Below are 72,089 nucleotides of genomic sequence, written 5' to 3' on the forward strand. Positions count from 1 at the left end.
ATCATTGCGGATAAAAGAAGACTTCCTCATATCAAGTGCACAGCCTAAATATTCTGCGCTTCCGATCACAAGACAGAACGTGAAGCAGAGAGAACAACATCGACGAAAAAAACCCACCGTAATTTGTTTTGTGCTAAAATAAGTAGAATATACGTTTATAGAAACATCTCCAGTCAAAGCAAAGAAGCGAGCTCCGAAGCCTATTTCTGATCCTGAACACAGCTGGTTTCACAGTAGAAGAGAAAGAAGAGCCAAGCAAAGATGTACGAGGTCGAAGATGCCCAAATCAGCCAAGAAGGAGGCCTTGATGCGCCCTGGTCTCAAGGAAGTCTGGGGCTAGTGCAGCGTTACCTGGCGTCGGATCATGAATTACAGACGTCTAGGAACCCGTGGTCCGAAACTGCCTATTTCAGGTGAATACTCATTAACGCAGGGTTGGTATTGTAAGCACTGTCCGTCTTTAAAAAAGAAAGAGCTGTATATGGTTAACTGCACTCAAATTGTTCGTCTGCCTCCACACACGCGATTATGTTTTTGATCATGTATAAATCAATGCTACACTTCATCGCATTGCGCTCTATATCCCAATTGAGTACTGCACATTTGTTGCCGCTGCTCGTGATTATACATTGTTGGTCTTAAAGACACCGAATAATATGTAGAGACATTTTCTAGATGTATTGCCATTGGCGCATTCTTTATAATGCATGAAGACAGCAGTCGCCAAGCGTCGATAAAGGCAGACGGCCTGCCGTCCTAACGATCACTCCGCGTCACAGGACCTTCTCATGCTTAGCCAAACCCCCTTACTAGAGTATATTTTTGCACTGTATAATTTATCAGCCTAGTTTAAATAAGTCCAGTTACATTGCACTGTTTTCAACGATCTCGTATGAACACCAGAGGCACATGTCAAGGATATATTCAGAACTAATTTAGTCAATTTCTCCCGACCACGTCAAGCACACTTTCGGCAATTCTGGTGCTTGTTTACATGACTATATGCGGCTCATGTATCTATAACAGAGAGGGGTCATCTCCCGGAAACGCCGCTTGGTGTTTTTTTTTTTTGCACATAGGAGTGGACGTGTTTCATGACTCCAATGGCTGCACTCTAGTGAGCGAAATATTTTGGCTAGTGGCCTTGTCAGTGATTTTTGTATTCGATGTACTGCTTTACGTTAGGCCGTGCATGACGACGTTGTATTCTCACGTGTATGTGTGGCAGGTAGCCTGTGGTTTCAGTGCCATTACATTGGTGATAGGTGGCATCTGCTTATCAGAAGTTGAGCCAAGGAGATATTTTTTGTTGCATTCGTTGTCTTATTTCTTGTGTGTGAAGACTGGCTCTAGTGAAACTAGCGTGCTTTTATTCTCTTGGAGCTAATGATTAGTACAGCGGGAAACACCGTGCATCTTCATCGGTGCGCGGTGTTTCGATCGGTGCAGCTTTGGATCATCTGAAGATGCCAGGAACGACAGTGAGCTCAAGGATCGGCGCACGAACCTCTTGTGGTTGACGATTCTCGCCGTGCTGGCCATCGCTCTGGCGTCGGCCGTCGGCTCGCTCCTGGTCAATGCCAGCTGGTGGTTGCACGGCGATTCCTTCTGGGCGACCCAGCCCTTGCTGGCCGATGAGCGGGAGAAAGAGAACAGCCAAGCCATGGTGGCCGCCCGCGAAGTGCTGCGAGGTACAGCAAGGCCGATGATGGTCAATGTGCATTCGACCAGCACATCGCGGGGGCATCGGACGTCCTTAAAGACCATCCGTGAGACTGAAAAAGAGAGTGGAGCCACCATACAAGCAGTGTATCGCGAGCCTCTCAGCACCATAGGTGTAAGTTTTGCTCAGTGTTACTCTAATATGCGCATAGTGACGGAAAGTTTCGTTTGGAACATGCACACGCACTCCAAATTGCGCGACCAGTGCTATAGTAGGTACAGGTGCGCAGCGCTTTATATTATCAATATGGAAACGGCATGCTCGCATTGATAATTTGGCACGAGCCACGATAAGAAAGCCGCCACAGTAGCACAACACATCGAAGTAGTGACAGCTGCTAATATATCGCGATGAGCTTATTTACTTTCCGTAGTGCTGTTACTCCCAGGACCATGAGATTAAAGCGACGCAATGCACCGTCTTGTCTGCACTGTGTTGTCTAGGTGTTGTCTTGTGTCCCGGTCTCTTATCACTGCTTTCACACACGGGAAAGCTATTTTCCCACCTATTTATTGACTTCAAACTCCCAATACACTACACAAGTTAACCATTAGAGCTATTGCGTTGTCGTCAGCGCTTTTAGGGTTACCATTATAATCTATGTTAGTATAACATGCTCAATAAAAAAAGATTACTACGAGTTGCTTAAGGCGATTGTGCACTATAGCTATGTCTAAGCCTCGCCACTATTATAGCGGAAACAGACAGTGCGTGAACTCGGCAGGCTTATATGACCTTGTAAAATTGCAGCACTTATTCCAGCAAAAAAAGTCAGACCAATAAAGTTACGGTGCCCAACATACTCATCGCTGCAGTATCACGGCAATTTCCAGTCAGAGCCACGTTCGCAGAACCCCAAAAACTGTTTTCGCAGCACTCATGCACTCCTAACTACACCCTCTCTCGGGTCTGCAGTTGCAGCGTGGGCGCTGAACACACGGTTGTTTACAGTTATCCGTCTCTAATTATATATAACGATGATCGCAGATGATTTGCTGGGCAGGATAAAAACTCAGACTATCTTCCAATTGAAACTGGTCGCTATCATGTAGACATTTGGCCTGGAGGAACAAGTCCCACGCTTATTTCTGTGGAGGGATAGGCGCAACGGTCTTCCGACTGAAGTATACTTGCGAAATGTTATTTCAGGTAACCTGGCAGTTAACCCAAGTCGAACATTTTATCTCACTTAGAACATATAGAGAGTGTCAATTACAGCAAAAATCGGCAAAACGGCAGTAATCAGCGATGATGTAAACCAATGATATCTGCTCATAACAACTCGTCTTCGAAACCAGTGTCGCAGTAGTCATGCACAATGAATTTCGCAAGCAAGTTCTCTTCTCCAGAGTACAAATTAAGAACCCAGCGATGATGAACGACATTGTAAAAAAAAAGATTCTGGTGATATGTATACCAAAACTACCATCTGACTATGAGACACACTATATTAGACGACTCCGGGATTATGATGAGCGAATAGGGTAATTTACGATGTCCGAAAAACTAGGTACACGAGCGTTTTTGCATTCCGTCAACATCTTAATAAGGCCACCTTGGCCATTATAGAACCCATGACCTCGTGCCCGGCAGCACAACATCATAGCTGCTTGATACACCGGCGCGTCACAAATACTTTTGGGCCAGGAGATTCATCTTTGGAATAAGTACACTTCGCCTTATTGCTTTTTCTCATAAAAGTACAGCGCTGAACAGTTAATGCATATCTTCCACAGCTTGAATGCGCTAAGCTCTCAAGCGAGAGAATAAAGTTACAAAAAATCTCATTCATTTTGCTAGTTACCATCGGAAGACATTAAATTACCACCCGATGCAGTTTTATTTTATTGTTTCTAAGCGTGAATACGAAATACGCTCTTGACCTAATCAAGAGCAGCTTGTGTGAATTACGCAAATAATAGACCATATGCCACAGATACCTTGACAAAATACCACCGCATTGAACGAGACGCCTTCTATCGCGATGGTTTCTTAAGTTGTCGGTTCGCATTTCAAATTGCAGAAAGAGCTTCCAGCAGTTAAGTTCGTTCTATAACTCATCTTCACCGGCTCTCACCCCTGAAACGTTAGGAATTTGTGCTCCCCAGTTCCCATTTGAAGGAGTATTTGACGAAGTGAACGTTTGCAGGTTAGAGCAAGCTGTCTCGTTTCGAGATGCAACAGAAGTATGAATCATATTTGTTTGTTGAGGGTGCGCCACCCAGTAGCAAATTAGAATAGTTCTCCTTTTCTATTTTTTCTTACCTATCCGCACCATTTCGATGGTCTCTACTAAAACAATTCTTTAACATTTTGCTGGTGAATTTGTTCATGTTTCTTCAAATGTACATTAGGACGCTTCTATTTCCACCCTGGAAGGAAACGAGACTGTCGTCGTCGTCCAGTACAAACGAAAACAGACCACATCACTAGAAAAAAACGCATAATAAAGACGAAGTAAAGACATTCCACATTGTCACTTTATCTAGAGGAAAGGCCAGCTCTGGGGCAAGCTTCGTAACTACAAAGGTAACGGGCTAAAACAGAAAGAATTTGCGGATGCCAGCTCTGTGCAGTGAACATACGCTCAGCTGACGTGAGCGAATAATGACGCCCACCCACCGCGATTTAACGGGGGCTATGACGTGGCACAGTTGAGCTGGAGATTCCGGGCTGGAGTTGAACCAGAGCAGCCGCATTTCACTAAAGGCAACATGCAAAAGAACGGTCGTGTACTAAAAAATTAGATGCAAGTCAAGGAGCCCACTGTCCTCAAAGTTATTTCGAAGCCTCACACTGCGTCAAGCCTCATAATACGATATTGGGCTTGGCACGTAAAATAGCCGTCTTTTTTTTAATAATGGCGGATGCTGACACGATTGCACTCTCCAGGATTAGTATTCGTCACTGCTGCAGAATCGGCTGGATGGATGGGACGTAGAATCAAGGATGGCCACTCTATTGGTTGGAAGTTAGAATCGTCCTGGCCCAAAAAATGTTTCTTTGATGTTGTAATTTCTTCGCCACACATTGTGCGACTCGTGCGTTGTGCCAGTGCACAATAAAACGACCCGGGGTGTAAGTCCATAACAGCAATCGCTGTAACAAAGAAAAAAAATGAAAAGACGACGTAGTAACAAAAAATTTCTGAAAATATCCGCGTTGTCCGCGTACACATACCTGGTTCGTGTTCAACGAAGTACTTTTCCGCAATATAGAACATCGTGAATTTTTCTCCGGTCATTACACTGTTACTGTGCAAAAGAACAAGCAGTAAGATGAAGCGGACGACAGCGATGACGCTATTTACTGCCCCACTTTTATTGAATTGTATTCCGTCCTTTGACAACATGAGCAGCATGAAACAACAAGAAACAAGTTGTGATACGGGACATTTATTGCCACGGTTCAAGTTCAAGTTTATTGTTGTTATGACATGTACAAAAAACGGGCTTACATATTATATACAGCATCAGGAGGTCCCAGAGTGAGAAACTGCCAGGGGGACCTCCTATCATTAGTGGGTGCATAAGAGTGTTAGAGCAGCAAGTAGAGGGCGAACAAACAAACAAAACAAAAAAAAAACGCGTTAAAAATACAGTTCGTAGGGAACAAGTGCAAATAAATAGAAGACAATTAGATATATAGTAAAAACAGCATTATACAGTAATATCACAATAAATAATCATAAGCAGGAATATATAGTAATATAACAAAATTCGGCTCTTCTGCATATTACCAACAGAGAAAAATACAAAATATTTTACAGAAATATGAAGCCCAACGATACAATAACAGAAGTAATGTAAAGAAAATGTAATAAATATGGAAATGTTTTTATGACAAATGAAAAGATGCTTCTGCTAACAGTATTCTTTTCATATTGTGTTTAAAAAACTGCAATGAAAGAGATGATTTAATATTAGCAGGGATGCGATTCCAAAGTGAAATGCCATGGAAACGAAGTGTAAATTTACCATAGTTAGATCTGATTTTAGGTAATAGAAGGTTATTGCGTTCTGCAAACCTAGTATTATTTTTGTGCATGAGGTTATCAAAAGGAAGACTGTCTAAGGTTATTTCACGATGAAAGAGACGAAATGTAATGAGTAACAACTTGTGATAGAACAGCTGTTGAATGGGTAAAACGTTAAGATGTTGATAGATAGGTAAAGAATGGCACCGGAATGAGCTAAAGGTCATTAATTTTATTGCCTGATTTTGAAGACGTTGAAGTGGTTTTAGATGAATGGCATATGTATTACCCCATGAGGATAAACAGTATGATAAATGACTGTTAATATAAGCATGATACAACGATCTAATAATATGAGGGTTGATGAATGCGCGTGTTTTAATGATAATGCGGATGCCGAATGAAACCTTTTTTATTAGCGAGTTGACATGACTATTGAATTTAAGGTGTTTGTCGAGAGTAATACCCAGAAATTTAACAGTATCAGATGTCGGTATAACATAAGTATTTAACGAGACAGTTATTAGAGAAGAAATCGGTGTTTGTGGATTATGAAATAGTACAAAGGTTGTTTTTAAAGGATTGATTTGAAGTTTATTATCAGTGCCCCAGGAATAGACATTGTTAAGATCAGTGTTAAGTGTGTCTTGAAGTGCGGTAAGCGATTTCTGTGACGAGTAGATGGTAGTGTCATCAGCATATAACAAACAGTTACAATTGGTAAGTACATTTGGTAGATCATTTATAAATAATAAGAACAACAATGGGCCTAGTATAGAGCCTTGGGGAACGCCACAGTTAATTACTTTAGTAGAAGAGAATTGGCCATTAAGATACACTACTTGAGGCCTGTTAGACAAGTAGCTACGAATAAGAGTTAGGGATGGGCCAGTAATACCAAAAGATTCGAGCTTATACAGAAGAATAGAATGATCTAGAGTGTCAAAGGCTTTTGTTAGATCGATGAATATGGCTCCTGCAACAAACCCTTCGTCAATAAAGCGTTTAATGTTATCCGTGAAGTTAATTAATGCCAATTCCGTCGAATAATTCTGCCTAAAACCGAATTGGAATGGAGAAAGAAGATTAAATTTATTGAGATAGTGCATTAGACGAGTGTAAATAAGTTTTTCAATGGCCTTACTAAAAAACGGCAAAATGCAAATTGGGCGGTAGTTATTAATGTTTTCACGAGAACCCTTTTTGAACACAGGGATTACTTTACCCTGTTTCATCAAATCAGGAAATATGCCTGTGCTAAAAATTTTGTTAACGATATCTGCAAAAACAAATGATATGTCTGCCGCAACCAGTTTTATTCTAGAAGGCTGAATAGAATCTAGGCCAGGTCCAGTAACATTAAGAGAAGAAATTACCTTTAAAACTTCTTCGGAAGAAACCGGTCGAAGAAAAAATGACTGAGGGCAACGTGGGAGATGGCGTAAAACACTAGGCGATAGCATGTTCTGACAAGTGGCAAAATGATCACTAAAAGCATTTAATATGTCAGGCTCGGTTGTGCATTCCTCGTTGTCGTAAATTATCTTTTTAATGCCCGTGTTAGTCTCTGTAATATTAAGAAATTCTTTAATAAGCTCCCAATTACGCCTGGTATTCATACCGTTCTGAATTATCCGTCTTTCGTATTCTTACGTATGCAGCCCAATCACGTGTGCGGGCGCTCCTTCTACACGTACTGCCCCGTGGTGCGTCAGGAGGCGTACTACAGCGCCCGCGAGCGCCGCTGCGTGCTCACCACGGCAGACTCTGTGCGCGTCTGCAACCGGTCGCCCAATCGGTTTGCCAGCTTCGACGCGTGCTACAACGCGTGCGGTCGCCTGCACGGATCCATGGCTGACCGGTGCTTTGAGAAGACATTGTTCACAGACTGCGAAAGGTTGGTGGGTGCAGGCAGCCGCATTACGCCATTGAAACCCGCAGCTGTTATTCATTCGTTCGGTTTTCGTTCATCAATGAATACGAGGTGTTTAAAACGGAAAATATCGTGATTTTATTTTTATTTCAAGAATAAGAAAATACTACTTCCGAGTACCAAAATAGTCAGCAGCCAGTTTTATATTTCTTTTTTCTTTGTGAACCTTTTTTTCTTTGGGAAGCTAGCATAGCTTTTATTGGTATTGACAAACTAGCTTGAATCGCCTACGCCCTTCGAGAAGAGCCCGACCGCTGCATGATAATATCCTGTACAAAGTGATAGTTTGTAAGCGTAAAAGCAACAGTACGCTATTCCTGAGGCTTTGTATTCTGTAATGGTTCAAACAGAGCAATAGGCGGGAAAAGAATTTAAGCTCACGGCCTTCGGTATTTCAGGCGCATGAAAAATGCTCCACGAAAATGCCGCCTCATTTGATCGAAAAGAAATACCATACCATTTGATCCTTTACAGATTCTTCAGACCTTCTGAATATTATTCTGTGATGCATAACTCCAGTGCTATAATATATCAAACCACCATCTTTTTAACTGGAATAACATTCTTGGCATTGTCTATCCTGTTTTCCTTCCAGCTATCTAGCTATCCCACCATAAAGGTGGGCTCATACCGTGGATGGTGTGGTCTGAATATATTGACCGACCCTAAATGTTGTGCAGCTTAAATTTTGGGCCATTCCCGTGGGAATGTGCCAATGGTTAGTGACTACTGGGTCCGTGCCACTCTTCAATGATGTCAACTACTTGCCACGCTTTCGCGTCAACCTGTGTGTGTGCATTGGGTGTGAGCCTCTGGCGCCACTTGGTATAAGCCAGTGGGTATGTGGCTTATACCGAGCTGGATCTTCAATGATCCCATTAAATACCAAACTTGGCCACTGTCTATGTGCCACGTGGTGTGCACGAACGTCACAGTGGCACCGCCAAAAGACGTAGCGTACCTAAGGGGAAGCGCGAAAGGGGCGCGGCTGTCAAGAGTACACGCCTGATACATGACACATTCCGGCTGTTCAAATACTTTGATGATCACCGTAGATAAGTTCTGCGCATTTTTTTCTTCCGGTTAGTAAGGTATGCACATAGAGGTGCAGGCTGTTTGTTTATTATTTGAAACAGCGACTTGCAAGTTATATTTTGGCTCAAGAGTTTATTTTAATACGTCAGCAAGTATAAAGATACCGTTAACATGTGAAATTGAGCCTCGAAGTTGGACACCGATCTTGTCTAAGCGTTGGAACCAGGCTATCAAGACAGGCTGAAAATGGACTTGTTTTTTCAGTGCCGTCGAGCTTCTTGAGAACAATTTACTAGTAAAAAGGCAGAGCTTGGCATCACTTTTAATTTAATATTTGGGGTTTTACGTACCAAAACCACTTTCTGATTATGAGGCACGCCATAGTGGAGGACTCCGGAAATTTTGACGACCTGGGGTTCTTTAACGTGCACCTAAATCTAAGCACACGGGTATTTTCGCATTTCGCCCCCATCGAAATGCGGCCGCCGTGGTCGGGATTCGATCCCGCGACCTCGCGCTCAGCAGCCCAACACCATAGCCACTGAGCAACCACGGCGGGTGGCATTACTTTTCACCAGGTACCGTATGTTTTACAATTTCTCTTACCTGTTCCCACGTGCGTTCGCAGGCAGGACGTGTTGTACTCATGGTGGGTGTTCTCGGGCAAGAACTGCGTCCGGTGGAATTTTCCACGTGGTCTTTGCCCGGACGACAAGGAGTTCGGCACGGCTGTGTTCGCTAACCAGTCTGCATGCGTTGTGCGCTGCCTCTCATCTCCGAAAGCTGACAAAATTAGCGCATTCAACGACAGCGAGAGGCGCGGAACGTGCCGGCAACCAAAGGCGAAGCTTTGCACGCCGGAACAGCTGCGCTTTCCATACTTCGCCGATATTTTGGGAAGCGGCCGTGGACACTGTATCAGAGCGACCTCGGAAACCCTGCTTATGCACCGATGCCTGGTAGGGGCCAACCGCTTCGGCACAGTTGCGGCTTGCCGTAAGGCTTGTGAGCGCCGGAAGACCTAACAGTATTGCGACACAAGTGCTCCATTAGTTTGTCGGCACCACAGTGTGCCATAAGTGCGGAAATAAATCGTAGTATTCATATGGAAGGGTAGTCTAAGCAAATTACTGCCTCATTAGCAAACCTCACCTCCTATTGCTGTGTGTGCCAGAAGTTCCCCAATCTGAAAGGAATTCAAGTACCTCTTTCTTATGTGACTGCGATGGGAGAAATTGTGCGCGCAATTTATTGTAATTGATATACGTTGCAAATGATCAAGTAGCAACAAATTTTGAATGTATAGCGGAAATTCTGTCGCATACCACATCGAGCACCTTATCATGACTTCAGTAGTTCTGCAAAAAGAACCCAGTCACGCCACGCAGAGAACGAAGAAAACACTGAAATACCAATTGAAGGCTGGAGTACTCGAAGACAGAGCAAGAAACGCCAAGATGAACTGTATGGAGAAAAGTGTGGAGTTCGCCTATTCGAGTAGCAGTTTGTGAGTGAGTAAAATCTCGCTCGCTGTGTAATGGCGATCACTTTCCACTTTTATTACAGCATACAATGTGATTAACACTAAATTCGGAACATGGTTCTCTGTAATGTTAATGCAGTTTCAGCCATGATCACGCAAACACCTGAAGTGAGTAGGATGAGAAGATCAGGAGGTGAGGAGATAGAAACGGAAGATGAGCCGCAAGGATGGAGGTTGCGGAAAATTACAAAAGTAATACTACCTCCATCGGGCTTTGCACTTAATGACTGGAGCACACAGATGATTAAAATTATAATGGAACAAACTGCAGCCAGGCAAGCGCAACCTATGTGACCGTATTTTGTTTATGGTTTCATAGCTATAATGTTACATATTTTAGCCGCGAAAGAGAAAGAGGAGCAGAAAACACGCGATGTCTATTGAAAGTAGCGCCTTTTTAATCTCTAAAGCCGCTTTAGGTCCCCCGGTAATTTGTCTGGTCACTTTGACTTATGTGTTGCGCTTAGTCTAACTGACGTGCCGATATACTGATAGTGGTTTGGTAGAATGTCACTATACGTAATTTCTAAGGCCTATTACTAATTCAATCATGATTGCCTTTGAAATCTAGCGACTGCTTTCTTTTTTCACGCTCTGATCATAAATATGCCACACTTAAGCCCATTATGCAAGTTAAACTACCGCATCAAAAGTTAGAGCGCAGTCGCCCTCTTTGCACAGGTGTGAGAGCAATGGGAATACAAATCGCACCAACACGTCAGTGATACGTGACTTCCAACCATGTAACGGGCCTGATTTACAGCTGTGCTCTGGCTCGGCGGCAAAAGCGTAGAAGTTGCATTGATCACAGTTGCTTGGATGCTCTCTGTCTGTTTTCACCGCTGTGATACATATCCCAGAGTCAGCTCATTTCTACGAATGAAGTTTATTCCTCCCCCTTTTGGTGTGAGTAGAAAGATCCGTGAACTCCCTGCGGGCGACTCAAAGCAAACTGTTATTATCAATCGCCAAGCCATTCCGTTCCTATGCAATGCGAATGCTATGAGAGTCCAATAATTGCAGAATGATGCACAACATCATGGGAACATGACACACCACTTATACAAAACCATGAAAAAAACTAACTTTGTTTAGGGAGCATTAGTAAAGGAGCAAGCAAAAAATTTGACCGTCCTTTTCCTCGACTACCTCAAAAATAGTTGAATCCGACAGACCAGCAATTAAGTTATCAGTTAATGAAATATGCATAGTCATATTACATAAAAATGGATCTTGTCATCTTTTCAGCCATTCTGCAGGGGATGTAGAAGAGTTTTCATGCTGTGAATACTTAAGCTTGTTCTATTACTCGTCAATGCAAAAAAAAACTAAAATGAAACTTTTCAGGTGCTTATCAAACGTAATAGGTGTAGAATGCTAACAAACAGAAGCTTCCAGCATTCTATGGCAGCAACAAACTACGCAGAAGATAATTTTTCGTCACTAATCTCCCGTAGCATTTCAGCATTCGTTAAATTTCGTTGTATTTTAATGTTACTGTTATTGCATTTAAATGCTGGATGGCTAGGAATTGACGGGTACCTCAAAAAAACGACAGTTGTTCTCGTTCCGCCGAAAATGTGCAGCATTTATAGCGATAGAATACCCTTAGACAATTACGTGAAGAAAGGTATGCAGTTTTATGAGTAGGATAAATTGATGTAAACATTCACTTAGTAATAAAAAGTGAACAGTGACTTTACCATACGCTAAAAAGGATGAAGGCGAGAGCCGGCGCCCTCAGGGCACATTAATTAAATTACTAGAAATTCTCTTTCGAGTGAATTGTTACTACCTATTACTATTATTAATAACTATTCAATTACATTCGCTTTAATTAAGGCCAGTGATCGTGGGTTCGACTTCCATCAATGCCCGTTGGTCCGACCGTGAATAGTGACAGCATCAGTTTTGGTATCCTTGAATTTTATTCCCACCTAATGTCGAGTGTTCAACTCCCACCAAAGGTCATGCGTTCGTGCACCTGAATAACTATGCCTTAATTAATACCAAATGTTCATTAACTTAATTAGTCTGAATTAAGATCGGCTTTAATAACGACAAAGGTCATGTGTTTAACTCCCACGAAAGGTCATGGAATCGAGTGTATGTATTAACTGTATCTTAATTATCTGCGCCTTATATAACTTCGCCTTAATTTACACCAAAGTTCGTGGCTTCCACTGTCAATGGTGGCACCATCAATCTTGGTGCCATGGAATTTCGGTCCCACGAGAGGTTGAGTGTTCGTCTCTCTCCGAATGTTTTGCGTTCGACTCCCATCGAAATTGGTGGGCTCGAGTCCCCCCAATGATCGCTGGTGGTACCGTCAATTTTCGTGCCCATAACGCCGGATGGTAAATTTTCCATGACGCTGGACAACTCATTCTCAGACCCCTGAGCCACTTAGAGCTTTCCACTAAACAAAGAAGCATGGTGCCACCTTGTCAAAGACCACTTCATCACTGGGTGAATTCACGGTCACAACGTCGGCTTGTTGAAGAGTGCTGTCCGCTACGAGCGAACGCCGCTTGCTGTAGCTGAATTCACCACCTCTCCGAAACTTGTTATGTTACACAGCCATCATGACTCGCCTTTATTGCTGCACCCTATTGCAACCGTATTGCCCCTCAAACGACCCGACGGAAGTCTGAATACCGTCCCCAGACAGCCAAACTTCAATAATCACACTAAAACAAATGTGGCTCGGCACACGGAGTCTGTAGGAGAAATAGCCGAAAGAAGGAAACAACGCGCTCGGGTGGGTGTCGGATTTCTGCGAGTATGGGGACGCACTTGTAGGAGAAACGTGTTCAGCTTCGGATCGGGCGGGCGCTAAGTCGGCGCAGGAACTAAGATGGCCTGCAAATTTGTGCGAGGCCAGGCGCCGTCATCCCCAACTGCGCCGGTGTTTGCAGCCCCTACCGACGATAATTAGGAGCAACCAATCTGCTGCGTACGCCAGAGCCACAATGCTAAACTCCACTGATGAAATCACATCGCCGCATTGCGTCGGGTGCTGGATGAGTAACCTCTGAGCCTTCGGCCAAAACCTCATTGTTTCTTGGGGGACTACGTCCGGTTACGTCCCATAGATGCTTCATACTTCTGTGAACTGTTCGTTTTTTATTCGTATTATTTCTTGTCAGTACCGTTGTTGTTGATTACCAGTATAGGTTTTCAAAGTGCATTTGCATGTGGTCCCGCGTTTCCATTTTCCTCGCGCAGCACACCTAAGGACATGGCACTAAGGTTCCTTGCAACGTCTCAAAAATGCGCTTGAGAATTTTTCAGGGTCAGTTCGCATAGGTAGGTCGCAAAGGTGAAGTCCGAAATTCAGTTACAAACCAATGGCTTTATATATTCCATATGAGTGATTTCACTAAACATTGCTTCCTGATCACCAACTTCCAGAAGACTATAGAGCAAGAACTGCGAGTTAATGTATTCTCCTACATATACCTTCGTCTCCATTCTTTCGACTACGGTTTCCCTAACCTTCGACATTGTAATAGAAGATCTACAGATCGCAGATAGAGCCAGCATTTCAATGAAGACGCTGGCTGTCAATGTCCGTGGCTGACAGGCTAGCTACTAAAAGAACTACCACTGCGCTATTGTTACGAAGTTAGAACGCCAGTTCTGCGTTCGCAACAGCTAAAAATGCCATCGCTGACTCTTTGATATCCCATCATTCCGCGTTCCAGGCTTTCCTACGTCTCAACACCGACGTTTCGATGCTTACTCTGCAGGGAGTGAACCATCAAGAAGGGGCACGTTCGCAGCCTCTTGCCTTCTGCTCCAAAAATTTACGCCAGCTCACGCAAGGTATACCATGAATCGAGGAAAACTGCTCGCAGTGTACATATCTTTCACACACTACCATTACCTCACTCTCTTGAACTAGACGAATTTCTCGTGTCAAGGATCCACAAGCCTTTATCTGATGTCTTCAGACGAAAAATTGAGCCTTGTACTGCGATTAAGCCTCGGCGTCTGTGTTTCGTGCTGGAGTTCACTGTGAAGCTCTAGCACGTTCCTGTTAAAAACACTGCAGGAACTGACACGTTCTCCCACGTCATGTCTTTATCTTCAGTGCGAAACACTGTAAGATGAGAGGCCGAGACCACGGCCGCTGGATAAAAGAAAGAAGTCCAGACTGTAACGAAACGCAAGAACCCGGAACGGGTGCATTTTAGCGACTGGGCCAGGTCACTCACCTACTCCGATTTTCCGCATCTTTTCTCCACGGCATAATTTGCCTGCGAGGCATCCACAGAAGAGCTGCGACCGTGCGCACCACGACATTTTTGCGTGGCCTTTTTCAACGCCCTCTACCAGAAGAGCCACTCAGCCACCCGCGCGAACCAGAAGTTTTTTACCATCCATTGTCTCTGGCCCAGCATGAACGATGATGCGCGTTTATGGGCCTGTTTCTACAGTTCGTGCGTGCGAAGGTAACGCGGCAGTATTCATTTATTTATTTATTTATTACACCCTCAGGGTCCAATGGAAAAACAGCGGAGACTGGTTACAGCCATTACCAAAAACAGCATCCGAATATAAAAGAGAAACAAAAATAGTGTGCAGTAATGCCGATCTGTTATACAATGTGAACTAAGTAATTCTTGCAGTTTCTCTTCTCAGCTGTGGTAGCAATGTTCGTAGGAAGGTGACTTTCATCTTCGCATGTGCGTGGTAGGAATAACAGAGTGAAAGCATAAGTTTCGCATGATAGAGTTCCGAGTTTGTCACGATGGTCTAGCAGAGATCGTACGTAATGGGGATGGAAATTCAGTTCATCGCGCAGAGAATCATGAAGTAGGGAGTTTTTAGAGAACTTCCCCGTAATGTGCTTTGTGTCCACGTAAAAGATGCCTCCAGGATATGTAAAAACTTACTCGCGATGTAATCGGTGTAATCAGGGTCTTAGTATACATCAATCTTAGTAAAAAAATAGGAAATTCTTAGACTTACGGTGCAAGAAGTACGCACTGATTATGGGATACATGGTAGTGGGGGATTCCGTATAATTGTTACTACCTGCGGTTCTTTAACGCGCACCTGAATATAAGTACACAGGCGCTTTTGTACTTTGTATCCTTATAAATACGCGTGCTGCAAACGAGAAGTTAACCCACTACTTCGTCCTTAGCAGCGCAGCCCTAAAGCAACTAACCGTGAGCGGCTGGTTCTTAGTTTTCTTTTTGCAATCCTTAGAGTATTCTAGCACGCTAATCAAAGTCAGTAGAAGCGTAAAGAAGGAGATTAAGTAGTATAACAGCTAGAAGTGGTGTTCAGCAGCATGAGAGTGAGTCTGATTTAGGTTGGCACTACACTACGCTTAACGCAAAGTGATAAGCAAAACAAAAATCGAAGAAAGGTGAATAGCTTGGAAACAATACTTCGTAAATTAATAATGGACAGGAAATGAGAAATCGCGCAATTTTCGCGCGGAACTACTTTATTTTTCGCTATAAGTATTAAGATCACATCAATCGTCAATTCTCAGACAGCACAGTCATGAAAAAATCCGAAGAGCAAGTCACGCGCTGGCGCAAAGCACTTGACGCATACAATGACGTATGCACTAGGCACACTTCCTTTCATACACATGATTTGACGTCGACGGACTAGGCACAATTTTAGTCAGCCACAACACGGGAGCCGCCGTGGTGCCGGGGAAGTGTGGTCATCTTGCACCCCGGTGGCGTGGGTTCGGTTCTCACCTAGAATGAAAAGTAAGAAACTTTCTTTTGAATTCCATTATTTCACTTTGATTCCAAATATGACGTCAATCTGAGGATTCTTGACGTGTTTTTACTTGGTGCGTCGTCGGCCGTTTTTCGTACCATCTTTCGCTCATGCTACCGACGAAAACGCCGGATTTTCTCGTGATGGGGCATATAATGATCTCGCTATAAGAAAATATTGCACGTGTGAAGTACAAGTTACTGTGCTGGTCATGAGAGACGCGTTTTGAGAACAAAAAGAGAGATGCTGTTTATTTCCTTTGTCAAGCGAACCCTTCGAAAATAGCCGCAGCGGTTATTATACTGTGAGAAAGAAATGAGAATGTTTTGAGAAAATATTCTTTCAGTGGAGTAGGGTATCCATCGCGTTGTCTGGTTAGGCAACTTTGGCCGTGCTGTTGTATAATGACGGACACTTTTTCTTGTACACATTTCTGCTTTTTTGGCTGCTGTATTGAGAAGGCGTTTGTTTTGTTTTACGAAACTCATTTTGACACTCTTTGCTGGGTCCTTCATTTATCTTGGAGTTTTTTAGAAGAAGGTCGAAGGTGGGAAATGCTGTAATTAAATAAATAATTGTTTCAATAAGTAGTTGAGACTTCGAAAAAACATGAATAAGAGTTGGCACAACAACAGGCAATAAGGAATTTAATAACCACTTGAAAAAGTGAATGCAACAAAAGTAATGCTAAGCGTTGCTGAGAATAATTCCGTGTATTATTGTTATTTTTTCTTATTGTTTTACGAGCGCTCATGTACTAGTTGTATTGTTCACTGGTATAACAAGTGCAACAAACGAGTACAACAACCTTAGCAGGATCCAAGCTAAGAATTTGGCAATGCTGCACTAACCACGTCCCTTCAGAAATCGCACAACGAAAACAGTTATATGCGCATTGTTTCTTCTGATCGCAAAGAGCTCATGTGCCACGCTATAAGCGAATGCTAATTTGATGATCCAACATAAAGTGGAATTCATGGTAATGGGCAGCATTTAGTAGCTTGCTGCTTATCAGCATCGCCCGCTGTTCTGAGGAGCACGATGATGGAAAAAAGGTGACGATTACCATCTAGGATGGCGACAGCAAATACATAATAATTGCATTATGGTACTTCCACGAAGAAGCGTTACAGCCTGTTTCGTCGTAGCGTGAACAGATCCCGAAAATAGTTCAATGTCAAACAGCCTCTCAAAGTGCTAGCTGCAAGGCGTCAAGAATAGAGCCAGCTGACACGCTCTCTCTTTTATAAACAACTTCAACATAGCACGCGAGAAACATCGCTAAACTTTACAAATATTCGTCCATTGTATTCCTTCAATGCGGACAAGCGCACGTGCTCAACAGCATGATGGCAAGGGACATAACTAACTGGGCAATGGAAGAGAGAATCTTATCCACATGCCCTACAGCGTCCAGAGAAGAACGCCGCATTCGTGAAAAAGCCGGTTGGCTGGGCACTCCGTCGGCACCTTGTTTAGAAAACAGTTTCGTCCTTTTTCTATTATTGTTGGAGGCGCTCACGCAGAATTTTAACATGATGTAGTCGAACAGCTTTATAGCGATGTGTATGGGGCCTCCGAAAGCCCTCACTTTACAGGCCACTTCGTTATAGAGGTCATGCAAGGCACAGCGCACAATAGAACTGGGCCTGAATTATTCCTTCGTTATGCAGGTTATTACTTTGTAGACGTTTCTGTTAGGGACGCTCACCTGTATTATTTATCTGGGCGCCTTAGGAGAATTTCCATCGTAAACCTCAGTTTCAGCGCCGGCGTCACCGTGAAGCAGAATACTTGCTTGATGCGCAATAACAGTCTGGAGGTCACAGAATAACGCACGTGGAAAGCGGGTGCGATTGGCGGTGGGGATAGGAAGTGTAAGCCGGCGGCATCGTGCTCACGCGCGCGCTAGGTAGAGGGGGTTGAGCCTACGCTTCCTCCACTAGCCAGTGAATTTTTCTGCAATCACTTCCTGTTTGCCTCTGCGTGTGTGATTTCATGATTGCAAATTGATCAGTTAGCGAATATTTAGGCTCATTTATACGGCCAGAAAAACTATGAACCTCACTTCGCGTGGCTATATAATGCATTCATATCGCTATCAAGGCTCAGCGTTTAGCGAGAAGTGGCGACTTTTTGAAGAAAACGTGCTTCAAATCTCTCTGCATAGGTCGCTTGGTACAATTGCAGGGTATGAAAACGTGTTATTTGTTATCGCTTATATCGCTGTGGCCGTACTGCCGACACCATTACTTTGGTATCACTATGTATAGAAAAGCAGGCATCACTTGATTATGCATTAAATTATTGATTGTGCATCAAATAAATTATGGGGTTTTACGCGCCGAAACCACTTGCTTATTATGAGGCACGCCGTAGTGGAGGACTCCGGAAATTTCGACCACCTGGTGTTCTTTAACGTGCACCTAAATCTATGTACACGGGTGTTTTTGCATTTCGCCCCCATCGAAATGCGGCCGCCATGGCCGGGATTCGATTCCGCGACCTCGTGCTCAGCATCCCAACGCCATAGCCACTGAGGAACCACGGCTGGTTGGACAGATAGCACCGTTGAGGCGCTTCGGCTCTTGCAACCGAAGCTATATTTAACTTCTGGCTGGGCGTTGAGACCGGCATACCTCGACACTACGGTGGCCAATCCCAGCGAGAGTTATCGGTTTTGAGAGCGTTTACTAGGCCTAGTTGGTATAATCTATCAAACTCATACCTATGCTTATCAGTAGTTACAAGGCTTTGAAGAGAAGTGTGCTTTGCTGGGCAAGTTGGTCTTTCATTCTTCAGGTGAGCAGCGCAAAAACAAAGACTTCTTACAAATGTAAGGAAGGTGAAGACAGCGCTGACTACTGACTGAAGTGTATTGAAATCTAACAATTGTTTATATTCTGAACTAACCTTTAAGGCAGAGACTCGGGCTAGTTGGAATTTAAACAAATGCAACTTGCAGCACGTCAAAAAAATGAAAAGATGTTACGACACAAAAGGACCGGAGCAGATGAGCGCAGGCCTTCAACCTTTTCTATCGTCCCTTTTTCTCCGCGGCTCTTCTCACTTTTCGTTGGCGCTGCAGCATGCCTTTGCATTAGCAAACAGTGGCAGGACAAACGTTTTTAAGTCAAAGTTAAGAGGCAACAAAGCATTGTTTACTGAATGGTCTCGTAGGCCTGCAACGTGACCGATGGATATAAATAAACCTCAGGTAATAGTCAGCGTTGTGCTCATGTTCCTTGCCATTCAATGAAGATTTATTTTTTGCTCTGCTCACCTCAAGAATGCCCGCAAGTGTGTAAGATATTGCAGCAATTTCAAGCTTGCTCAATTGCGTGGGCTTTGCGCTTGACCCACAAAATGAAGAAATTGCGTCATGGCAATCGGCCACCAAGACAGAAAGCCGGATGCAATTTCGTGCCCGCCACTTTTGATTCCACCAGTCCGCATGCCAATGGAGAGTGAGGTCGATTCCAAAATTAGACCGTATCACCCTAACTAGCTGCATAGTAAAGGCAGCATGTTATATTTCTCATGCAGAATTACATGTCATCGTTTTACTTTGGTATGGTTGTGCAGAGGAAAGAAGTAATTCCTTGATCTTGTATGTGTCGCGCGCGCAGATGGCATGGCTGTCGCACCACTCATGGCCCAATCGGAGCTAGATCACAAATACATTTGCCCATCCAAGGAAGGAGTGTGGCGTTTTAAAGAGCTCACTATTCCATAATAGGTATACCGTATAGAATTGAAAGTGATGCTCATGAGAAGATATGACGTGTACAAGAAGGAGATTCAATGCAGGAATTTCGTGCTCGCGTACGGTTGGTGGGATGAGGGGTGTGAATAAAGTGAAATGGCAATGGGCGTTCAAAAGACTATTGCGCTAGGCGAACGGTTTAGCTTAACGCAGCACCAAAATTCAGAGCTGTTCAACTCACAGCACCCGAATTCAAAATATAACACTATTTGTTCGCTGCTATAGGTCATGAATGTAGAACGAAATTTACAAAAGCTCCAAAGGTACTCAAATAGACCTCTGGTGCACTAATATAATAAACAAAGAATATGCTTGTGGTGCAACGCACACGTTCAAGTGCAACATGACACAGTTCAGAACGTTCAAATATACTTGATGAACATACTTACACGGACCATAATATCTTTCAACTTTAACCACAGCACAAGTGTTGTCATCTGAGGCATACAATATCTCTTTGCGAACGTAGTCCGTGTAATCTGTAAGGGCAAGTGACAAATTATCAGTCATTAGATTTAGCGTTTAGTCAATCATTAGCGTCCAAACTGTTCGCTGCAGGTTATATTGCGTGACTACTCGGTTGGATGGATGAGATTTCCACCCATGAATAAAATAGTTTTGGCTAGTAATAGCAGCATACCTTACATTCTGAATTAGGCTTTTCCAGCAAAGCAACCGTTTACGAACTGCGCTAGCGTCCTAAGCAGTAGTAGGTGCTGAATTACAGATATCTTTGTTCTATATAGCACATGGTCCAAGCATACGGCATCAGCGGTTATATATTTATAAACGTTGTGCGGTGTTAGCCGAAATTTTTTTTTGGTTGTATTCGTTCAGTTTTCTACGACGCACTCACACGTATTACAGAAATTTTGCACTCAAAAATGGCCATCGCGCTCTTTTTATGCGAACCCTCTCATATATTGTGGCTGTATACAGCCCAAAAAGGCAATGCCGAAGCACACAGCTTATATATGTATCGTGCTGCCTCCCCAACCGCAGTGATCGCTGTGTTGAGCAGCGCCATGGGCCTCATGCAGCAAGGCTAGTGTAGATATATGGTAATTTCAAGCATACTAGACTTGAAATGCGTGAGAACGATGCCAGTGTATCACAAATATTTGATAGCGCCTGCCGCTCACATATTTCGTAGTTGCCTTAGGTTGGCCGTGCACGAGCGTGCGCTCTCATGTTTTGTTGTACTCCCTACGCCAATCGATCAGGCAGTGAGCTGATTTACCATTTAATGCTGGTAATACAGAGACGCTGGTTTTCTTTGTTGAATTAAAATCGATATAAGCAAAATAGTAAACAACACATACACGCACCGCGACTGATAATGCGCGTACACCGCGGCTGATTGTGCGCGTCACATTCTTGCGCCCCCAAGGCATATTTGTGCCTGCAGTAGTTACCGATGCACCGAAAGGCTTCCCTGACGACCTTATAGGAAACGACATGGCGTAAATTTCACGAAGTAAGACATAAAACATCTCGAAATCTTTCCGCAGCCCGCGACAGCAATACTTTCAAGCAGCGCCGCGCCGGATCGCCCAAGCCAGAGAGGAGGAAATGCTCTCCGCGCGCCCTATCCTTCTCGCCCGATGAAACGGTCTATAGCCATTAAAAAACATGACGGGTCACTGACCCACGTACCTATCTTATAGATTCAGACTATAGATAAAAACAAACATATTGTGTTTTGTTTTATATTCAAATTTGACAATTTCGGCACCAGTGCAATTTCATTATTAGATACATAATTTCGCTTCATGTATTTACATACAAGTTCAAGCGCACTGAGAAACCGATGCAGACGCTCAACTATGTCTTTTCTGTAGGCACGCCACGGCTAAGCATGGCACACGAGTTTTTCTAAAAGTGAGGCGCAAGCGCATAAAAGAAGGACGTGCCCTTTCAGTAGGTTAAGGTCACCTACCTCACATGAAAGCGAGCAAGAAGCAAGGCGTGTAATACCATGCATCATTGCAAAGCGTGACATAAATACTGCTATAAACGAATAGCATTTCTTTACAACATAATTACGAAAAGTCATAGAGTTTGGGTAGGTGAGTTATACGGAGTTTGTTCTTGCATTTCCCTGTCTCGTATCACGAAAATTGCAGCATATTCGGGGCAACAAGACACTCCCCACCTTCCATGACATGCACTTAAGGAGTGTGTTATCAACAGGGTAAAATTGAAGTCAGCAATATAGCATCCAGAGAACAGTAAGTTGTCGACGTGAGTTATATTTATGTAATGAAGAGCGTTGGCAAGCATTACGTGACCTACGTATTGTGATCTATGGACGCATTATTTGACCGACTTCATCGGTAAAGCTTTGTAATCTGAAATCACTTGCTCTTGCCAAGTTTGCTATTGCAAATAAAACAGCACAGACCACTTGACGCCATAGTGTTTCTCTTGAAGAAATGTAAGACAACGAGCTTCAACTTACTTTCAGTAATCCACATTCCGTTAAGTGGAGGCGGCGTGTTCCAGACGTTAAAAACTTTGCCTGTGGACTTGTACGTATAGCTGCCACGAACAAATAAAATGAGTTATTATTTGTCATTTTGATATGTCAAAATGTCTCTGGGGATTTGTAGCCTTACTTTTTCTTGTGCTGATAATAGTGAGTTAAAATTGTAACTGTCTTGTCGGTTAGGTTCGTTTTTACGTCCTTTTTGCAAATAAAACTGTCCATCCAAGTTGAACGGTAGGTCCATATATCTTCTGAGGAGTTAAAAAACTGCAATGAAAATTTCTCATGTGAAATTTAGTTTCTTATTTTCTTAGATGCAGGGGTTAACACAGATAATCAATTTTCAGACTTGTTGGCTGTCGTTATAAAACAATTATTAAGATAAAATTAGAAGGCATAAGGAAAAGCCTAATATATTGGCGTAATAACGGCTACTGTGAAACATAACTATTAGCAGTTGCACCGACAAAGGGTCACTTCGGTGCATATGTTAAAACGCCTGATTGCGGCACAAAAGCAACGTGCAGTCCTACAGCAGTTAGCTTTATTCTCCATGAGTTCGCATTATTTAATGCGCTCTCATGTACAAAAGTTTCCGCAGATCTCAGCTTACCGTAAATTACAACTAATAACAAAATAAACGTTGAAGGCAGAAGCAGATATAAGTTTTAGCACGTGTACGTGAATTGCTATCCTGTCGTCTGCCCATTTCGTGGTGGAAATAAAGAAATCACTGACTCGTGTTGCAATTCTCCAACATAGGTCGACTGTTATTAGCCTTGAGCCTGCACTTTCGCTCTTTAGCGGAGAAATCTTTCGCAGTGTCCTCAAGCGAAATTTTCCCTGTATTTATCCGACAGAAAAACAATCAGACAAAATATGCACAGATACTCACCACTTCGTTTGGCTTTCAACTACAATGTGAAAGAAATAACATCGTAGAAATTGAGTATGCATGACGCAAACCGGATGATATTGTCCACCGAAAGATTGCGAACGCATTTGATGCGCTGCACCGTCCCTGTCAACTCAATGGGCCAGCACAGATTCTTTCACGCCCAGAAGAAAAGATAACATCAGTAGACATTCTCAAAGTGGAAAAATCCGAATGGATGTGTGCTTCAGCAGAAATTAGTCATCGCCAACCACCACGTTACACAGGAACTTGAGAATAGTTCCAAATACGGGCACTCCCACATCACGTTGACTACCTTTTGAATGGCTGAATAGCACAATTTGGCGTCCCAGAAGTAACAATAACGGACCAACACAGATGCTTCGGGAACAAGAAGACGGCTTTCATTCACTGACGTCCTATCACCGACCATGTGAGCATGACCTCGATGACCTCGTGTAAAGCGCGCTCGCGGCATATATGCAAGTACTGGGGAACTGCTCAGCGAAATTCAAAAGTGTAACGACATACTTGTTGACGCAGCCTTCGCTATCAGTATCACGAAGTCTGAGCGAACCTGTTACGCACCATTCTGACTAACGAATGGCTTCCAGCGAAATGTGCCGGGTGAAGTAATGATCAGCCCGATGCGCAAGCTGGGACATCTTAAAGTAACTTCTCAAGCTCTTCGGAGACCACTTCGCGCACATGGTCGCAGCAAGAAAGGGGCCTTACGACACCTGCTTAGAGTGCCACAGGGCGCTACCTCTGATACATACACGACGTCTTGGCTCTTTGCCCCATAGTTCACAAGATGTCTGAAATCGACAAAGTTACTCACATATTAAAGGGTATCGCAGACGACGCCTTGAACTTGCTTGTTTTCGGCAACATTACAGGTATTTACGCAATTATCAATGAATGTCGGCGCCCCGAACAAGCCAAGAGCCTTCGTATCTTGCCCCACATCATGCACCTGTCGAATACCGCTGCCACGTCAAATTGGGAGGACTATCCCCATCAGCCAATCCCATGTGAAATTGTAACTCGCCGCGTTCGCCGAAAGCTCGAGGCCGCTAATTCGCCATTCTACTCCCCGAACTTCACCGATGCATCACCAGCCACGAATGGTGTGAAACAGGTCGTTGTCCGACCAGAATTTGAAAACGTGGGTCTGAACTTCGTGTACTCGTTGAACCACGAAGGGACCATGGAGGGATTCTCATGCGGCTCTCCTCGACCACGACATTCCTTTCCCGCCACATACCGCAACCCGTCTGAATGATGCTCCTCTGACGACAAGTGCATCTGTTTTCAATGCAGTCGCATTAGCCACACTGCTCGTCATTGCCGCAACCAACGGCCAGCTCCGTCTCCAAGACACAACAGTGCTTTCTTTCCAAAACTATGCACCTACTGCTCCTTATGCTACTTTGCACCATCATGTTGCCGCTACCCGCCGTGATTGCTTAGTGGCTATGCTATGGTGTTGGCACGAGGTCGCGGGATCGAATCCCGGCTACGGCGGCCGCATTTTGATGGGGGCGAAATACGAAAACACCCGTGTAGTTAGATATAGGTGCATGTCAAAAAACCCCAGGTGGTCCAAATTTCCGCAGTCTCCCACTGCAGCGTGCCTTATAATCAGATCGCAGTTTTGGCGCGTAATATCCCATAATTAAATTTTGTACTGCCACTGACGCCCCAATCCGAATTTTGCTATGGTCGATCGCCGTCACCCCGAAGTCGTCAGTCGCTTTCGTCCCAGCACCGTCGCTACTCGTAACCGTCGATTCTTCCCCACATCCGGCCAAGAAACTAGGAATTGCAGCTTCTGGAGCTGAAGATGTGATATCGACCTTGGCCTCAAATGCACTGCTCACTGTGACCACGAAGCAGAACCGCCCTGTAGTTGGCGTTGAAGGCAGTGCTGTCAATACGCTAATCAACACAGGCACCCACCTCTCAATTATGAGCGATGCTTTCCGAAGACGAATTAAAAAGCTCCTTGCTCCTGAAAGCACACGCGTCGGCCACGTTGGGGATGGTGGTACTGTTCCATTCGTCGGTATGCGTACAGCCCACGAAAAAATCGCCATGCGCCACAGGGCTGTCCTTTTACCGTGATTTACCACACGTCTTCATACCTTGCCTCGATTTTCTCTCAAGGTTTTCAGCTTTCATTGTCTGGCTCACCAACACCCTCCGCCTCGAGCTGCCAATACTTTCGAATACTCGCGATATGAACCTCAGCCACTTAGGTCCCACCAGCTTCGTTCGACTGCCACCCCAATCGTCATATATCGAAGTGCCTTCCCAATCGTCGCAAATGAAGAGCATTTCTTATCACTCCGCTGCACGACATTTCACTGCAGTATAATATCCCCATACCTCACACAGTACTGACTATAGCGGCTAACCGGACTCGTATTCGTGTCGTCAGCTTTGTACAACTAAGCAAATTGTGGCACAAGAAATTTGCCTCGCTCAACTTGATCCTTTAGATGACCATCACAAGGCGGCTTGCTCGCCCGACGCTTCGTCTGAGCCTCTCAGATTGGCAAATTATGCTTCTTGTGCTGATCCCAACTTCCATAAAATTATCGCGACTGACCTCTTATTTGCGCAAGCAGAAGACCTCAAGCGTGTTCTGTCTTCGTAGAGGGATGCTCTTGAGTTTGAAAATCGCCCCTTAGGCCAGACGCTTGCTGAAAGCATCACATCAATAGTGGCAATGTCGCTCCTATACACCGTAGACCATATCGTGTATGTCTATCGGAATGCTGAGGCTAAGTTGTTCAATAAAAACATCATTGAGCTTTCTTTGAGTCCATGAGCCTCACTGGTAGTAATCGTTAAGGAGGATGGTACATGGCGCTTCTTTGCGGATTACCGGCATTTGAAAAGTTACTAAGAAAGGCGCGTACCCGCTGCCACGAATCGGTGGCCTTGGCTGCCACTGCGGTACCAGCTATTTCTCTATTAACCTTCGATCTGGATATTACTAGATCGCCGTTGACGATGCAGAAAGAGAAAAAAACGCATTTACGGCACTCGATGGTTATTTCCAGTTCAAGGTTATGCCCTTGGGAATATGTAACGCGCCGGCGATTTTTGAGCATACGATTCACTACTTGCTTCAGGGCTTCAAATGCTCCACCTGTCTGTGCTACGTTCACGACGTTATTGTCTTTTCCCCCAACATTTTACACTCACGTGGAATGCCTCTCTACTGTACTGGACATTTTTCGTTGGAGGCCAGGCTACAATTCAACCCATCAAAATGTCGTTTCTACCCCGCCAAATTACGTTTTTAGGCCAGCTTCTCGAGGCTTCTGTAATACAACCAGAAGCAGACAAAATTTGTGCTCTCAGATACTTTCCGGCTGCGAAGTCAGCTGCAGACCTTCGCAGTTTTGTTGGGTTGTGTTATTACTACTGCCGCTTTCTACAAAAATTTTGACGTTATTGCTTGATCTCTCACAAAGTACTTGAAGAAAGGCGTACCTCCTCATGAAACTTTCACAATCTGCCACATTGCTGAGCACGGGGCGCGGGATCGAATCCCTGTTACGGCGGCCGCATTTCGATGGGGGCGAAATGCGAACACACCCGTGTGCTTAGATTTAGGTAGCAAGTTAAAGAACCCCAGGTGGTCGAAATTTCCGAAGTCCTCCACTACGGCGTGCCTTATAATCATAAAGTGGTTTTGGCACGTAAAACCCCATAATTATTTTTAATCTGCCACATTCTCTCGTCGCATCACGCCTTTGACCTCACTACCGATCCCCGCCGACCTCGACCCTAATGTCCCAACAGAATTGTGTAAGGATGCCACTGGTCATGGTGTCGGCTATATCCTAACTCAGTGCCTGTGTGGCCAAGACCGCGTTATCGCTTATGCCAGGTGCCTCTTTTCACCACCAGAGTGCAACTACTCAATTACGCATTGACGATGCCTTGATGTTGTCTGGCTGGTTGCTAAGCTCCGTACTAACATTTATAGCCGTCCCTTTTTTGTAGTAACTGACCATCATGCTCTCTGCTGGGCTTCCTCCCTAAGGGATGCCACTGACCGGCTTGGTCGTTGGGCCTTGGAGCTCCAAGAGTTTTAATACTTCGTTATTTACAAGTTATAGTGCCTGCACCAACACGGATGCCTTGTCGCGTTACCCCGTCGACAGCTCGCACGTACCTGATATCGAGAATGCCGCTTGTGTTTTCTCTGTGTGACAGTTCCTCCGTATCCCCGTCAAGCAATGCCATGATCCCTCACACAACGTTCCCACCAATCTTTTTGAATCCGCGCCAGACAGCGCTTTCTAAGGACTCTTTATTTCTCCGGATTGGTTCGTTGTACCGTGGTAATGTTTCTCCCGAAAGTCCTGATATCCTATCTGTCATCCCACAGCACCTCCGTGTGACCATCCTTAAGGAACTTCATGATACGGCCACTGATGGAGATCTCGGGGTGTATCGAGCCTACGAGAAAGTACGCCGACGCTTCTTCTTGCCTCCTGGTCTTGCACATTCTGTGCGACGCTACCTCGCAGCTTGTCCGCAATGTATATGGCACAAGCAGCCATCCCTACATCCCACTTGGCACCTGCAACCACTTAAAATCCCGGTGGGGCGTGGGTTGCTGTCTCTGTTTAGTGCGCGACTAGATACGCCAATATGCGCGCTCTCTTAACCAGCCGCGCTTTGGATATGGCGAATTTTCTGCTACACAACGACAATTTGACGTATGGGGCTCCATGCCAAATTCTCACAGACCGACGTCGTAATTTCTTGCCCAAGGTCACGGATGACATCATGCGCGTCTGCTCTAAAGAATGGGGTTTTACGTGCCAAAACCGCGATCTGATTATGAAGCGCTCCGTAAGGGGGAAGGCTCCGGAAATTTCGACCACCTGGGGTTCTCTAACGCGAAGCCTCAATCTAAGCACACAGGTGTTTTTGAATTTCGCCTCTATCGAAATGTGGCCAGTGTGGCTTAGATTCGACCCCGCGACCACGTGCTTAGCAGCTCAACAGCATAGCCACTATGCGACAACAGCGGTTGCCCGCATCTGCTCTATCCAGCATCAGTTTACTGCCAGTGGTGAGAGGTTTATCACACAGGTGAGAAAAAAAGATTTCGTTTCACCTGAGAGTAAGGTGGTCGGTCAATAGCCGAAGAAATATTCACTGTTCATTGTGTTAGAACTAGCTGATATTATTTGTAATGGTTGATAGGCATAGTATATACAGAAATTTGCTAAACAACTGCGCAAGCGTATGGGGAAGAAAGCAAAGGAACTTTACCGCAAGGAAGTCGTACTTGTGGTTTACGTTCGCCTGAGATAGAACTGTGGTCCAATTAGTTATATGGAATAAAACTAATAGAAACATGGAACTCCTGAAGTGTAGCCGCATAGCTCCCATCGCTGTCTCCAGAATCGTCTGCGCAGTTTAAAGATATGACACTGATATATAAAGAATATAAAGTGTGCCTTGACTTCCTGATGAGATAGCTTTCATGAAAAACAAATTGCCGAGAAGGGCAAGCGTAAATGCAACAAACAATATTTATGATGTGCCATTTTACATCAGTGACGTGCTCATTGATGCGTGCTTTCACCGTTTAAGTTTGAGTGGTTATAAGGACGCACGGCAACCTTTCGGCAATGTGTCGCACAAATTTTTGACGGGATGACAAATCGAGGCTTTAAAGTCTGCTGTAGAGAGCCTCACTTTTTATTGACGAAAGCATTTATAAGGCTACATCTTTCGTAGAGTCCAGAACCCAGCGCCTTTTCTTTATTGAAAGCAGATGTTTACGTGGCCTTTTTGAGACACCGACATTGATTAGTTTAAAGTTCCTACAGAGGACATGTAGGTCCAATACGAAATGTCTAGCGGCGTGTGCTAAAGCAGAAGGAATAAACAGCTATATTGTTTGCGAACTTCAAGCGCTTCGAGTGCATCAATAATAATAATAATAATAATAATAATAATAATAATAATAATAATAATAATAATAATAAATGCATCGATTCACGTCACAGTTACACATATCTAGCGCACATAAGCAACACTGATAGTGCACGAGGCTTGGCCGTCGGCAGGTTGTACTAATACGTGTACATAAGGGATTATTAAAACACCTAGAACAAAAAAACACTCGAACAAATAGAAAGGCTGGGTACTGTGATATTGAAAGAGCATGCACATATTTTGCATATCAAATACATATAAAAGGACACTGACAGCAAAGATATTGTTGCGGGAAGAAAGCAGGCCCACGAGTGTAAAATAACTTATATTTACAAATGATGGATATGGCGTTCAGGCAACCGCCAGACTTCGTCTTTCTCTAGTCCAATTCAACGTCTTCCTTCACTTCACCGTAACATCACCCTCCCGGTGGGGGAGCTCCGTCCCGGTGCAAGTTAAACAGCCTCACTTATTGGGGGGACATAGGGCTTGAGCCTGGTGACGTGAACAACATCACTGGTTAAGTTGGGAGGCACGGAAGGCTGACCGAGTGGGGCGATCTCGTAGGTCACGTCGGACAGTTGGCGTAAGATCTGGTACGGACCAGAAAAACGGGACAGTAATTTTTCCGACAAGCCGACACGACGTGAAGGCGTCCAGAGAAGGACAAGGGAACCAGGTGAAAAATGGTGGTCTCGGTGCCGAAGGTCGTAGCGTCGCTTTTGAGAAGCTTGCGAGACTGTGAGGCGATGACGGGCGACATCTCGGGCCTGGGCGGCTAAGTCAATAGCATCGCGAGCGTAAGCAGTGCTGGGTGACTGTACTGCGGAAGGTAGCAACGTGTCAAAAGGCAAGGTGGGGTCGCGGCCGTACAAAAGGAAAAATGGTGAAAATCCGGCAGTGTCGTGACGGGACGAGTTGTATGCGAAAGTGACGTATGGTAAAGCGACGTCCCAGTCGCGGTGATCGTTGGAAACGTACATGGCGAGCATTTCAGTGAGTGTGCGGTTGAGTCGCTCGGTGAGGCCGTTCGTTTGAGGGTGGTACGCGGTAGCAATCCGATGTTCTGTAGAACAGGAGCGGAGCAGATCATCAACGACCTTCGATAGAAAGTAGCGGCCGCGATCCGTCAGCAACTGGCGAGGGGCGCCGTGGTGCAGGATGACGTCTTTTAGTAAGAAGTCAGCGACATCTGTAGCGCAGCTGGTTGGCAGGGCTCGTGCGATGGCATATCTAGTGGCATAATCGGTTGCTACAGCAATCCATTTGTTTCCTTTGATGGAAAGTGGAAACGGACCAAGGAGGTCGAGGCCCACACGGAAGAAGGGCTCTGTAGGTATATCAATGGGTTGAAGCAAACCAGCGGGAGGCATAGCAGGCGTCTTCCGGCGCTGACACAGGTCGCAAGAAGCGACATAACGGCGCACAGAGCGATAAATGCCAGGCCAGAAGAAGCGGCGCCGCAGGTGGTCGTAAGTACGAGTGACGCCCAGATGTCCAGCAGTAGGAGCGTCATGAAGTTGCTGGAGCACGGTGAGTCGAAGGTGCTTGGGGACGACTAGGAGGAGCTCCGGGCCGTCAGGACGAACGCTACGACGGTATAAAGTTCCATCGCGCAAGGTGAACATCCGAAGGGACGGGTCATTGGGCGAGGAGCTTAGGCGGTCCATAAGTGTTCGAAGAACAGGATCCTTGCGCTGCTCGTCGCCAATGTGGAGGAAGCGGGAGAGGGACAGAATACTGATGTCCGAGTCTGCATCGGTATCGTCCGGTTGATCCACGGGATTGCGGGACAGGCAGTCAGCGTCTTTATGCAGGCGTCCTGACTTATATATAATAGAAAATGTATATTCTTGTAGGCGCAATGCCCAACGTGCAAGTCGTCCAGTTGGGTCCTTCAAAGAGGAGAGCCAGCAGAGGGCGTGATGGTCGGTGACAACGCAGAAGCTCCGACCGAAAAGGTACGGGCGAAATTTCGCGACCGCCCATACGAGCGCGAGACATTCTCTCTCAGTAATGGAGTAATTTCGCTCGGGCGTGGAAAGGCGGCGGCTAGCGTAAGCGATGACACGGTCTTGGCCCTGTTGACGCTGAGCGAGGACAGCGCCGATGCCATGACCACTCGCGTCAGTTCGTACTTCAGTGGGCGCAGAAGGGTCAAAGTGGGAGAGAATCGGGGAAGTGGTAAGCCGCTCAATCAGGGTAGAGAAGGCTTTCTCCTGTAGCGGTCCCCAAGAGAAAGAGGCGTCTTTCTTAAGAAGGTCAGTGAGAGGGTGAGCGATGTCCGCAAAATTTTGCACAAATCGCCGAAAATAAGAGCATAAGCCCAGAAAACTACGGACATCGTTCGTTGAACAAGGTACAGGAAAATTTCGCACGGCGTGAACTTTCTGTGGATCAGGTTGGATTCCGGCGGCGTTGACGAGATGACCAAGCATGTTAATTTCACGGCGACCGAAATGGCACTTGGAGGAGTTTAGCTGAAGGCCAGCCCTGCGAAACACGGAGAGTATGGTTGTGAGGCGCCGCAGGTGGCTCTCAAAGTTCGGCGAAAACACAATCACATCGTCGAGGTAACACAGGCATGTAGACCACTTCAAGCCGCGCAAGAGAGAGTCCATCATGCGCTCGAATGTAGCTGGCGCATTGCATAATCCAAAGGGCATGACTTTAAATTGGTACAGACCGTCCGGTGTGACAAAGGCGGTTTTCTCGCGGTCCATCTCATCGACGCTAATCTGCCAATAGCCGGAGCGGAGGTCAATTGATGAAAAGTATTGGGATCCGTGAAGGCAGTCAAGAGCGTCATCAATGCGAGGCAAGGGATAAACATCCTTCTTTGTTATCCGGTTGAGGTGACGGTAGTCAACGCAGAAGCGCCACGAGTTATCTTTTTTCTTTACTAAGACAACCGGTGATGCCCACGGGCTACTGGAGGGTTCAATGATGTCCTTGTCCATCATCCTGTCTACTTCTTTCTGTATGATGGCCCTTTCTGTTGCCGAGACACGATATGGCCGCCTATGAATGGGGCTGGCGTCACCGGTGTTGATGCGATGCGTGACAACAGATGTCTGGCCAAGTGGACGGTCGTCCAAATCAAAGATGTCCCGATAAGATGACAGGAGATGACGAAGAGCTGTGGTTTGCTCGGAAGGAAGGTCGGGGGCGATCATCTTAGAAACATCGTCCGCAGGCGTCGAGTACGAAGGAGTGGATGACAAAGGTCCGTTCGTACTGAGGAAGGATTCAGAGGTCAAAAAAGAAATCTGAAATTCTTCCAAAGGAGTGATATGCGCTATGGCGATACCGTGTGGCAAAACATGTGACGAGAACCCAAAATTGAGGATGGGCACGCGAGCGCAGTTTTCGCGGATCCGAATTAAGGTGCTCGGTAGGGCAATATTACGCGACAAAACCACATCAGTAAGCGGCGACAGGACGTACTCGCCATCAGGTACGGGAGGACAGGGCGTCAGCAGGACATTTGTAGCAGCCTGTGGAGACAGCCTTGCAAATTCAGCAGCACATAAGCGGTGTGGAGCACAAGTTGTTGCGTCGGCAGGAAGCGGCAGGTCCAACTGTACAACACCTGCGGAGCAGTCAATTTGGGCAGAGTGTTTCGAAAGGAAGTCGAGGCCGAGAATTAGGTCGTGTGGGCAGTGTTCAAGGACGATAAATAGAACAACGGTATAATGGCCCCCAATGGTCACACGTGCTGTGCACATTCCAAGGACAGGTGACGTACTCCCATCGGCGACTCGCACGGTGCACGGTACGGCGGGGGTCAGAACCTTTTTGAGCCGGCGGCGGAGAGCAGCGCTCATAACTGAAAGCTGCGCTCCTGTATCAACGAGAGATCTAACAGGAACGCCATCGACTTCAATGTCCAGCAGGTTTCCACATGTAGGCAGGGTCAATAGAGGATTTGTGGGCCGGGTCGGAGTTGCAGCTTCACCTCCGGGAGCTGCACCGCCTAGTTTCCCGAAGCGAAGCGACCGGTTGCAGAAGGGGACGAAGAGCGGTGAACGAGAGGCGAACGGGACCTACGACCTTGCGGAGACGGGGATCGGCTGGATCTTGGTGGAGCACTGTCGGCGTTGATGTTCCTAGTCGGCGTATAGGGCGAGAAAGTGCGATTGTCGGGTACTTGGCTGTAGTGACTCGGAGACGACCACCGAGGAGGCGACGACCAGTGGTTGCGGCAATGACGGGCGATGTGTCCAATACCGGAACAATTAAAACAGATGGGTTTATCATCCGCTGTGCGCCATTCAGCTGGGTTGCGACGGAGTGGTGGAAAGCTTTGCGTCCGGGAGCGAGCGGTCGGAGATATTTGGTAGGTGTTGGTATGGCGGACTGAGCAGAGAGATGGAATGCCCAAACTTGCTATTTCCTCTCGAACGACCGCTTGTATAAGGGAGATAGCGGGTACGCTTTCCCGACAGTCTGAACGAACGGGAGCCGGGGCCATGACCTCAAGCTCACGGCGAACGATGCGCGTTATTTCTTCCGGTCCTGCGGGCTGAACGAACCGCGGCGGGTCTTCGCAAGAAGATGTCGCGGCGGTATTGGGCAACCGGTCGAAAGTTTGAGTGACGCGGCGGCCCTTCGCTTGTTCGAAGCGCCGGCACTCCTTAATAATTGCATCCACAGTGGCACAATCCTTACACATCAAGAGATTGAAGGCATCGTCTGCAATACCTTTCAATATATGGCCAATCTTGTCTGCCTCGGTCATGTTGTCATCAGCCTTGCGACAGAGGGCCAGCACATCCTGTATGTACACGACATAGGATTCTGTGGACGTCTGAGCGCGGCACGCAAGTTCTTTTTTAGCTGCCAGTTGGCGACCGACAGGTCTGCCGAACAGGTCTCGCATTTTTTTCTTTGCAAACATCCCAGCTCGTTAGGTCAGCTTCATGTGTGTCATACCATTGCTTCGCAGTTCCTTTCAGATAAAATATTACGTTTGCAAGCATCATTGTAGGATCCCACCTGTTGTTGTCGCACACTCGCTCGTACATCGTAAGCCAGTCCTCGACGTCGACGTTGTCCGTGCCACAAAATGTTCCCGGGTCCCGTGGGTGAGTGAGGATGACCGTGGGCACGGGCTGCCGAGGCGTTGTCGCTTGTGTCGGTTGATTTGCCATTGTGGCAGCAGGTAGATGACGTCCGCTGCGAAGTTCCGTGGTGGTACCCCGCACCTCCACCAAAATGTTGCGGGAAGAAAGCAGGCCCACGAGTGTAAAATAACTTATATTTACAAATGATGGATATGGCGTTCAGGCAACCGCCAGACTTCGTCTTTCTCTAGTCCAATTCAACGTCTTCCTTCACTTCACCGTAACAATATCTTGGCAATCAGGTTCGTACAAAAAATTTACGATAAGCAAAAGAATTCCAAATAGGTACACACCACATAGCCGTCATCTGAATGTGCTCAGTCATTGTATACATACATACAAAACCCTCAAAGGAACGTCTTCCAAATATAGACATTGCATATCAGCCATGAGCATCAGCATTATTTTAATTCTTCAAATAGCCCTATGATGTTATTATCATAAATGATATTCAAATCAGCCGGCACGTAGAAGGCTCGAGTTTTCTTGCCATCGTTTGTTAACGCACAAGCACAACACATTTTTCATCTGACGTAAACAGCAAGATTTCAAGCAAATTTTTTTTGTAATTATTAGAAAAACAATTCTTCCACATGACGCGACACAGAACTTGTTGCTCGATAAACAACATGTCCGACTGGCATATGCTCAACAAGACATCTTGCCCATGACGGAGGGTGCGATAAAGGAGGGCATGGGATATTGTTTTTAGGATGCGCGTAATTATCTTAAGTCTAATAGAAAAAGCCAAGCCGCAAATTGTTACTCTGTACCTTACGATCGATCCACCAAGTTTAAACCTTTTTTTACGAACACTTGTATTGCACATGGTCGTCGAAGTGTAAACTCTGGTATTTTGTGTTTGTTACTAGAGTTACCGGAGGACATCAACATGCATCGCCGTCACTGGCGGGGAGGTAAACAGGCGAAATATCCCCAACTCCTTTACACGGGCTGTGAAAACATATACTGTCCTGCATTTACTACTGAAGATATTGTTCTCAATGAGTCAATCAGTTTCGAAAAGTCACACTGTAGTACGCGAGCAGCTTCGTGTAAGAATTTGGTCGATATAAGCAAGGCCGCATGATCCACGCCTAAATTATTTTTAAAACTTTTGATGGTAATCAAGCAAGATCCTTCGTGTAAATACTTAAATTTTTGAAATCCATAAATAATAAATTTTTGAAATCCAGATCTCATATTGATAAATCCATGTTTTCATGTATCTGGCTTTGATTGTGTAAATTAACATGAAAAGAAGTATTTATTTGACCACACTTAAATTTGAAGCTGTATCTGTCACACTAATTTTATCAAAAGCTGGAGCTTTTGTCACTCGCACGAGTAGCCCCTTACAAAAATGACTCTAGACTCTCTATAGAAAGTCTACAGACTTCTTATAGACAAATTCGCCTTTCTTTAGATTTGGACTTGTGTTGATACAAAGTCCATAGACTGTCTATAGACTAAAATCAATGAAGTTTCTATTTCTTTTTGTCTATTCGCAGTCTATAGACGGTCTATAGAAAAAGGTTGATAAGGTGTTCGTTTCTTTTTTGTCTCTTCCCCTCTATAGACTACCTATAGACGAAAGTCGATGTCTCTATTTTTGTGTATTATTTGTCTACAGACTTTCTATAGCCGAAAGTCGATTAAGTCACTATTTATTTTTGTCTATTATTTGTCTATAGACTTTTTATAGACGAAAGTCAATAAAGTTCTGTTTCTTTTTGTCTATTCGCAGTCTACAGATGGTCTATAGAAAAAACTCGATAAGGTGTATATTTCTTCTTGACTATTCCCACACTACTGTCGCAACGGCGCCCGCCGCTATCAGTACGTGATCGACGAGACAGGAGACGACTGTAGTCCAACCCGTCAACAAGCGGAAGAAGCCCCGCCTTTATTTCCACAGCTGTTTAAGTAAATCCAGCGTGACATCAGCGACACGTGGTTCCATATATGCGTCAGGCACAATGACTCGGCGCGTCCTTCGGGAGTGTGCTTTCAGCCGGAGAGAAACATTCCAGCACATCTCCTTTTGCAATATGAAAGAGTGGTTTTCGCGCATGGCATTAGCCCACCCGCCCATGAAAAAGCAAGAACCCTCAGTGGTAATCCATCACGAACAAAACCTTATTCATCAATCCCGTATGGAACTAGTCGCTTAACCTCTCTGCCAGACTTGGTCGCGGTCACTGAAGCAGAAGGCACTAAAGTTGAAGTCAGCCCCTGATGCTAAAGGTAACGAGGCTGTTAAGGTAGTGGGCGACTCCCTGTTCGTAGATACCAATTCGGATGAATCCCTTTCATTTGGAAACTCATAGCTCCCTTCTGCCTTCCTCTGTTCTGGCAAGTGGTTGAGCATTCGTCGGTTACGCCGCAGCGTAGTCCTTTCCTGGGTGCGTAATATGTAGGACCATGGTGTAGCGGCTGTGGCTAGCACCGTTGCTCTGGTCGTCGTGTCCGTTACCCAAACGGAATCACCAGCATTTAGTTTATTCAATTCCCAGGTTCTGTGGCGCCTGTTGTAGTACCGCGCTTGTAGCTTCCTGTTAGCACTGTCTTTGCCCGCAAGATTAAGCAGCGGTGGCTGCACTGGTCCACGCAGCTGCGGCGCCATTGGAACCCTTATACTAAATGCCGGCCCATAAGGATTTCAGCCGGATTAGGGTCAAGAATGCCCGGGGTTTCCCTGTAGGCAAGCAGAGCCAGGTACGGGTCCTTAGATTTAAGAATCAGGCGCTTAATTGCTTGCACCATACGTTCAATTTCCCCATTAGCCTGAGGGTACCTATAGGGCTACACTCTGAACACAGCAACCTTTGCAAACGTGCACATTTTCACATTTTCGTGCACTTTTAACATGTAACCTTTACATTTGTAACCTTTGCAAAGGTTACAAATGAAAAGGTTATTTTTTGGTTATATAGGGTACATGCTCTTTTTGGAATGTAACATTTATGAAGGAATAAAACCTTCAGACAAATATAGGTTACTTGCTAGAGCACCTGTAACCTTTAGACGGCGCAGTGCTTCTCGTAATATCCCTTATTAAAAATGTCCTTGGTGTTCAGTCAGGGTCACGAAATACAGAACTCCCGTGGACTGCGATTTGACGAGCACAGATAATACCCGTCGAAAAGGGAGGTCTACAGAAAAGGCAGACAAAGATATTAAGAAATGCTCACCACCTATAATATCACTGATGACAGACATAAATACATAATGTACCTTAAACACAATACCAATGCATACCTCCCACAACGACGCTGACTATTACACAATGTAGCCTTACTTCCTAAGTTTAGGCAATAATAAAGAAAACCTAGGTTATACAGGTGATGCATATATGGTCAAGGCATTATATTTGTAAAGTAGTTTTCTTGGATAGTGAACAGGTACTAGAGTAGATATCTATCACAATGAGTGCTGCATATAATGCACTATAAGCCTGAGCTCATATTATATAACTGTTTGCAGCACGAAAAGAGGAACCAGGATGAAGGCGCCGTGTAATAAAGCGAAGTTCTCACATGAAATCGCAATTTCCAAAACGTCCACAGCAAATTGCTCCCCTCACAATATAAATAAAAGTGGACACTGCTATCATGATGCAAAAATATGCACACAATAAAAAGCCATGCTTTAAGATGAGGTATTAAGTCAGATTCACTTCTTTATGAATGCCGCAGTAAACATACAACTGGTATAAAAAGAGGCAATGTAATATTGTGACTATACAGACCATCTGATTTCTGAAAAGACATTAAAGCAGCCACATGTTGAAAGGTCAGAAATGGTGCTATAAGGTCAGAAAACACAAAGAGCATCAATGCTTGTAGCCAAATACAAAATAAATGGAAGAGGGCCTGGTTTTCAACAACAATGCTAACATGTACGTATGTCAGGTGCATGCGCCTGCAGTTTTTAGAGTATCAGTTTAGGAAATGCTGCATGAATCGCCAGCAGTATGCCAACATATCCTTGCACCTGAAATATCATAGTAAAATTTAACATCTCGTATCACCTCGAGCAAACATGAGATCAACTTGTAACTCAAATAGCATGTTAAGTTTGACAACAGTCAATGCAACAAATGAAACAAATACACTGAAGTTATGAAAAAGAATGAAACCATCCGCTGAGAACATACTTCAGCCTCTTGGGACGTACCCTGTCTTAGCAGATTCGTTTCTTGAACTTAACACAAATTCTTCTTTTTCAAGAGTATGAGAAGATTCTTGCGGCGGTTCGTGAGCAGTCCACGAGGCACTTTTGAGTCCGGCAGGTTAATTTTTTGCAGCAGCACAAGCGTGGGTGAGAATGCAGGTGGGTACTCAAGGTATTTGATGTAGTAGATAAGCAGGCAGAACATGAGGGCCCGCTCTACGTTTCCACTTGTGATTCATATAATTTCATCAGCACTTCCAGCATAAACACAAGTGTGTGAAAAGGAGACATACACATGAAGTGCCATGATTTGCAGCTCATTACGCAGAGCAGTCTGTGGAATGTCACATTAGAGACATGGGCAAACATACATCAAAATACCATGGCCAAAATGCTCACCAGTGTGAAATAAAGTCATAGAAAATGCTACTGTGCTTTCAGAACATTCATATATTAACTGAAAATGAATTTTATATAGTGACAAAGCACGTGTTGCCACAGCAACTGCAAGACACATGCAAAATTGTCCCGCAAACCTCGTTAATGAGTGCAGGCTTGAAATGGCCTTGTAGATGCTAGCCAATGTCGATGAATGTGCACTCACGTTGCTCTTTGCATGAGAACGCTTCTGCTACTGCTTGTGGTTTTTCCTCCAGGTCACCAGTCGTGCATTGAAATTTGAGTTGGACTTCGATGCAGACCTGGAAAAAAGGAGGTATGATGAAGCGAAAGTTGTCAATAATATTAAATGCAAAATCAAACTTTTGATACCCCTCGTGTCATCAGGGTTAAAAGCAATAGAAATTTTCATTTCAACCACTTCACTAACAGTTGACATGATGGCAAGTATTCTTTCCGCAGTTGATAATATTATAAATCAGTGACCTTCCATTCCCTACAGTAGAGAATTAGACAAAGCTGTGTTTCTCTGCTCTTTTAACACTAAGACATAGACATGCACTGACAATGTTTACAAGAAATGCTGAGGAAAATATTCACTTCTTACGCACCGAGCATTCTTGAATAGCACATGGTGACCTATGCGTACGAATGTCCTACACATCGTTACAGCAAAGGAAACACTCTAGAAACAAACATTCTGTGTCTATGGTGCGTTTACGTTCAGAAATCACTAAAAAACCTGCACTACTGAACATGTAAAGTGATCGGCGAGTAAGGCGCAGAGCTTTAAGAAAAAAAAAAACTTTTAGAGAGGTGCATTTGTGTTCAGACCACTAACCTTTCGGGCAACCTGGCTGTGGGCCCTGCTGGGGTACTTCGACCATTCCAGTATTAGTATGCTCTGTATGACCAAGGGAGAATACAGTCTAAAAAACGGGGTAATTTTACAACAAAGCGCGATATTAAGCCATGCTATCCAGAGTCGCTGCCGCGGTGGAAGGAAGTGAGCTGCTACGACGGCACGGCTACGCTGCGGGGAGAGCGCCGCACTTAAAGGGACACTGAGGAAAATACAAAACATTTTTGTCGTTACCAAAATCTCATATTGAGCCTTTCATAGCTTTTTTTTTTGCATGTCCGAAGCCGAAATACGCACTTATTCCTGAGAGATATTGATGTTTTCCCAGCCGCTCTGATTCAACGCCGGACTCGCTGGTGATGTCAACTGGAAGTGTGACGTACACCATGACGGAAACGCGTTAATTCACACTAACCGCCCGCGCCTTGCACAGCCGTCGTATAACTTCCGTTTTCCACCGTGGTCATACCATTCATGCGGCACTGGCGCCTCAGTCGAGCAGTCCTGCTTTTGTTTTGCATAAAGAATGGAGTGTGCCTACACCGATTCGGTATACAGCCACACGAACACGAGCCCGGAGTGTGGCGCTGAAAGCTTGCGGAACAGAAGTCAGTACAGAAGGTGGGAAAATACGTGCATAGTTCTATAAAACAGGTCGACTAATACAAATACAGTAGCCGTACATTGAAAACGTGCGCGTTCGTGAATATACAAAAGCATAGACATCACCAGCAGCGCACACGCATGCAATCAGGCAATACCGGCACGTTAGGGTCAGTGGTTTCACAAAAGTGCAAGTTGTTCTTTTTTTCACAGAAGTTTAAAATTAGCAGGTGTGCTGAACCCACTAATATTTCGAGCTGCCAAGCTGAGAACTCTGAAGGCGGAACCGCATGGAGCGATTTCAGGCGCGATTGATGCGCGGATGGTGGGACGCGCGCGTCATTTTGACGCGTGCGCAGCATGATCCGTCACGAAATCACGCCGCCGCGTCCTGCTGCTCGGAGTAGTAAAAAACGCGCTGCGCGGCGCGTCCGCCAATCAGAGTTCAGGTAAGTCACGTGGCACTTGGTCACGTGGCATTTTGGTTCCTTTTTTGCCACCAGATGGCCCTGCTCTCTGCGCATCTCGACGGAACCTCCTTGGCGCAACTTTTTTCTCGGCAGAACTGGCGCGCGCGTCAAGGAAAACGTGTGCTACCGTGATTTCGTTCGCGCACCGTGTTCACCTAAAATGAACAAAGCAACATTCAACGAGGCCCTAATAACAAAAGTGGAGAAGCGCAGCGTCTCATCGCTAATACTGGCAAGACAATTTGCTAGTAATATTACCAGTGCATGGTGCTCGCTCTCTTCTCAACCAGGCAGGCCGCACCCACATGTACCTCCTGACCCGCATTTTTTATTACTTCAGTATCAGCATCCCCCTTAATAGTAGCAATCTCCTCTTCTGCTCGGTAGTAAGCGGCCGACACTCTATTTTCTATGCGAAGTTGTAAACAAGCAGTGGCCGCTCAGCATGCGGAAGGTACATAGTCGCAGCTTCGTACACAATATTGCTGCTTGAAATCAAGCGTGATAAATACACTTCGGAAAAAAAATGTCGCTGTCTAATTACACTAAGTTTACCTTTATTGTTGCATTCTGCAAGTTTAAGGGTATATTATATATGCGGTAACAGAAAGCATTCATGTCGTTGGGAGTTATGTTGACTCGCAACCCGCAAAACGCGACGCAAAAGCGCCGCTCCCTTTTTTCGTGCGGGCGCTCGCGCGTCGGCGGCAACGCGGGCGTTCCCCGCGCTTCACGTTTTTCGCTCGCGCAAAACGCGCCATGCGTTTCCAGCTTTATACAGAAGCCTCAGTCGAGCACGTTTGCTTATGAGCTGCATCAAGCATGGATGATGGTTCTGCAGTGTCTCACATATTTTGAATCGTACCCGGCGCACAAACCAATTCCGAAGCAGCGAAATTACGCGCAGAGTTCTAGAAATCAGGTTTAAACACTAGTAAAGCAGTCTTACGGTGGAAACGTGCGCATTTATCACTGCCAAAAATCCCATGCACCACCACCGCGTGCGCACACAGGAAATGTATAAATAACTGCAGATTACCACCATATTGTTCAGAGAACGCACGCGACGACACTAGGCACCTGAGGCAGTACTTGGTTAAAAGAAGTATATCACATAAGCAGATATATCGACCGAATGTGTCACGAGCTTGGTCAGTCATGCACTCGTAAAAGCTGAGTAAACCTCAACTATCTTCGAAATTGTTGTGTTCATATACGTGGATGTGGCCAAGTACTGCACCAGAGTGGCCATTCCTGTTCTAGTGAGGGAGTGCGTTACCGGTTTTGGTCACCGGGATTAGGCCACACTCCAGGCCTGTTTATACAATTTTATCAACACGCGGATTTTTTGTAAAATCCGGTGGAAAATTGCGCAGCACCGCGATTCGAACCACGGACCTCTTACGCGAGGCGGGTGTTCTACCTCTACGCCACCGCTGCATCCTATTCTGCATAGGTGCCAGAGATTCTGCATCCTGCTAAGAATCTCTGGCTCCGGACAGGCCGCCATTAGAATATGAACCTGGCAACGTTTAACGCTAGAACGTTATCTAGTGAAGAGAGTCTAGCAGTGCTATTAGAGGAAGTAGAGGGCAGTAAATGGGATATAATAGGGCTCAGTGAAGTTAGGAGGCCAAACGAAGCATATACAGTGCTAAAAAGCGGGCACGTCCTGGGCTACCGGGGCCTAGAGGAGAGACGAGAACTAGGAGTCGGATTCCTGATTAATAAGAATATAGCTGGTAACATACAGGAATTCTGTAACATTAACGAGAGGGTGGCAGGTCTTGTTGTGAAACTCAATAAGAGGTACAAAATGAAGGTTGTACAGGTCTACGCCCCTACCTCCAGTCATGGATGTAGTCAAGCTTCTATGAAGACGTGGAATCGGCGATGGGTAAAGTCAAAACAATATACACTATACTCATGGGCGACTTCAATGCCAAGGTAGGCAAGAAGCAGGCTGGAGACAAGGCAGTGGGGGAATATGGCATAGGCACTAGGAATAGCAGGGGAGAGTTCATAGTAGAGTTTGCGGAACAGAATAATATGCGGATAATGAATACCTTCTTCCGCAAGTGGGATAGCCGAAAGTTGACGTGGAGGAGCCCGAACGGCGAGACTAGAAATGAAATAGACTTCATACTCTGCGCTCTCATACAAGATGTGGAGGTGCTCAGCAAGGTGCGCTGCAGTGACCATAGGATGGTAAGAATTCGAATTAACCTACCCTGATGAGGGAACGGAAGAAACTGGTACATAAGAAGCCGATCAATGACTTAGCGGCAAGAGAGAAAATAGAGGAATTTCAGAACAAGCTACAGAACAGGTATTCGGCTTTAACTCAGCAAGAGGACCTTAGAGTTGAAGCAATGAACGACACTCTTGTGCGCATCATTAAGGAGTGTGCAATAGAAGTCGGTGGTAACTCCATTAGACAGGATACCAGTAAGCTATCGCAGGAGACGAAGGATCTGATCAAGAAACGCCAATGTATGAAAGCCTCTAACCCTACAGCTAGAATATGACTGGCAGAACTTTCGAAGTTAATCAAGAAGCGTAAGAATGCTGGCATAAGGATGTATAATACAGATATACGTTGGTTGCAGCGGTGGCGTAGAGGTAGAACACCCGCCTCGCGTGCAAGAGGTCCGTGGTTCGAATCCCGGTGCCGGCAATTTTCCACCGGAAAAAAAAATTTAAAAAAAATCCGCGTGTTGATAAAATTGCACAAACATGCCTGGAGTGTGTCCTGATCCCGGTGACCAGAATCGGTAACGCACTCCCTCACCAGAGCAGGATTGGCCACCCTGGTGCAGCACGTGGCCACAACCTCCTATATGAACACAACAATCAAACCCCGGCCCTCAGTCCCCAGCAGCTGCGAAGCAACTGACCACGGTGGCGGTCAGACCTGCAACGCAGCAGAGGGTGCTAAGAATCACGGGCTCCGGACAGGCCGCCAATGGAATATGAACCTGCCAACGTTTAACGCTAGAACGTTATCTAGTGAGGCGAGTCTAGCAGTGCTATTGGAGGAATTAGAGGGCACTAAATGGGATATAATAGGGTTCAGTGAAGTTGGGAGGCCAAAAGAAGCATATACAGTGCTAAAAAGCGGGCACGTCCTGTGCCACAGGGGCTTGGCGGAGAGAATAGAACTAGGAGTCGGATTCCTGATTAATAAGAATATAGCTGGTAACATACAGGAATTCTATAGCATTAACGAGAGGGTGGCAAGTCTTGTTGTGAAACATAATAAGAGGTACAAAATGATGATTGTACAAGTCTACGCCCCTACATCCAGTCATGATGACCAGGAAGTCGAAAGCTTCTATGAAGACGTGGAATCGGCGATGGGTAAAGTCAAAACAATATACACTATACTCATGGGCGACTTCAATGCCAAGGTAGGCAAGAAGCAGGCTGGAGACAAGGCAGTGGGGGAATATGGCATAGGCACTAGGAATAGCAGGGGAGAGTTATTAGTAGAGTTTGCGGAACATAATAATATGAGGATAATGAATACCTTCTTCCGCAAGCGGGATAGCCGAAAGTGGACGTGGAGGAGCCCGAACGGCGAGACTAGAAATTAAATAGACCTCATACTAAGGAGACGCCAAGGACTTGAAAAATTATAGACCGATCAGCTTACTGTCCGTTGCCTGCAAACTATTTACTAAGGTAATTGCAAATAGAATCAGGAACACCTTAGACTTCTGTCAAGCAAAGGACCAGGCAGGATTCCGTAAAGGCTACTCAACAATAGATCATATTCACACTATAAATCAGGTAATAGAGAAATGTGCGGAATATAACCAACCCTTCTATATAGCTTTCATTGATTACGAGAAAGCGTTTGATTCTGTCGAAACCTCAGCAGTCATGGAAGCATTATGGAATCAGGGTGTAGACGAGCCGTATGTAAAAATACTGAAAGATATCTATAGCGGCTCCACAGCTACCGTAGTCCTCCATAAAGCAAGCAACAAAATTCCGATAAAGAAAGGCGTCAGGCAGGGAGATACGATCTCTCCAATGCTATTCACAGCATGTTTACAGGAGGTATTCAGAGACCTTGATTGGGAAGAATTGGGGATAAAAGTTAATGGAGAGTACCTTAAGAACTTGCGATTCGCTGATGATATTGCCTTGCTTAGTAACTCAGGGGACCAATTGCAATGCATGCTCACTGACCTGGAGAGGCAAAGCAGAAGAGTGGGTTTAAAAATTAATCTGCTGAAAACTAAAGTAATGTTTAACAGTCTCGGAAGAGAACAGCAATTTACAATAGGCAGTGAGGCACTGGAAGTCGTGAGGGAATACACCTACTTGGGGTAGGTAGTGACGGCGGATCCGGATCATCAGACGGAAATAATTAGGAGAATAAGAATGGGCTGGGGTGCGTTTGGCAGGTATTCTCAGATCATGAACGGCAGGTTGACATTATCCCTCAAGAGAAAAGTATATAATAGCTGTGTCTTACCAGTACTCACCTACGGGGCAGAAGCCTGGAGGCTTACGAAAAGAGTTCTACTCAAATTGAGGATGACGCAACGAGCTATGGAAAGAAGAATGATAGGTGTAACGTTAAGGGATAAGGAAAGAGCAGATTGGGTCAGGGAACAAACGCGAGGTAATGACATCTTAGTTGAAATCAAGAAAAATAAATGGGCATGGGCAGGACATGTAATGAGGAGGGAAGATAACCGATGGTCATTAAGGGTTACGGACTGGATCGCAAGGGAAGGGAGGCGTAGCAGGGGGCGGCAGAAAGTTAGGTGGGCGGATGAGATTAAGAAGTTTGCAGGAACGGCGTGTCCACAATTTGTACATGACCGGGGTTGTTGGAAAAATATGGGAGAGGCCTTTGCCCTGCAGTGGGCGTAACCGGGCTGATGATGATGAATACAGATAGAATTGAACACGCTCTAAGGAATGGAGGACGCCTAAAAGCAGTGAAGCAAAAGCTAGGAATAGGCAAGAATCAGGTGTACAGGTTAAGAGACAAAGCCGACGATATCATTACTAATATGGATGAGATAGTTCAAGTGGCTGACGAGTTCTATAGAGATTTATACAGTACCAGTGGCACCCACGACGATAATGGAAGAGAGAATGGTCTAGAGGAATTCGAAATCCCACAGGTAACGCCGGAAGAAGTAAAGAATACCTTGGAAGCTATGCAAAGGGGGAAGGCAGCTGGGGAGGATCAGGTAACAGTAGATTTGTTGAAGGATGGTGGTCAGATTGTTCTAGAGAAACTGGCCACCCTGTATACGCAATGCCTCATGACTTCGAGCGTAGCGGAATCTGGGAAGAACGCTAACATAATCCTAATCCATAAGAAAGGGGACGCCAAAGACTTGAAAAATTATAGACCGGCCAGCTTACTCTCCGTTGCCTACAAAGTATTTGTTAAGGTAATTGTAGGTAGAATCAGGAACACCTTAGACTTCCGTCAACCAAAGGACCAGGCAGGATTCCGTAAAGGCTACTCAAGAATAGACCATTATCACACTATCAATCAGGTGATAGAAAAATGTGCGGAATATAACCAACCTTTATATATATATATATATATATATATATATATATATATATATATATATATATATATATATATATATATATATATCTTTTATTGATTACGAGAAATCGTTTGATTCAGTCGAAACCTCAGCAGTCATGGAGGCATTGCGGAATCAGGGTGTACACGAGCCATATGTCAAAATACTGAAAGATATCTATAGCGGCTCCACAGCCAACGTAGTCCTTCATAAAGAAAGCAACGAAATTCCAATAAAGAAAGGCGTCAGGCAGGGAGATACGATCTGTCCAATGCTATTCACAGCGTGTTTACAGGATGTATTCAGAGACCTAGATTGGGAACAATTGGGGATAAGAGTTAATGGAGAATACCTTAGTAACTTGCGATTCGCTAATGATATTGCCTTGCTTAGTAACTGAGGGGACCAACTGCAATGTATGCTCACCGACCTGGAGAGGCAAAGCCGCAGGATAGGTCTAAAACTTAATCTGAAGAAAACTAAAGTAATGTTTAACAGTCTCGGAAGAGAACAGCAATTTACAATAGGTATCAAGGCACTGGAAGTGGTAAGGGAATACATCTACTTAGGACAGGTAGTGACTGCGGATCCGGATCATGAGACTGAAATAATCAGAAGAAGAAGAGTGGCCTGGGGTGCGTTTGCCCGGCATTCTCAGATCATTAACAGCAGATTGCCATTATCCCTCAAGAGAAAAGTTTATTACAGCTGTGTCTTACCAGTACTCACGTACGGGGCAGAAACCTGGAGGCTTACGAAAAGGGTTCTACTTAGATTGAGGACGACGCAATGAGCTATGGAAAGAAGAATGATAGGTGTAACGTTAAGGGATAAGAAAAGGGCAGATTGGGTGAGGGAACAAACGTGAGGTAATGATATCTTAGTTGAAATCAAGAAAAAGAAATGGGGATGGGTAGGACACGTAATGAGGATGGAAGATAACCGATGGTCATTAAGCGTTACGGAATGAATTCCAAGGGAAGGTAAGCGTATCAGAGGGCGGCAGAAAGTTAGGTGGGCGGATGAGATTAAGACGTTTATAGGGACAGCATGGCCACAATTAGTACATGACCGGGGTAGTTGGAGAAGTATAGGAGAGACCTTTGCCCTGCAGTGGGCGTAACCAGGCTGATGATGATGATGATGATCATGATGATGATGGTGATGTTCTAAATGCACTCACAAAAAGAACTCTGCAAACAAGCCCGCTTTGGAAAGCAACGCATACACTAAATTTGAGAAGCACGGAGAAACGAAGACCTTAATTGCACGCCGTAAATGCGGCTCTGAAACAAAGGTCACTTACCCAAGTCCGTTATTCTGCCATGGGCACCTCGACAGTGGCTGCAATATTCGCAAGAGCTGGAGTTCTATGCCGAGTCGTCCGACGAACAGACAACGATGTACCACCAGCAGTCGCAAAAATGTTCGTTGCAGCTGCCGCGCAGCACGCCCCACAAGTCCCTGCTGCTTAGCGCCATTACAGATTTTGTCGCACGAACACACAAACCAAAAGACTTCAACATGGCGAACAGAGCAGAGAACAAACGCCGCCAGAAAGCGGCGCGGCTCAACCGAGTAGTTTGAACCGTACTAACGACGCGTACGAAGCAGCGCTGGCGGCGCCTGCGCCGTGGCGCCTTTCCGCCGTCTAGACTTCCATGGTTTGTTTGCGCATGCGCGTCTATCGCGTATCGAAGCGACCGTCGTGCGATATTTTGAGCACCTCTCCATACACTTACCCGTTTCTCGCGTGCGTGCTGTTCTCATTTTAGCTTAATTCTGACTCGCTATGCCGACTGAAATATTGGAAGGGCCGGCGGAATGTAACATAACAGCCCGTCGAGTTGCGCACTCGGCCTCGCAAATCCGGTTACATTTTCTGCCGCCCTCTGAGGTTTTGTTCTTCTCCGTCTGTGCTATTTGAACGTTAACTGCGATGGTGTTTAACGCATCTCGGCTTACATGGCGAAGAAGACACAAAAGCTGTGTTGTATCATGGCAGGATATTACGTGTTAATTGAATGAATTGGGATTTTACGTCAATTAATGTGGGGAGTTGGACGAGTTGGTGCATATTTGTAGGAATATATACCAGCGCAGAGGACCGAGACACAGTATAGCAAAACAGAGAACGACGGTTTGGTTTTCTCGTCCTCTTATGTATCTACTCTGTCTGTGCCCTCTGCGCTAGTTTTTCTTCCTTTAAAAATGAAATTTATTTGCGAGGTAAATAATAGCATAATAATAATAGAATAAATAGCACACGGACCACGTTTTGCAACTCACTTATCGACCGAATAATCAAGCTGTGCTCTAGCATACTCAGCCGCAAAATACTACCATTGCGTTGCATGTCACAGCTTCTTTCGACGTAGAAGTCAGACATTTAATCACGCGCAAATCTGCATGTAACTGCCATCCAAAATGACAGTACTGAGCTCATGCGGCAGACTGTCACAAACACTTTGTAGTATAATAACATTTGTCCAGTGGCCCAAACCACACCCGCGCTGCCTCTGAAATAAATATATTTGCGCACTTCAAGCAACAAACGTCCTCTCTACATATGCGCAACTCCTTGGTTTATAGAAACATAAGCTACCGCGCTGCTCATAGGTAACCGCGCACAGGTTACATGACGTCATTTGTTATGATAACCTATAGATGGCTTGCATGTTGGATGTTGTAACCTTTAGAAGGCCCAAAATATAAAACACAAGAGAACAAACCACTTGTAACCTTTATTTCATAAGTTCTCATGCCCAAAATTACATTATAGGTTACTGTGTTTACAGTTGTAGTGACATGACCAAAAGCATAATCGTGTGCAAACTTATCATACTCTGTACAAGAAAATAGTGGTCCGTTATCTGTCACTATGGTCTCCGGGATGCCATGGCGAGCAAAAATGCTTTTTAGTCTTTCTATCATGCACCGCACTAGTTTTTTTTTGAGGGAAGGAGGGCTACTTCCGGATATCGTGACAGGTAATCAACCACGACAACATAATGGCAGTTGTTAATAAAGCACAAGTCGACTCCAACTGGTTCCCACGTGAAACTTGGCGTTGAGATCAACGGCTCCGAGTTCTGGGTAGCGCGCACAAGTAACACCTTCTTTCACTTGCAGCGCAAGTTGTTCGCTGAGGCCTGGCCACCAGACCAATTCCTTTGTCAAAGCTCTAGTTGCCGAAATGCCCTGATGTCCATCAGGTAGTTTTTTTAGAATTTCCTTTCTTAGGCACTGTGGTACCACCAATATGGTCCCTTTTAGCAGCATGCCATTGCATTCGGCAATTAGTGCTTTTTCCTGCCAGTACGGAACCAAGTAGCAAGGAAGCTTTTGTTTTCTCGGCCAGCCTTGGCGACACAACTTAAGCAAGGCTTGGCAAACGACGCCAGTCTTTTGCACATCGCGTATTCTGTTAACAAAATTGCCACCCATTTGAAGCCCTTGCACACATGTTTTGACGAAAGACGAAACTTCCGAGACGGTCAGTTCACCGGCTAACTTATCTGCTTTCTTCAGTGCTCTTGAAAGGGCGTCCGCCGTTATCAAGCTTTTTCCGGTAGCGCACACAATATCAAAGTGATACAGCATCAGCCGCATTCTGAAGCACTGAACCCTTGGCGGCAACACATGAATAGGAATTTTGCCAAGCAAAGAAACGAGAGGTTTGTGGTCTGTTTCAAGCATCACCTCAATACCTCTTATGTATTCGTCGAATCTTTCGGCAGCCCATGTTAACACTAGTGCCTCCTTTTCCACTTGCGCATAGCGCTGCACAGTTTTCGTCAGTGACCTTGAAGAAAACGCTATCGGCCGGCGCTCGCCATTGCGTTGTTTCTTGAAAGGGACGGCACCGGGACCATAAGACGACGGGTCCGCCGAAAGAATCGTGGGAAGGCGTGGATCGTACATAGCCATGCACTTTGCTGAGCAAATAAGAGATTTAAAGCTTTCAAAAGCCGCGTTCTGAGCAGAGCCCGAAGCCCAGTCGGTCTCTTTCTGCAAATGCTCCCGTAGCGGGGCAGTGGTGTGCACCAAGTTCGGCAAAAAACAGCCTAGGTGCTTGGCCATGCCCAGAACACTGCTTGATTGCGATATATTAGAGGGTGTTTGCAGCTCTTTAATGCTTCTGAGTTTGGCCGGATCCGGCCGGTTGTACGCCTTCCTCGCTGAGTAAGTGGCCCAGAAAGCTTATTACACAGCACACGCTTGTAACGGTGTGCCGTGTTTGTATGAACATTGGTGCCTGTGTATGCGTGTCTTCTTTGTGGCATCACACATCAATACACTGAACGGTAAGCTTTAGCAAATAACTTTTGCGTCAATAGCTCATGATTAGGTGAGCGCAATTCGTAGCGCGAACCGGCTGCACGTAGCGCAGGCGACTCGGGCATATTATCGGCTTCTCATTTTCATGATTTGATAACGCGCTCTTGTTCTGCCTCCTACTATACGTAATGTTTTACGGCAAGCGATCGCTCACGCTTGTTAATTTTAGCGTCATTGTTGATGTGCGTAACAAAGGAAGGACACCATATTTTAACTTCATACTGAGCTGCCACTCAGCAGATTTTGTGTGTTTAGCAGCCAGTGTGGTAGATTTCATTTGATCACGCTCGATCCAGCCGCGATGAATGCTGCGTCTCACGTGGAGTGAAATTCTCGTGACACGCTTTACGCATATATCTCGAAATTGTGTCAGCATGAAGAATTTTCAAACAGAGACGTATATTTCAATAACTGCTAGCGTGTTCGCACGAAAAGCCATGTTTGTGTGGCATGCATCAGCGGTGTGTGCCGTTTTCGTGTAGTGTAAAAGTAGCAGTATTTTCAAGGTTCCTGGCAACCACCCTAAATAATTTTGGGAAGTTCCCGCAAGCAAAACACGAGACTTGAAGAAGTACCTAGATTAACCCAATCTAAATATGTGCAACCACAAACGCTTTTGGAGAATGAAACCTGCGATAAGCTCAGTCACTTGCAGCGTCGCAAGTTAGGCGAAAAAGTTAGATAACAATAAATTAGTCACTCCGAGAAGTACCTTTACACGTTTCAAACTGAAGGCATTGCGTTGGACGGTAGTTGGGAGATTTTTTGTCCATTTTAGAAACAGTTCCGCAGCAAAAGTTATCTTTCGGGCTATTTGGAAAGCGTTAAGCCCCTTTCGATGCTTCGGCGTTATGCAGTTTAGTGCTGTTAACCACTAGGCAGCTGCTGGCGCAGATTGGCATTGTGCCAATACTGGAAGGTATCAAGCCCTTGTCGTGCGTAATAAGTGTTCCGGTTTTCTTACCGTTGTATTTAGTGACGTCGTCTTTGACAGACTGTATTTTATATGCGCTGTACACAAAAAAGAGCCAGATTATTCATTTGGTGGACTTTTCTTAGCAGATAACGCGCAGATTATACAAATAATTTGGTGGACATTAAACTTGTTCTACCCTTACCAACACATCTAAGAGATTGTAACATGTCTTAGTTGATAAGTAACCTTATCCATACGCCCCCATTCATGTGCGTTGTACTGCAAGTGGCAAATGCAGGCACGTACGCAAGGGGGGGGGGGTGGCGTGGAGGCACCCCCGCCCCCCGAAGTTGACGCATACCACAACCCCCTCCCTGTCTACGCCACAACTTCTCACACACATTACTATAGCGCCGTCAGATCAATGTTGAATCTTGACAGCTATTCGGCGGTCAACATTTTGCTGCCTTTCTCACTCCTTTAGGATGGCGTAAGTTATCGGCATCTTTTGGGCTGTGGAGGCCAGTTTCCTCATTGATTCGGTGCCCACGCTATCAGCTCGAGATGCATTTAGTTGTCCCCATCTTTTCGACAGTCACGCGCTTTGCTGTTACTTCGTTAGTGCAACCTCCTTCGTTTAGACTGACCCAGGGACAAAGCAAGGAATTCGCTTCGTTGTCAGGTGGTCTGTATGCACGTGGAACGAGTTGCGGCCAGAGAAAGCACCAATTGGGTTTAACTTTGCCTTTTGCTTCATTATTTCCTCGAGTAAGGGCTCGCCGCGACGCTGATAGATTTTCAGGACCATATACATGTGATATGGGTTCAGATGAGGCGAAAAACAGCATCCATAATCAAACGCTGCAATAACCGTTAAATCCATAAGCAACATGAATGTCATCCGTGACCTCGTCTGGTTTTTGCCTAATTGTAGATCCCTTTTCGTGCAAAATTGCTAACTGGAAACAACAGTCGCAAGGCGTTGAGAGATTAAGCGATCTGCTAAGGAATCCGTTGTCGGCAACCGAGGCAACAGCCAAACAGGAAGAAAAAGCGAAAGTTAACAAATTAAACCGTTGTTTATGAAAATATTTATAGATGAAAATCATGTTATTTAAAGAGGAAGTAGAGGAAACGGCACCTGAAGGGGAGAACAATTCCGTGTGTTTTGAATGACTCTTCTACAGTTATCAGTAGAGCCGCCTGACGTAGCCAGTTCTCTGCTGTGCTTATGTGTCTTTCTAAGCTTCCGCGGTGGGCGTAGTACGTCTAGAATTGCAGCGTCCTGCATCCCAAGAGAGTGTACTGGACTGGCAGCCACGCATCATTACGCAACTTCTCAAATAACAATACGAGTCGTTTGCGACACTTAACTTGTTATAGCATAAACGAGGGATCCAAATGAACTGTGACGGTTCCGCAAATACTTATTTCTCTATAGTTCTTCCAGCGTTAATTAAAAGAAACGCTACTATTGTCGGATACAAATTAAGCCTGCAGTGAAGCTCCGCCCACGCCCTCATAACTGCCAGCCACTGTTCGTCCGGGAGGCTACAAATAATTCGTACTTCAAAACTTGCTGTTACCCAAATAAGGCAGTAACCACAAAAATACAATTATTAGCGCGTAATTTTATATCTTATGCCTCGCCTATTATGTGGAATGGCCGAATGCTAATTATTTATTGAATTGAAATAACATGCTTGCTTTGCTGCAAATATTTATTGTCAAGTTTCCCTTTCGTTGGCAGTGAAGTTTCATGAGTAAAACGGGTTCAGTAGTGAAATGAACGGCACCGCAGATTTTTTGAAAAGTGACATGCTCAGACTCCATGCAGTTTGTAAATGTCTGTTGCACACCTCATTGTTTCCACCGATGGAAAGCCTATTCAAGAACAGCAAAAGCTCCGGAGGTATCAAGTACGACGCCATTTTGAAAAGGCCACATGACGACGATTTTGTTTGCTTCTGTGATTGGCTGGTGAAGTAACACAACCCCGCGCGGTTTGTGTGCCTTGACTGCCAACTGCTGTTTTTTAAAGTTGTATTCTGCGAAAATAATCTTTATTTTACACTTCGGGTTCTTTGCTTGTCTTTGGCAGTGTTCTTCCTGCGCTTCTTTCCTGCACAAGTACATTTGACGTAGTTCCTTGTTTGCCAAGTAAAGGAAAGGTGTATCGCACAAGGCGTAGCTGTAAAATACATCTTATTTCATTTTTCTTTTGTAGGCTTACGCCTTTTTATGGCGAATTGTGGACGTTGACATTTGTAGTAGTAAAGTACGCCCCCCTCAGTAGCTAGAAGTGACCTTGGATTGACCTCCCCCCACCCCCCCCCCCCCCCAGACAAAAAATACTGCGTACGTGCCTGGGCAAATGTATTCATCTCGAAGTAAGGGGAACGCGACATTGCAGAGTGTTCTAAGCCGCAATAAATTGAAATTCTTACGTGATTGTTCAAAAATGCAGTCACTATGTTGAGCATGTTCATTCGGCATGGGCATATTGCATGAACAACTGAAAAATGTGCACAGTCCAACCCTAGTGGCATGGGTTCGATTCCCACCCTGAACGATACATAAGAAATGTTCTTCTCAATTCCGTTAATTTAATTTCCTGCGAAATATGACGCCAATTCGAGTAGTCTTCACTTGTTTCTACTCGTCGCGTCCTCGGCCGTTTTTCGTACCATCTTTCGCTCACGCTGCCGACGAAATCGCCGGATTTTCTCGTGATGGGGCATATAATGCTGTCGCATTAAAATAATATTTTGCGTCTTAAGTACAAGTTACTGTGCTGGCCAAGAGAGACGCGTTTTTAGAACAAAAAGAGATAGGCCGTTTATTTTATTTTTCAAGCAAGCCTTTCGAAATCAGCCGCAGAAAATATTTTCCTGCGACGAAGAAATGAGAATGTTTTGCGCAAATATTCTTTGAGTGGAGCAGGGTATCCATAGCGCTGTCTGGTTAGGCAACTTAGGCCATGCTGTTGTATAATGACGGACATTTTTTCTTATGCACATTTCTGCTTTTTCGGCTGCTGCTGTATTGAGGAGGAGTTTGTTTTATTTTACGAAACTCGTTTTGACACTCTTTGCTGGGCCCTTCATTTATCTTGGAGTTTTTCAGAAGAAGGTCAAAGGTCGGAAATGCTGCAATTAAATAAATAATTGTTTCAATAAATATTAAGCGAGACTGCAGAAACGCGCATGAGAGTTGGAGAAATAACAGGCAATAAGTAATATAATAATAATATATAAGTGAATGTAACAAAAGTTTCGCTATGTGTTACTGAGAATACTTCCGTGCATTTCCGTTATTTTCTTATTTTTTTACGAGTACACGTGTACTAGTTGTCTTGTTCATGTGTATAACAACTTAAACTAGGGCAACAACGCTAGCAGGGTCCAAGCAAAGAACTTGGTAATGCTGCACTAACCGCGTGCCTTCAGAAATTGCGCAACGAAAAAAAGTTATATGCGCACTATTTCTTCGGTTCGGAAAGCTCTCGTGTGCCACGCTATGAGCGAATGTTAATTCGGTGATCCAACGTAATGTAGAATTCGTGGTAATGGGCTTGCTAGCCCATTACCACGAATTACCACGCCCCTTTACCATTACCCATTACTTTAACCCATTACCACGCCCCCACGCTCCGCCGCACTAGGCCTCGCGAGGGCACTTCCCAGACTCCAGCATGCAGGTCACAGTGTCCGCAGAAGACTTGAAACCGTCCAAATACAACCTCCGGGACTGGTAGCATGTCCTGTCCATGCACGCGTCCCGTCAGAACACGACAGGAGCCTCTAAATCGTCTCCTGCATGCCCAGGATCCAGCATAGGAACACCACAGAACGCAAACGTCACGATGCCATCGCCGCCCACGTTCCAGCCTCGCCAAGAACAGCTGCGCGCTTCAAAGGTCGCCAACTCGCGCCGTTGCCTGCCGACGCGTACAAAATTGTCTACAGATTCGACTACAGTCGACGGTCGACGCGTACAGTCTACATCGACGTCTACATCTACAGTCGACGAGTACAAATTGTCTCGCACTTTTCGACCTCCCACCGCGCTCGCTACTCGCCACAATCATGCAAGCAGCGCAGCTACGAGGCCAACAAGACATCCAGATACGAGTACATACCACAAACAACACGTGCACCATCGCCAGCTCGTGCCGAGAGACCACCCTCATACTCGTCAATCTCATGGAAATTACACTTCGCGACCGAAAATATGCTATCGCAGCCTACATCGCCCCAGCAGCCGGGGCGGTGCGCGGAGTGATCACAGACGCATTTTGGGATGAAACCCCCAGTGAGGTCATCGCAGACCTACAGGCCCGAAATTCCGAAGTCCCCATCATTGATGCCCGACTTATGGGGAAAACATGCTCAATCCTTATCACCTTCGCCTACGGACCAGTTGCGAGGAAAATCATCTACTGCGGCGGTGTCCACCTATGCACGGTCTACCGGGAACACATTGACGCCTGTGCGAACTACAGAAAACCAGGACATCGAGCAGATGTATGTACCCTGCCCCGCTCCCACCGATGCCCAAGATGTGGCCAAACTCATGAAAGAGTGGACCCCCCCAACCTGCACTCCACAATGCATTCTCTGCGGTGGAGGACACCTTACCGGAACAAGTGCATGCAAATCAAATCGAAGAAGTCCTACTACACGCCAGCCGCGGTCCGCTGAGAGACGGAATCTCTCAGATCACCTCCCACGAAAAAACAGCGAACCACACAAGAAATACCACCCCCTCAGTTGACAGACATAGATGTCGAACTCGCAGCGCTTGAGGCTAAATTCGATCATAAACTACAAGAACTCGAAACACGCCTCGAGACTAAACTCACTCACCTTGCAGAAACCCTCACGGAAAAATTAGAGCAACGCATGGATGTTATGCTTAACAAGATGCTCGAAAACACAGAACACCGCTTCAGACAAATGCGCCCTTCCATACCCTCGAAACCCACCCTTCAGCCTACACAATTCACCCCTCCTAACCAACAGATTCCAAAGGACACGCAACTAACCCCCCCCCCCGCTTCGCCGCCCCCACGCTCCAGTATGGCGGAGCGTGGGGGCGGCGAAGCGGGGGGGGGGGGGGGGTTAGTTGCCACGGCAACTAACCCCCCCCCCCCCGCTTCGCCGTTCCAAGTTAGAATTGCCGTGGTTAGCCACGGCAATTCTAACTTGGAATTGCCGTGGCTTCCTCGGCAAGCGTGAACCTCTGCAGCTTTTACTTCCTACACTCACTGCTCAGCCCCAAATAGTTTTACTCCGAGACGCTGCACATTGCGCAACACTTTCCAGCTACACCTCGGTACATTCGGACGCCAGAAACACAGGGCATCCACACTCATACACCGTAGCATCACTCACAGGGTACACCACATCGCTTCAGATACGCCCTGTGTGATCACTGAAATCGTACACCAAGAACACACGTTACCATCTATATTTATTGTCAACATTCATCACCTTCCATCACACCCGATGGCGTCTCTAGAGACCCTACTTCAATACCTGTAGCACTTGCCAGTTCAGCCAACAGCGCAAGAGCCAGCGAGCGTTCGTGGTCTTCATCGGGGCGCCCGCAATATGCATACAAGAAACACAATATGCATGCATCAATATGGGCACTGGTCGCGACTTTCAGTCGGGATCGAATTAACCAAAAAGTCAAATCACTTGGATTCAAAACAACAGAAGTGTATTGTATATAACAACGAAGAAAATTAACGCCAACAAAAAGGCAACTGACAGAGGAAGAAAAGACAAAGACAAGCGCTACTCTGTGTTTTGCTCCCGTGTGAGTTTTCTCTCTGTGTTAATTTTCCTCATCAGCAATGCAAGACCAACTAGCCCAACAATTCATTCTTCTAGAGTATATCTTTTTGTCTGCGATAGTATATTTGCGGCTTTGTTGCAGCACAACTGATATCTTACATGCATTTTTTGCAAGGAACTGTACGAAATGTCTAGCAATACTGCTTACAGTACAGAAATTTTAGGAGCCTAAAGAATTGCAATCTAATGAATTGAAGAGTGATAATGGTTCCCAAAAAGGAATAAGAAACAGGTATAACACAATGAAATATGGATTGCGCTGGATATTGCACTACCTAACTGTCAGCCAATGCTACACAAGCCACGTTTACATGAATGTGACAGAAGCGTATCATATTAACGTTTAAGCATACTGCATCTCGTGTAAATGTCGTAATGCTCTCAAAAGGCACATCACATCAATTGTGCCAAGCCGGTGTAGCTTGAGAAGGACAATGCAAATTTCAGTTGCCCATGTTAACCGAAACAGCATCACATCAGGAACTATGGGAACGCATTTGCTCTGGGATAACAACCAGCCAACCAACTGGCAGCTGCCTCTGCCATAACGTGGGACCACAAGACAATAATGGCTGCTTACAGAGCAGGCCGCATGCAATTTCATTTTACTCACGAGTACATTACAGGCGTTGAAACGGTATCCTCTTCGTCAATAATAAATTAGTTTAATATTGGTGAGTTTGATTGTGGCATTAACATAGACAAGCAAATTTTGAAGAAATAAAAAACCGTGATGGCCGCGCCCAGCTACCACTCGACATGGGAAAAGTTGCGGGCAGGCTCAGAAATTTTGATACAATATGGTACCCCTCCGCGAAATAAATGCCATATGAAATTATCTATGTCGACAAGTGAAGGCGAACCTGACGGAATGTAGGCGACATGCTGCAGCCACTTTTGGCGCATTTTGCAACAAGATAGAAAAAGCATGCTTATCGTAAATAAGAGACACAACTTTCAAATGAACACACCAGATGGCATCAGCCGGTTGTACAGGAAAATGCACATTCATGTAAATGGTGGTGCATGAGTATATGTGATACGGTAAATTAATACAATATGCTTCTACCGCTTCCATGCTAATGCGGTGATAGCAACACCTTTAGAACTGCTTAAGGAAACCACGCCGGTACTTTCTATATGCAGCATATACTGTTTATTTTATAGCAAACATAAACTTCTAGCATTCACGTTTCTTTTGTTTTCAGAAACCATTAAATCCTTAAAATTGCTTTGTGGTTACATGATACTAAGCATGAAAAGAAATGCTGCCACCAGTACACTGCCACAATGAATGTAGCTGCTTCATGTTGTTATTTGTTGAGATCACAATAATGTTCTAACAAATTGCTGCTGAAGTAACATTAGAGAAATTCCATGGACAAAGTGCACAACTTATGCATGACACATCACATAAAGTTATTAATGGCACACACACGTAGCATACATTTAATAAGCTTTCTAAACAATCATCGGTCTATATGCAATCATGAGGAATGTGGGAATTTGCAGAATGTCCCAGCTTTCCAGTGCTAAGGTTTCAAAAGATGGATCAATGTCTGTGCAAAATGCAAGTACATATTGTTGACAGAATAGTTGAGCAGCCAGCCCAAATATTTACCTGACGACATTGAATTATTTATTTATGATAAATTATCTAACGCGTGAATTATTGTCCTGAAGGAGATACGCAAAATTCCGAATGTGTGATTTTCCACACTCTTAGATTGACAAGAACCATATGACTGACTTTTTGCTCACGGTACCATTGAGCCAAAGATAGCCTTGCAAATAGGAAGGATGTAGCAAAGAGATGGCAGATAAGATAATAGCAACAGCTTCTGCACTCCTGCCTTAATCCCCCATCTAGGGCAACAACTTCCATAATGTGTGGGTCAAATAGATGCATGGAAAAGTGTACTTGCAAAATTTCACATATCTCCTGGTATGAAGGTGTCAGGAAGTTGTAGACAATTAAAAAAATGATTGGTATGTGTAAAGCAGGTATGCTGTTTTATTGCTTGTTTCTTTTGGCTAGAAAAGAAATCCAGGGGAACAGGAATACCATGTGGCGAAACAACCACCTGCACCGACAAAGTAGCACCATCAGACAAGCCTACAGGGAGGTTATTGAGCAAATGGTATCACAACACCAAAAAATGACTGCGCACATGCTTTCCATGGCATGCCAACAAAACGGCCATGCAGTTTTATGCAGTGTGCGACAAAGTGGTGGCTGCTACAGAAATTTCTCCGTCCTATTTCTGTGAGCCCTTCCATGTGAGCATGTTTGAGGCCACTGCTTCTTGTCGTGGATAGCTGTGCAGTCACATAACATTTTTCAAGTGTAGCAGGTCCTTGCTGAGCAGAAAAAATAAGCAAGCAAAATAGTTCTATGGTACTTCTAATTGCCAACAACTCCTTAATTGACACATTCATAATTGGGTTAATTCGTAATTAATAATTTATATTAACCCACATTGTTATATTTTTTTAAACCATGCAGACACAATGCACATGTTGCAGTTATACAAAGCAACGCGTTCGAAAAGCAGTTAAGTGCAATAAAACGAAATGCGATTTATAGAACTTCCGTTATTGTCATAGCATGCAATATGCCATCTCATGAAACATTTGTTTTTGCACCGCACAAGTCAAAACTTCAGTGTCACACAATGCATATATGTACAGTACTGTTCACTGTTGCAGGAGTATATAAGTGGCCTGTTCTGGCACGATGAAGGTGCTCATCAAATCTCGCAGCTCTCAAAAAGCAACATTGGCCGTCTCACACATGTGTGTTTTACGCGCAAGCACCAAGGCAGGGTAAACATTGGCTATGTAGAGCCCTGTAGCCGCTGCCAGTTCTTAACCATGTAACTCAAGCTATCTGCTCATGCACTCCATACAGCAGTGAATGGGACCGTACATCATACATAAGCTATACGAAAATGCAAACAGCCAATCATGCAAGTGAATGCTGTGAAAAGGCAACAGCAATTCCACAAAGATGAAGGCAATACTTGTTGAGGGGAGAACAGTGAGGAGAGGTGTCTCTAGAGAAGTAGGACGCAGAATACAGAAGTAATGTTGACTATTAACTATAACTGGTAAATTGCACATGTGCTCTCACACATGCTATGCTAGATGATACATGCAGCTATTCAGCAAGACAGTAGCAGTAGGCGTGGTCAGCAAAGGCCAGGAGGGTTTGCAAAGAAAGCTTTGCTGTGTAATTACTGGCGCCTGCTCAACTCGGCTGTAAACACTGCGTATTTGGTTTTATTCACATAATATGAGCCATATTTCTTTTTAAGCTCATTACATGATAAAAGCGACATACTGTATGCATGTAATGGTACATTATACATTGTCATTTAACTTAAAGACAGCACCAAACTTCTCTGTGGTGACATGAATTGGGGGAAAATATAATAAATCGCCGTCCACAGTAAAGGCGTAGCGCATCTTGTTTTATCCTGACGCTGGCCTTTGTCTCTTTTTCATCACAACCTACAGTGTCAATGCCACTTGCATGATAGGCATGCGCTGTCAAATGCTAGATGACACTGAGTGTCTGCACAAAGTCAAGGAACAAAAAATTATGCCAACAGTCTTACAAGAATAACATACAGCAACAAACTTAAATATTGTTACCTTGCTTACGTGGACCTTGGCCGTTTTAGTAGTGCTGTCTTCCTCGCACGATGCTTGAAGCTTTGCGCCTCTTCACGTTTTCTCGTAACTCGTCTACTTCTTTGATGCCCGCAGGCAATTTCTTGCATGTGTTTTTTGACTTGCACTTCAATGCTGTCTGCCACGACATCTGCAGCAATCGCAGTAAGCAACTTGTCAATGCATGTAATTATCATCACTGAAAAAGCATTCCTGTTATTTGTGATATTCACTAATAGTGCAAGTGATTTAAGGCCAACAAATTTGACACATCGATGGAGAGCAATTGCTCGCAAGTGTTGATGCTTGAGCGGGTTGCTAACGATTCATTTTAATAGTGCTGAGAAGGAACATGCAGATAGTATTAGTGCGACCCATCTTACTTCTTTAGTATGTTTGTACGGCCAATACCACTGTGAGGACAGTGACAAAACATTTGCAGTTGGCAAGTAGCTACATATAAATTACGCATATACGTACAGACGCTCTTGCTCGCGAATCCCAGTAAAAAAAATTGAGTCCAGTTGAATTTTTCTATGGAACCCAACTTGTTCCAAATGCACATAAGAGGCCCAAGTTCCAATTGAGCATCATGAGAAATACAGTTGGTTCCAAATGGACATCACAGAAGCTTGGTATGCCAGCTGGTCTCAATTCAAAGTCACCATATGAATAATCTCGTGAAACAATAGGTATAGTTGATAATAACGATAGAACAATTACAATCCAAGTTTTCGAGTAAAAGATTTGTGTTTTGTGATAAGTGGAGAAAACTGTCATATATCTGCCAAGTTACAAATCGTTCTGAAATTCTACCATTTTCCCATAAACCACTGGACACTTGGTCTAGCAAATTTTGCTTAAATATATAGCACCTGACATGTGCCTCTCAGTGAATTGGCGAATGGTGAGTATGTCAATGAAGGGAATTGCTGTAGTTTTCATGCATGAGTACACTTCTTGACAGGTGTTTAGAACCGAGGTTGAACAGCGCGAATAAAACAAGAACACAAAAAAACTAATGCCACAAATAACCACAACAAATTGTGTTCAATATATTGGACTTGTTTATTTTTCTAATGGGCGTCCCAAAGCATAAATGGAAACATACTATTCGTTCCAATTGGACATATCCAACTGGTTTAATTTTTTTACTGGGGTATGACGCTGTAAAAAAAAATATACGAGTAAAATTTCCCCGGGCAGTCATCTTCATGCAATATCGCATCGCAACGAAGAAATCCCACACTTCATCTGCTTTACATGACAGCATGTACGGACATCGGTAAAAGTACGCGGAAAAAGCATGTATTAGCCAAAACACGTCTGCCCGTGTGATAAAAAAACTTACCTGCAGGATAGCGTCCTTTTCAACAAACTGCAGCGATGAGTGTGCTGCCATTGCATCCTTTAGGTCTTCCAGTTTGTGGTCGCCAGACACGGTGAGCACGTAGCTCGACGGCCCACGAATAATTGCGACCGCGACAGTTAAAGCCGGCGCGACTAATCAGTGGGCGAAACTGAACCTACAGAGCCCAAAACCTAAAACGTCTCGTGCTGAAGAATTTGTGACAAACTATGCTTGCTTCAGAAACATTTACCGCATTGTAAACCGCCAAGGAGAGGTTTCCTATATGTTTGAATTTCATTTAATACATCCTGTGCTTCGTACATGACAGCAGCTCATCGTGCGGGCTTGCCACCCTCACAGGGTGGAGCCCCGCGAAGTAAAAATAAGTAGCAGAAGAGTAACACAAATAAATAACCTCTTCTTTGAAAAGGATTGCTCTTTGGCCTAGGTTCGGGAGGTGGGTGTAGATGGAGGAGGAGACATAATTAGACAAGATGGAGGAGACATATTGCTTGGAAAACTAGCGGCTCTCTATATAAAGTGTCTATCGACTGCAAGAGACTCCAGAAAGACAGGGAGAATGAAAACATTATACTAATCCACAAAACGGGAGACATTATAGAATTGAAAAATCATTGGCCCATTCGCTTAGTCCCAGCATCACACAAAATATTCACCAAGATAATCTCCAATAGTATAAGGGTAAAACTGGACTTTAATCAACCAAGGGAACAGGCTGGCTTCAGGAAGATATACTCTGCAATGGATCACATCGATGTCATAAGTCAGGTAATCGAGAAATCTGCAGAGTACAATCAGCCTCTCTGTGGCTTTCGTAGATTACGAAAATGCATTTGATTCAGTAGAGATACCAGCAGCCATAGGGGGCAATATATAATCAAGGAGTACAGAGAATTTACGTAAATACCTTACAAAACATGTACAGAGATTCCACAGCCGCCCTAATTCTACACAAGAAAAGTGATAAGATAGCTATAAAGAAAGGGGTCAGACAAGGAGACACAATCTCTCCAATGCTATTCACTGCGTGCTTGGAAGAAGTATTCAAGCTATTAAAGTGGGAAGGCTTAGGATTAACGATCGACGGCGAATACCTAAGCAACCTTCACTTTGCCGATGACATTGTTCTATTCAGCATCACTGCAGACGAGTCACAACAAATGATTGAGGACCTTAGCAGAGGGAGTGTAAGAGTGGCGTTGAAGATTAATATGCAGAAGACAACAATAACGTTGAATAACCGGGCAAGGGAACAAGAGTTCAGGATCGTCAGTCACCCTCTAGAGTCTGTGAAGGAGTGTGTTTACCTAGGTTAATTAATCACAAGGAACCCTGATCATGAGAAGGAAATTCATTGAAGAATAAATATGGGTTGCATCGCATACGGCAGACATTGTCAGCTCCTGACTGGAAGCTTACAATTATCATTGAAAACGAAGGTATACAATTAGTGTATTTTACCGGTGCTGACGTATGGGGCAGAGACTTGGAGACTGACAAACAAGGTTGAGAACAAGTTAAGGACTATGCAAAGAGTGATGGAGCGAAGAATGTTAGGCATAAATTTAAGAGACAAAGAAAGCGGTTTGGATCAGAGAGCTAACAGGTATAGGCAATATTCTAATTGACATTAAGAGGAAAAAAATGGCGCTGGGCAGGTCATGTAATGCGCAGATTAGATAACCATTGGACCATTAGCGTGACAGAATGGGTGCCAAGAGAATGGAAGCCAGAAGATTAGTTGGTGCGACGAATTTAGGAAATGTGTGGGGGCTAATCGGAATGTGTTGGTGCAAGACAAGGGTAACTGGAGATCGGCCTTCGTCCTGCAATGGACATAAAATAGGCATCATCGTCATCAGCCTATTTTTAGACTTTTGGAGCTTGGTTTGTATATTACAATTTTCATTACAGATTTTATTTCCCGGTTGCCGTGAAGATCGTATCAATGAGATTGCACTGTAAACAGCATTTATAATTGACAATACATGGGAACCTACGCATGTGCCATAAGAAATAATGACATTGGGCATTTACATGAAACAGCTTAGTTACATCACGTATGTAAAAAGCTACACACAATCATCAGGCAGTGCAATGCATCTTAAACTGCTTTAGAATTTTCAGCCAGGAGTTTTATAACCTACCAAACATGTGTATTATGTTGCTTCTTGCTGTGACAACATGCAGTCTCTTTTTCTGCAATATCTTATCAACTTTGGATAAGATCATAATACCTTGACAGTATTACTTATTTAAACCTTGTGTCTGAATCATAACTCTAGTAATGCTGTTACACAATATGCTCACCTAGATATGACATTCATGAACATATATTTATTGTGAAGTTTTTTTGCGTGCGTATTCCTTTCAGCATAAAATAATCAACACAGTAACTGTAACGCATCATGCTTACGCCTACCTATGAATTACTTCGGAAGCAATTCACAGGTGTTTGCTTAATGAGAGCAGCATTCCGGGCAAGTTGGTAATCCATTGCTTAAATGATATTGCGCGACATAAAAACGACACGGACGTGAAAGAAGACGACACACCAAGCGCAAACTTGCAACTAAGTTTATTGTGCCACTGCGTCATTTTATACATGGCAGGCAACGTAGATCGCGCATGCGCTTACAAGGAAATGAAGTGCGAATTCATGTAACATGGTTACGTGTCGTGTGATGCCGCGTCCAAGTAACGTAATTCTTTTTCTGTGAGAGCCAGAGACGGGAAGCTGACTGTACACGCATCACCCAATTTCGCGATCATCTGCGCTTCAGATATCTCACGGATGAGCTGCGTACTGCCACGGGAAACAATCGTACATTGATCCTCAAGAGGCTTGCACCCATGATCGCGACAGTGGATCGCCAAGAAGGCTTTTCTTGGCCAGGGAGGGAGGCCAGGGAGGCTTTTCTGCTCCCGACAAGCTCGGCAGGCTTTGCAGGCTGACGGATCCAAATGCCGTCCCTTCCGATAAGTGCAGAAAGCATCACCGAAAAAAGTTTGTCGAGTGTGTACACCGGGTGGTGTACAACCTTCCGCTTTCATGTGGGAAGAAATATATAGGACAAACTGGGCGTTCCCTCAATGATCGGCTCCGTGAGCACAGCAACAATGTTAAAAACGGCTCTGGGGGTTTCTTGGCGATCCACTGTCGCGATCATGGGTGCAAGCCTCTTGAGGATCAATGTACGATTGTTTCCCGTGGCAGTACGCAGCTCATCCGTGAGATATCTAAAGCGCAGATGATCGCGAAATTGGGTGATGCGTGTGTCAGCTTCCCGTCTCTGGCTCTCACAGAAAAAGAATTACGTTACTTGGACGCGGCATCACACGACACGTAACCATGTTACATGAATTCGCACTTCATTTCCTTGTAAGCGCATGCGCGATCTACGTTGCCGGCCATGTATAAAATGACGCAGTGGCACAATAAACTTAGTTGCAAGTTTGCGCTTGGTGTGTCGTCTTCTTTCACGTCCGTGTCATTTTTATGTCGCGCAATATCATTTAAGCAATGTTTGCTTAAATTCACTAAGCTAACAGCAAGTGTACAGATGCTTGGTATATGACAATTCAGAGCTCAGAGAATGTGAATGCTTGGATACAGCACAAGAAAAATACAATAACAGGCAGTGCCTATATGGATTTGCTAAGTAAGGCCATCAACACTTGGTATAGAGCTGTGAAAACATTTTAAACATATTGGCTCTGGCACTATGACTGAGCACTCGTGACAACAAGAACTTAACGTAAAGCTGTGCACCCTGTTTATTTCAAAAACGGTTTGCGTAAGTGTGATTTGTGAGCCGGTTTTCTGATGGAGGCAGAATGTACAAACCCTCGTGTGCATATTCATTGGGTGTGCAGCAAAGTACCTTCAGTCTTGAGAAATAATCCAGAGGCTCTCGCTATTGTGTGCCTCATAATCAGACCATGGATCACTATAATAATAATATTTGGGGTTTTACGTGCCAAAACCACTTTCTGATTATGAGGCACGCCGTAGTGGAGGACTCCGGAAATTTTGACCACCTGGGGTTCTTTAACGTGCACCTAAATCTAAGCACACGGGTGTTTTCGCATTTCGCCCCCATCGAATTGCGGCCGCCGTGGCCGGGATATGGATCATTATAGGCTAGAGTCATTAGTAAAGTTTCTATTATCAGCACCATAAATTTGGAACACGTGCATTGAATAAGCATCAACAAGAGTGCACATCTCTAGTTTCAGCAAGATATAAAAATTGTCTTCTATATAGTATCGCGAAACGCTGCGAGGGGCATCAAACTACAAATGGCAGTTGGTTGAAACAAGAGCAAAAGTTGGTTGAAACAAGTGCAGCAATCTGCCTTCCGCAATTTAAGAGGCACAATGCTAGAGATTCACATTGAGCTGGTTATGGCATGCGGTGACCAACACTGCAGTGTTGACATCACGTTTTGGAATTTTGTAGGGGTGTGCGAAGAGCGATTTTTGAGCTCGAATGCAACACAAATCATGCAGTGCTTAAAGCAAATAAAATATAAAATAATTTCATAATAATGAACAGCCATTGTCATAATTTTACATTTAAAAGATGTTCACATCCTAGGATGCTTAATGTTAGCAAGTTTCTGTCATACATAGCACGTTATGAAGTGTTGTTTAATAAAAGCACAAATGGAGCATTAGGAGCAAAGAAGTAGTGTTTTCATGTACACAGGACTCTTCAGCAAGTGCAAATAATTGCTGTATAACTTGTAAAGTATGGCTACCTAAGCAGCTTAACCTGCTACACTAGACAAGTTCTGTTTTTTGTCTATACCATGCCCATGGGGATGCAAACTTACTGCACATTTGCTCCCTTTTTATGTTTAATTGAGTGCAGTTGACATTCTAAATTGTTCTTAAAGTGTCAGAAAAATATTGGCACTTACTAATACGGACTATTTGATTCGTTATCTGAAAAATTTGAATATTCACACACCCCTAAAATTTTGTCCCTTGAAATGAAGAAAGCTGATCACTGCTTTTGCTACAAGCAACTTTCTCGATCGACACTGCCGTTTTTGGTTTGGTGCCTGTAGTAGTGAATGGCAGTACTACATAGAACACAATATATACTCTGCTAAATCTAGAAAGACATGCACTCATGCAGATGCCTAGTGTGTATACCTCTTTCGAATTTATGGTACCGATAATACAAACTTTATGAACGCCCCTTGTATATCAGGCGTACACTCTGACAAGGCACATTTTACATTTAGTTTGCTCACATGACACCGAAATGTGCTCCCACTCCTGCGAATTTGCAAAGTCTCGCAGCTCTGTGACTAAATTCATCATTTCTGCTAGTGAAGGCACTGTGCACCCGCTGATCAGTGTTGCAAATGCTTGTTGTTGCACCAGCAGCGATTTCCTACCACTGCCTGCGGTGCATTCTCTCAGCATCACTGCATCCGATTATGGAGACGCTAGATGTTGAGTGGTCCAAGAATTCACCTTTTGTGTTCTAGCTGTGGCGTCTGCACGCTCATTTTGAATCTGAAAGCAGATGTCAGTATTAGAATGTGAAGCCATCATGCACCAAAAGCAGCAACCGAAATAATTACATGGACCGCCATTAAGCTGATATTATTGGACGTGTACAATTGACTGATTGAAGACATTAAAATGTAGCTGCTTTTGCACACTGGCAGTGTGAGGTCGGCAAATAATTTTTAGTCCCCCTCCTAACCCCCTCCCCCCCAAAAAAACTAAGTTTAAAATGGCCAACATAGCAGCGGTGTCCGCACAGCGTATCAGCGACCTTGTTGCAGCGCGGCGCACTCAATCCTGAAGTGAACGCAGCAGAATAAATTTGAACTGGAAATCGACCCACGCATACTGTCGCCGATCCCACCTCCCATCGCTGCTGCAAGCCCGCTGATGCCATGTAGTCGATGCACCTCACTGGACGGCGTAGCCCGAACGAAAGAACTTCGATTGCAGTACCTTTCAAATTTCACATCGCATTGCTGTCCACCAAAACGACAGAACACTAGAGCTTATTGATAAGGGTAATTGAATCGGTGCTCGAACACCGTGAAAAAACAGATGGGCGCAACATGCCCGGTTTTAGCTGGCACCGCTAGTTCGCTCTGAAGTTAAACAGGGACAAAACTCCATGTTCAATACCACAAATCTAGTGCTTTACAATGAATTCTTGCAAGGGAAGGATAGTGCTAGGAATTAAAAGGAGCATAGAGGCATGTGGTACATACGCACAGGTGCTATACGCACTTTCGCGCTTTTGTTGATCGCGTTGGAATGAACGAACAGAGGCAACTCGAAGCACTGCTCAATTTTCACTCACCTTTGACGTCGCCGAGTCGGAGGCGATCATGGTGATTCGAGGCAACAAGAAGCATAGCAAAAGCGGCGACAAAGTAGAAATACACCAAAGAGGTCACAGCGGGGCAATGAAAGAACGCAGAAATTAAGGAAGCAATCCACATATTCTTCAGGAATGCGCCAAAAAAAATGACAACGCAAACGCGCATTCATACAAATACACGCGCACAAATACACGTTTACATCGACATGAATTGTAATATTTATGGGTAACTTGCATAACATAATATTATTGCTCAACTACTGCAGTTTGTGAGCGTATAAAATTTTTCTGCTTGGCTCCTTTGACAAACAATTTTCTTTATCGCAGTACGCAGTGCAGAGGCAGGGCGCACACGAAATGCGTAGGAAAATGTGTGAAATTCAAACGTCACGCTATGTGTGCACGCACAGCGTGCAGCTCATTTCATGGTTTGGATATTTAAATAAATGAATTAATATGTGAAGCAACCGAAGCGAACTGAAATATTGACTGGAATAGTATAGCACTGTCGCTGTTTGTTTTTATTGTTTTGAAATCATGACAAATCCTAGAGCAGAGGCGTAGTTTGTCGTACAGTTTTTAAAAGTTCAGTGCGTATGTTTCGGCGCTACGAAATGACGTCTCGTCGACGTCATTTTCATACAATGTGTTCTTGCTGGGTAGCTGGCGCAATATATAAAGTAAAACCAACTAAACGGTTCCTCCACGACATTACTTGCTGGAGCTCCTGCTGCTGCCTTGTCGAGTAGCTCACGCACAGGATGGCCTTAAGACAGCAAATCGGCTAATAAGTTGCCGCATTCCTGCTACCCCTAGGGATATGAGCTAGTCGCAGACTTTGTTTCCTATAGAATTACGCGCTCGAACAGCAAACAAGTACATTGCTTCAAGCACATAATTCCTTTCTTAAAGTGAATAGTTCCTTGCCACCTTTCCCTTGTATAAAGAGAGTTCGCGTGACTAGTAGACTTGCTCCTTGTCGAGCAAGCTGGGCTAGTCCTGCAGATATTTATACAATAAACAGGGATGGTCCTGGAAATTGCATGTTGAAGAGTGGGCCGGTGCCGGAAACAGTCTAATCAGCGGTCTATTGGGTCACGTTGGTCACATAGTGGAGGTGTTGGCGCTTTGCCGGGTGGTCGCGCAATAGCTATGCGGCAATACACGTTATCGAAGACGAGGACTACCAAAGCATTTACTAACCATTTCGCGAAACCCTCACTTTCCAAAGATTTCAAACTATGCAATGTATCTGAGTAATTTCAACTATAAAATGTTGCATACCGATGCGGCCAAGAGTCAAGTAAAGTATAACGATGCAAAAAGATCTTTTAGCTTTCGCTAATCAGCATATTGTAGTAGCAGCAACCCAATAAGTACTCCTCTAAGTTACATCACCGTAGGCTTCGCCCTCATCTTGACGCTTGTCAGAATTTTGCCAAGTATAAGCCAACTAGCTGTGCGTCGAAATTCACCAAATCAGGCAAATTAATATTTATCATCATCATCATCATCATTATCTTAAAAGGCTATTTAGGTGTACCACAAGAAGAATACCTTTCAGAGTGATCTTTGACAATCCCTGCTTTGTGCCAGCTCAAGCTATCTGATGCTCGCAAATTTTCTATTTTCATAAAAATATTTTATTGCCTACCAAACTCAGCTGCGCTTCAGTTCTCCCCACATCCTATCTTTAATTCTAATTCACCACAGGCGCTCCGTCCTACTCAATACATTACCTGCCAAGCTCCATGTTTCCCTTTCAATCTCAATACAGTATCAGCTACAGTCGTTTAAAACAACCACACAGCTGTCGTCATCTTATCGTTAAACTTAACATATTTCGCACAATCACTGTTAGCACAGTCCTTAATTTCTTTGTCAAATATGAACAACCTATTTACTTTGTAGTATATATTGTTACGTGTGGAAAGACACATGCGACAGAGGCTATTTACAGGCTATTTTCAGTCGCAAAGCATCGGATAATAACTGAAGAGTGCGCTCGACCACTCCGCCAGATCCCTTACCGAGTTTCGACGTGAGAACGCGAAGCTTTAAGACAATAAGTCTATTAAATGCTGCGCGACTACATCCTCCAGCCGTCGAAAAGCCCATGGGCGTCTCCTGTTGTTTTAGTGAAGAAAAAGTACGGAACGCTACGTTTCCGCGTGGAATATCGTCGACTGAACAAGATCATGAAGAAGGACGTATACCCCCTCCCACGGATAGACGACGCATTGGATCGGCTCTGCAACGCTAAATACTTTGCATTGGTGGACCTCAAGTCTGGCTACTGGCAAATAGAAGTCTACGAAATGGATCGCGTAAATGCCGCCTTCATCACGCCAGACGGCCTCTATGAGTTCAACGTTATGCCATTTGGACTGTGCCCGGCGCCTTCAACGTTCCAGCGAGTGATAGACACGGTTTTAGCAGGATTGAAATGGTAGAGCTGTCTTGTTTACTTGGATGACGTCGTCGTATTCGCCAGAAATTTCGACGATCACCTTAGGCGGCTTGGCACAGTGGTAGAGGTCATCAAGTCATCAGGGATTACTCTGAAGCCAGAAAAGTGTCGCTTCGCTTACGATGAGCTTCTGTTTCTAGGTCACGTCTTCAGCAAATCTGGAGTCCACCCCATCCGTAGAAGACAGCTGCCATCACAAAGTTCCCGCAGCCCGTCGACAAGAAGGCAGTGCGTAGATTCTTTGGCATGTGTGCCTACCATAGGCGATTTGTCAAGGCGTTTTCACGCATCGCAGAGCCGCTAACACATCCAACCAAATGTGATGTCGAGTTCAAGTCGGAAGCGCCGCAGGCAGACGCATTTCAAGAACTGAAACAACGGATGCAGTCGCCGCCGGTACTTGCACACTTCGACGAGGAGGCCGATATCGAAATCCACACTGACGCCAGTAGCCTATGCCTCGGTGTGGTCCTAATCCAGATAAAAGAAGGACTTGAACTGGTGATATCTTATGCTAGCCGGTCGATGTTAAAAGCGGAAGGGAATTATTCTACCACTGAAAAGGAATGCCTCTCCATTATTTGGCTACCACGAAATTCCGCCCTTACGTATATGGCAGGCCATTCAAAGTCGTCAGCGACCATCACGCGTTGTGTTGGCTAGCTAACTTAAATGACCCTTCAGGACGGCTGGCGCGGTGGAGCCTTAGGCTGCAAGAATATGACGTCACTGTAATCTACAAGTCCGGAAGAAAGCACTCAGATGTCAGGTTCCTATCACGCGCCCCTA

General features: G+C 44.8%; 1 protein-coding gene across 1 annotated transcript; it reads left to right on the forward strand.

The window, feature by feature from the left end:
• The first annotated feature begins 247 nt into the window (after positions 1-247).
• On the forward strand, positions 248-10,047 carry LOC135919729 (uncharacterized). The gene is made up of 4 exons (XM_065453596.2): positions 248-413; positions 1,450-1,837; positions 7,361-7,596; positions 9,296-10,047. Exons 1-4 carry the CDS (start codon positions 262-264, stop codon positions 9,690-9,692), a joined length of 1,173 nt encoding a protein of 390 aa, XP_065309668.1. The 5' UTR covers positions 248-261; the 3' UTR covers positions 9,693-10,047.
• The last annotated feature ends 62,042 nt before the right edge of the window (positions 10,048-72,089 follow it).

This window comes from Dermacentor albipictus, unplaced genomic scaffold (assembly GCF_038994185.2).
Source record: "Dermacentor albipictus isolate Rhodes 1998 colony unplaced genomic scaffold, USDA_Dalb.pri_finalv2 scaffold_35, whole genome shotgun sequence".
Classification (NCBI taxonomy): Eukaryota; Metazoa; Arthropoda; class Arachnida; order Ixodida; family Ixodidae; genus Dermacentor; species Dermacentor albipictus.

Bases quoted from the DNA above. Each gene is read 5' to 3' on its own strand.
- LOC135919729 (XM_065453596.2), top strand. From the start codon at position 262: ATGTACGAGGTCGAAGATGCCCAAATCAGCCAAGAAGGAGGCCTTGAT. The intron at 1,838-7,360 runs GTAAGTTTTGCT...TTACGTATGCAG, and splicing joins AGCCTCTCAGCACCATAGGT to CCCAATCACGTGTGCGGGCG. The intron at 7,597-9,295 runs GTTGGTGGGTGC...GTGCGTTCGCAG, and splicing joins TTGTTCACAGACTGCGAAAG to GCAGGACGTGTTGTACTCAT.